General features: G+C 40.3%; 2 protein-coding genes and 1 long non-coding RNA gene across 5 annotated transcripts; 1 reads left to right on the top strand and 2 right to left on the bottom strand.

The window, feature by feature from the left end:
• Positions 1 to 26,535: 26,535 nt before the first annotated feature.
• On the top strand, positions 26,536 to 36,633 carry ZNF641 (zinc finger protein 641). Of its 2 annotated transcripts, XR_014024144.1 has the most exons (7): positions 26,536 to 26,673; positions 29,315 to 29,523; positions 30,051 to 30,142; positions 31,263 to 31,392; positions 32,022 to 32,135; positions 32,968 to 35,223; positions 35,487 to 36,633. XR_014024144.1 is itself a non-coding variant. In XM_081310749.1 (6 exons), exons 2-6 carry the CDS (start codon positions 29,340 to 29,342, stop codon positions 33,720 to 33,722), a joined length of 1,275 nt encoding a protein of 424 aa, XP_081166875.1. In that variant the 5' UTR covers positions 26,536 to 26,673; positions 29,315 to 29,339; the 3' UTR covers positions 33,723 to 35,350. The 2 variants fall into 2 exon arrangements, 1 of the variants encoding a protein (XP_081166875.1); XM_081310749.1 differs by lacking the exon at positions 35,487 to 36,633 and having other exon boundaries at positions 32,968 to 35,350.
• Positions 36,634 to 43,668: 7,035 nt separating this feature from the next.
• H1-7 (H1.7 linker histone) lies at positions 43,669 to 44,675 on the bottom strand. Its single transcript, XM_081311553.1, has one exon. The coding sequence runs from the start codon at positions 44,511 to 44,513 to the stop codon at positions 43,719 to 43,721; it is 795 nt and encodes a 264-aa protein (XP_081167679.1). The 5' UTR covers positions 44,514 to 44,675; the 3' UTR covers positions 43,669 to 43,718.
• A 1,288-nt stretch (positions 44,676 to 45,963) lies between these two features.
• On the bottom strand, positions 45,964 to 62,487 carry LOC308657885. 2 transcript variants are annotated; one of them, XR_014024087.1, is made up of 4 exons: positions 62,387 to 62,487; positions 62,148 to 62,276; positions 50,554 to 50,632; positions 45,964 to 46,668 (listed from the first exon to the last, which is right to left on the bottom strand). It is a non-coding gene; the product is annotated as an uncharacterized lncRNA (long non-coding RNA). The 2 variants fall into 2 exon arrangements; XR_014024088.1 differs by having other exon boundaries at positions 62,188 to 62,276.
• Positions 62,488 to 72,089: the final 9,602 nt, after the last annotated feature.

The raw sequence follows: 72,089 nt of genomic DNA, 5'->3' as shown, positions 1-72,089 counted from the left end.
ATTCGCCAGAATTTTATTGAGGATTTTTGCATCTAGGTTCATTAGAGATATTGGTCTGTAGTTTTCTTTCTTTGAAGTGTCTTTGTCTGGTTTAGGAATCAGGGTGATGTTGGCCTCGTAGAATGTATTTGGAAGTTCTCCCTCTTTTTCTATTTCCTGAAATAACTTGAAAAGTATTGGTGTTAGTTCCTCTTTAAAGGTTTTGTAAAATTCTGCTGTATACCCATCCGGTCCTGGGCTTTTCTTAGTTGGTAGTCTTTTGATGGTTTCTTCTATTTCCTCTATTGTTATTGGTCTGTTTAGGTTGTCTATATCTTCCTGACTCAATCTGGGCAGATCATATGACTTAAGAAATTTATCGATGCCTTCACTATCTTCTATTTTATTGGAGTATAAGGATTCAAAGTAATTTCTGATTATCTTCTGTATTTCTGAAGTGTCTGTTGTGATATTGCCTTTTTCATCCCGTATGCTAGTAATTTGGGTTCTCTCTCTTCTTCTCTTCGTTAGCATGGCTAAGGGTCTGTCAGTTTTATTTATTTTTTCAAAGAACCAACTTTTGGTTTTGTCAATTTTTTCAATTGTTTCTTTTGTTTCAATTTCATTAATTTCAGCTCTGATTTTAATTATTTCTTGCCTTCTACTTCTTTTGCTGTTATTTTGCTCTTCTTTTTCTAGGATTTTGAGATGAAGTATGAGATCATTTATTTGTTGGTTTTTTCTTTTTTTAAGGAATGAACTCCAAGCAATGAATTTTCCTCTTAAAACTGCTTTCAATGTGTCCCATAGATTCCGATATGTTGTGTCAGTGTTTTCATTTATCTCTAAGAATTTTTTAATTTCCTCCTTGATGTCTTCTATGACCCATTGGTCATTCAGTAACCTATTGTTCATTCTCCACGTGGTGCATGATTTTTCCTTCCTTCTTTTATCGTTGATTTTCAGTTTCATTCCATTATGATCAGATAGGATGCATGGTATTATTTCTACTCCTTTATATTGTCTAAGAGTTGCCCTGTGACATAATATATGATCTATTTTTGTGAAGGATCCATGTGCTGCTGAGAAAAATGTGTAACTACTTGATGTTGGGTGGTATATTCTATATATGTCAATTAAGTCTAGGTTGTTAATTGTGTTGTTGAGTTCTATAGTTTCCTTATTTAACTTTTGTTTGGAAGATCTGTCCAGTGGTGAGAGAGGTGTGTTGAAGTCTCCCATGATTATTGTATGGTGGTCTATTAGACTCTTGTACTTGAGAAGAGTTTGCTTGATGAACGTAGGTGCACCATTGTTTGGGGCATATATATTTATGATTGTTATGTCTTGTTGGTGTATGGTTCCCTTGAGCAGTATGCAGTGTCCCTCTTTATCCTTTTTGATTAATTTTGGCTTGAAATCTATTTTGTTTGATATGAGTATGGACACTCCTGCTTGTTTCCGCAGTCCATATGAGTGGAATGATTTTTCCCAGCCTTTCACCTTCAGTCTATGTATATCTTTTCCTATCAAATGCGTCTCCTGTAGGCAACATATTGTTGGATCTTGTTTTGTGATCCATTCGACTAGCCTGTGTCTCTTAATTGGTGAGTTTAAGCCATTAACATTTAGGGTTATTATTGAGATTAGGTTTGTTCCTCCAGTCATATTTGTTTATTTATGTTACTAAACCTGATTAGTTTTCCTCTTTGGTTACTTTCCCCCCTTTACTGTCCTATCTCCCACTGATGGTTTTCAATGTTATTTTCAGTTTCCTCTTCCTGTAATGTTTTGCCAAGGATTTTTTGAAGAGATGGTTTTCTAGCTGCGAATTCTTTTAACTTTTGTTTATCGTGAAAGGTTTTAATTTCATCTTCCATCCTGAAGCTTAATTTCGCCGGTACACGATTCTTGGTTGGAGCCCATTTTCTTTCAGTGTTTGAAATATGTTATTCCAGGATCTTCTAGCTTTCAGAGTCTGTGTTGAGAGATCAGCTGTTATCCTGATTGGTTTGCCCCTAAATGTAATCTGCTTTCTTTCTCTTGTAGCTTTTAAAATTCTCTCCTTATTCTGTATGTTGGGCATCTTCATTATAATGTGTCTAGGTGTGGATCTCTTATGATTTTGCACTTTTGGCGTCCTGTAGGCTTCTAGGATATGGGATTCTGTTTCATTCTTCAAGTCTGGGAAGTTTTCTCGTATTATTTCATTGAATAGATTGTTCATTCCTCTGGTTTGGAGCTCTGTGCCCTCCTGTATCCCAATGACTCTTAAGTTTGGCCTTTTAATGTTATCCCATATCTCTTGGATGTTCTGCTCATGGTTTCTTAGCAGTCTTGCTGAACTGTCTATGTTCTTCTCAAGTTGAAATACTTTGTCTTCATTGTCTGATGTTCTATCTTCTAAGTGATCTATTCTGCTGGTAGTATTGTCAATTGAGGTTTTAAGTTGGTATATTGCTTCCTGCATTTCTAGGATTTCTATTTGTTTGTTCTTTATTACTTCTAGCTCCCTGTGAAATTGATCTTTTACTTCCTGGATTTGTTTCTGTAGTTCCTTGTCAATGTGATCTTTCATTGTCTGATTTTGCTGTCTCATGTCTTCCTTGAGAGTCCAGATCATCTGAAGCATGTATATCCTGAACTCTTTATCTGACATTCCATCTGTTGCAGCTATTACCTCTTCTAGGGTTGAGTTGACCTGCATTGCTTGTGGTCCTTTCTTTCCTTGTCTTTTCATGTTGCTTGCGTTTCTTTCTGCTTCGTGAAACTGTTGTGTTTTTGAAATTTTTCCCCCTGTTTATTTTTGTTGCTCTTGTATATTTGGGATATCTCTCTTGTAGGGCGGGTAGTGGCTGTGATCCTCCTCTAATCAGGGTGATCTATATACTACGCTGGTTGGTCGTAGGTCTGCCCGCCCTGCGGGCACGGGTGGCTGCTCTACTCTGCCCCCACTCCAATTGCGGTGACGTTCCTACCACGTCCTCGGATCATTGGTCCTGATCCGGACGTGGGCAGCAGCTCTTCTCCACCCCTACTCCAATTGATGTGACGTGTCTACCACGCTGGTCGGCCTCCAAGCCTGTTCCGCCGGTGGGTCTCAGATCTGCCCACCCTGCGGGCCTGGGCTGCAGTTCTGCTCAACCCCCACTCCCAGTGGGGGTACCTAACTGCCTCTCCAACGGGTCTCTGGGCTCCTTCTGGATGCTGGCGGCGGCTCTGTTCAACCCCCACTCCAACCAGTGTGACGTGACTGCCTCGATGCTACTCGTCCACTACACTGGCCGGCTGCCGAGCCTGTCCTGCCAGTGGGACGCAGGACTGCCTACCTTGCAGGGTCAGACGGCAGCTCTTCACGGCCTCTACTCCAAGTGGGTTGACTTGGCTACCCTGCCGTCGGGTCGCTGGTCCTGTTCCAGGCGTGGGCGGCTACTCTCCTCGGCCCCAGCTGCAGTTGGGGTGTCGCGATACCACACCGGCGGGACCCTTAGCCTGCTCTGGGCACAGGAGGCAGCTCCACTCTGCCCTCCAGGCTCCCGCAGTACCCAGCAGGACCCGGACCAAGAAGCAGTCCCTGTAGGATCCCCAACCCTGAGCCAGAGCCGCTTCGGGAGCCAGGAGCCGGTCTCTCCGATCCCCGCCACTTTCTGCTAGGAGCAGGCTCCTCAGGGCAACCGCCGCGGGTTCCCCAAACCCAGGCCAGAGCCACCCCGGGAGCCCAAGCCTGGCCGCACCAGACTCTCCCTGCTAGGTGCCCAAGCCTGGCCGCACCAAACTCTCCCTGCTCGGTGTACGCTCCCCTTGGAGCAGAGTCTAAGACGCACTTCCCGCGGGCTCTCCAGCTCCGGGTCAAAACTGTTCCAGGAGACAGAGACCCGCTGCCCCTCGTCGCAAGTTTCACTTGTGGCTGGCCTCAGCTCGCGGTCCCCGCAGGCTCCGCGGCCCTGGGCTCAAGCAGCCACGAGGGCCAGAACCCAGCCTCTCCGATCCCTGCCACACTCTGCTCGGAGCAGGGTCCACAGAGGTACCCCAGCCTCAGGCCCAGGCGGCCCCCCGCCCGGGCCTGGCAGCTCCAACCTCTCCCAGCTCAGTGTACGCTCAGACAGGGGCAGGGTCAAAGACACAGTCGCCGCGGGTTCCGTAGCCCCGGGCCAAGAAGGATCTCCCGCCCTGGGCCAAAGCAACCCGGGGAACTAGAATCTGGCCGCTCAAAGCCCGGCGCCCGCCTTGCCAGGGGTGAGGCCTGAAGAGTATTCTCCTCAGAGTTTCCAATCCCGAGCCTGAGCGATCTGTCTGCGCGACGCAGGCAAATACCAGCCTGGAATCACCTGTTCTGTAGTTGAATGAGCTGAGATCAGTAGAAAACAGGGATGATTGCGTCAGCTCTCCATGATGGCGGCTGCAGTTCTCCTGCGTGTTCCGACCGGTGTCGGGAAACGAACTGGACCGATTCTCTCCTGTATTTCAAAGCTGGAATTCAGCACTCAGCGCGGCTAGTGTGCCACTGGCAGGGGCCTGCAGAATCCGCTTCGCTGTAATCCCTCTCTGGTAACTCGCGGCTAATTAACTCGGGCGCGTCCCAGACTCCAACCACGGGGCGGTCCGCCGACCAAGTACTGCTTCGCTCCGTGTGGAGAAATCGCCCGCTACCAAGCCCCTGCAGCCGAATCCCGCGCGCTGGAATTTTGACCTCTAGATTCTGGAGCACTTCAATTTCACTGGGGATTCCCACCAAGGTAGCCTTCAGCCATTTCACCTCGTGTTTCTCCCACACAGTGGCGCAGCGTACTGGTGTGCTGTACTCCCTTGGCCGCCATCTTTCTCTCCTGGGCTTATTTAGTTGCTGAGTTTGAAGCAATAAATAAATAAATAAATAAATAAATAAATAAATGCAGGATGTGAATTTTATATTGCTTCCTCCAGAAAGGTATTTTTATTGAAAATATAAAATCAGATTTTTAACAAACATAAAATTAAAAAGCTCTCCACTGTGTTGTGTTACCACTCTTAACAACTCAGCTGTTTATTTTTTATTTTACTTATATAGGTCCCTATTGTGAGTACATTTTTTATATAATTTTATCAACTTAAACTAATTGTGTTTATATATATATATATATATATATATATATATATATATATATTTACTAGATAGTACAGTGAGAATGTTTTATGTTTCTGTCTCTCCTTATAATTATCATTTTAATCATTATAAAATATTATAATGTGTTTCTACTAAAGTATAGAAGTTATTCTCCAGTTACTAGACTTTTTAGTTTTTTTAGTGATACTGCCTTGAAATAATTCTGAATATACATTTTTCACATATAGATTTTTTCTCTTATTTTGAATCACTTGTTTAGGATAAATTTCTAAAAGAGATTTTAAATTTTTATTGTTTTATCAAGAATACAAGTAACAACAAATGTTGTCATGGATGTAGGGAAAAGGGTGCACTCACACATTGCTGGTAGAACTGCAAATTGGTGCAACCCCTCTGGAAAGCAAAAACTAGAAATGGAACCACCATTTGACCCAGTTATCCTACTTTTTGGCAGATATCCAAAAGATTTTAAATCAGCATACTGCAGTGACATAGCCACATCAATGTTTATAGCCGCACAATTCACAATAGCTAAGCTATGGAACTAACCTAGATGCCTATTAACCAATGAATGAATAAAGAAATTGTCATGTATATACACTGTGGAATATTATTTAGCCATAAAGTAGAATGATTTTATGACATTTTCCAGTAAATGGATGGATCAAGAGAATATCATGCTAAAGGAGATAAGCCAATCCTCCAAAACCAAAGGTCGAATGTTTTCACTGATATGTGGAAGCTAAACCACAATAAAGTGGGGAGGGGAAGAAGAGAAGTTCAGTAGATTAGACAAAGGGGAATGAAAGGAAAGAAGAAAGATAGGAATAGGAAAGTCAAAAGACTAAATCTAACATAATTTTCCTATGTACACATATGAAATTACCTAAGTGAACCCCATCATCATGCCCAACCACAAGAATGGGGTTCTAATTAGAATAAGATATATCCTATGCTTGTATAATTTTATCAAAATGGGTTCTACTGTCATGTATAACTAAGAAGAACCATAAAATAAAATTTTAAAATAAATAAATTTCCTATTGCCAAGAGTTTTGTACCAAGATAAAAATCCTACAAAAACCATATAAGAGCTAATCTTGCTAGCACTGGATATTAAATTTAAAATAGTTCATTTCCATATAAATAAGTGTAGAACAACATCATCATCTGGTTTTAGTCTGTGAGTCTTTGATAAAAGTAGAGTGGAAATTTTTCATTACGCTGATAGTACATACATGGGATTTCAATTTATTCATGCAACAATTTTAGTTTTGCCTCAGGAATTTCAGCAAGTATAAATTATCTAGGACCTATTAGCAAAGAGGTCACTAATTAGTCTTCCGGAGTCATTCAGTGCTGGATGACAGATTCCCAAAGGGTAAATTCTGTGGAAATATATTGAAAGAGGGAGACATGAAAACATTGAGGAAACAAGTCAGGATGGGAGAAACCACTGTTTACCCAGCAGCATGTTTAGACTAAACTCAAAAGAATCAACCATGAGCTAATCTAGTTCTTATCAGACATACAGACTTAATACACTAATAAATTATGTGTTCTGCAATCAGTTTTACTCCATTAAGAATATGTTACTATCCCTCCTTTTTTCCAATTATGTAAAGACCCTCTCTGGGGTGAACTAAGTGACCCAAAACTTTGAAGCTAATGTCATGTAAACCCTGGGAGAGAACTCAGAAGAGAAAACGAAGATTCAAATTCAGATTTGCCTCCTTGGCCAAAGTCAGATAGCCTGATCAGTAGCAGAGCTAAGAACCATGTCAAGGTCCTTGGATTCTTTATGTAGTTTATCAACCATCCATTCAAAAGAGCACCAAAACCCCCAAATGGCCCCCTCCTTGGAACAGGTCTTTAGCACATGTGTTACTACCAGGACTGCCTAGTGTCTGATTAATGGGATTGCGTATAGATTGTGCATTCATTCATTTTTTTTACTTAATAATCAAAAATATTTTTATAATTGCCTGTATGTGGTGCATTAAAGTAGAATAGAAAGCTGCAAAACTTAGTTTTGTGATGTTTTTATTCATTGACTATATAAACTTTTACTAAGTACCTACTAAATTCCAGGCATTGTACTAAGCTCTAAAGATAAAATGATGAAAACTACTGACATAGTCCCTGCCCTTAAGAATCTTACTAAAAACATAGACAGACATGGAGCAAATTCATTCATTCAGTCATTTAGTCACCCAACAAATATACACCAGACCTTTCTACATTCTAGGCACTTTTCTAAGTGCAAGGGATATAGCAATGATGGAAGCAAATCTTTGTTGCCAGCTGATGATTGGCTCACAGGGCCCAGTAACATCTAGCTGATTGGCTCCTCTGCCGCGATGCTCATTGGGCTGCTTCCCTGCCCTTTCAGACCACGGAGCTGCTCATTGGGGGACTTCTTTGGCTCCACCCACGCAACCCAGCCAATTGGCCTCAAGAGCAGGAGGATTGTGGGAGTGGAGGAGGCTTGTGTGTTTGGGTGAGAGGCTTGTGGGAAGCCGGTGGTGGCAGTTGGGCTCTGTGGGTTTTTCCTGAGGAGCTGTTTTGTTTGGCCTTTGTGGTTCTAAAAATAAAGTTCGTTTCTTTTGACAAGTGGCTCCTGAATTGTGCCCAGCCAGACTGCGGCATTTGTGTAATTGATTATGAATATATCATAAAATGCCAGGTTCTGGTAAATACTATGAAGACAAAGCAAGACAATAAGACAGCGGTTGACCATAGGGGAGGGAGACAGGTCAAGTGAGACTGTGAAGTCTTCTCTGACATACTCAGAAATCACAGTGTGAGGATGGATGATAAATCCTTCCCCAAGAAGCCCTGGAGATGAGACAGCATAGGCAGAAAAGGGGAACAGATTGGTGGGTGGGTTAGAGAGTGATGTAGCTGGTAAGGGGAGTCGCTGGCCACTTCCCCCTTTGGGCGTCAGTCTCTTCACCTGTAAACAGAGGGCCTTGGGCTCCAAGACCTCCAATGCACCCTTCAGATCAGAGAGTCTTGGTGTGTGTTTGACATGATGAATGCATGTGGGGATCCTCTGTGGGTCTCCTGTCCTATTTTCCACTGAACTTTTCTGACACATAGAACTCTATCCTAGAGCATCTTCTCTTACAAGTGGGCTTTCTCTGGGTAAGCTTCTTAATGATTCTCTAACTTACATATTCATCCCAAATATCTCTCCTGAACTTCAAGTGTCTACCTCCCAGTGCCTCCTGGATATCCCCTCCCTATCCATAGGCTTAACAAACATGATGAATACAAATCTGAGTTCACCGTCTTGCCCTCACCAAAGACAGAAAACTGAGGATCATTTTTTTTTATTCACGTCCCTGTCAATTTAAATATCTAATTGGTGATGACATCCTTTAAAATTCAATTCAAATACATTTTTCAAACCCGTCTCCTCTGGTTGGCCCTCATGTCTAAGCCTGTGTTGGCTCATCACTGTCTCTGGCCAGGGTTTTGCTACAATCCCTGAATTCTCCTCACACAGATCAGATGTTCTTGTGGATTGTGACCTCATCTCCTTCAAATCTTTGTTCAAGTGATACCATCTCAGTCCTTTTCTGACCACTCTATTTTAAATTGCAAATCTCATTGCCCTCCTCTACCTCCACATTAACAATCTCCCTTTCCCTGATCTGTATTTTACATAGCACATAGCACCTCCTAATACATCATAGTTATTCTTTATGCCTATTACTTATTTTGCTTTTTTTTCAACTTGAATATAAACTCTGTCAGGACAAAGATTTTAGTCTGCTGTTTCAGTGGTGTGGATTCAGAGTTTAGAACTTAGTTCACATAACCAGAAGTGAGGCAGCCCTGCATAAAATGCTGAAGCAGTTAATAGGTCAATTAATATTTACTGAATGAATGAACTCACTGCCTTCACTAGATGCTCCATTGTTTCTAGCTCATCTTTTGCATACCCAAGGAAAATGTTGCTAAACTACCATTCTCATTATGTTACCCCTATACTTGGCCTTGCATGCCTTCTGTGTCACTCCACATCCATCCACACCAAACTGATAAAGTTTCTCGGAGAACAATTGTTTCATGCCCCCTTATGTAAAATCACACCATTTGCACTGTCTTCCACATTGTCTACATAATGGGATAAATATCAGTCAAAACAAGATTAAGCTTTACCTCTTTTCTGAAGGTTTTACCAGGTCATCTAGAGACCAGTTCACATAATCTGTTCACATCTGTGCCACTGCTATATCCAGTGCTTTAGGTTATTCTAGCCTTTATTTTGTTTCTTTACATTTCATTCTGCTCCTGTGAAATTCTAAGTCTTTTGGGAATCATGTCTCATTCAACTTTGTATCATCAGTGCTTGGTACAGAGCCCAACACTTGGATGTTTATTGAATATTTGCTGAAAAAAATGGGTATTAAGGAAGCAATCAGGGAAGAGGGACTTTGGAATGCTGTATTCCTCCAGAGATGAAGTTATGATGGAGGTGGTAAGTGACCCAGATGAAAACGCCTGGCTCATTTATACCTTAAGAGGAAAGTGACATTTTTCATAGGAGAAGCAGTCCTATTCATCTGAAATGACTCATCTAAGTTATATTTCTTTTCTGAGTAAGTATCTCTAATCATGGAAAATCTCACCATCACTACTGAATCTGTCCTCATAAATAGCATAGAAATCACCAGATTTAGACTGTGCTCTTTGTGCTGCTCCTGGTGATTTACTCCTTGATGTGAATGGGGAACTTGATGATGACCCTGGTGTTCAGGACTGATTCTCACCGTGAAACACCCATGTACTTCTTCCTGGGTCACCTTTCATTTCTAGATCCCCATCTTTCTTGAGTCACCAGGCCCAATGTTGCTGAATTTATTAACTCTAAGGAAAAAAATCTCTATGTGGGGCTGTGTGACCCAGAGCTTCTTTCTCAGTGTCTCTGGAAGCACTGAGACCTGCTTACTCTCTGCCATGGTCATGACTGCTATGCTCCCATCTTACCCTCTACTCTACAGGTGGTTATGAATAGTCCTCTCTGTGCCAGGATGGGGATTGCAGTATGGACAATGGGTTCCCTGTACCCTTTGCCAAAACAATCTCTTCACTTATGACTTATATTTCAGTTTCCCCAATGTCATCCCTGCCTTCTGCTATGAGTTTCTCTCTCTTTCCTGCTGTGAGCTGCTTTCCATTCCTCATCTTCTTCTTTCCTTTTCTCTTGCCCTGCTCTGATGCTACTGTCAATAGGCCCTTCTTCTGGGTCATGTGTATTTCTAGGATTTCTGATTATCCTGAATCTCTTTTCTTACTCTAGAACCATCTCTGCCATTCCAGGCATCCATTTTTCCAAGGGTCAAGGCAAAACATTCTCTGTTCCTTCCACCTGGCTGAGGTGATTTTGTACTGTGGAACAGCCATTTTTTGATTCATGAGCCTTCTCTGAGTACCCATATTGTAGCAAGTGATCTCCACATAGTGCAGGGTGACCACTATCCTGCTGGGCCCCCTCATTTATGGCCTCAAGAACCAGAGTGAGGCAGCCCTGCATAAAATGCTGAAGCAGTAAATGTGCCTCCCATGGAAGATTGGAGTTGTGTTTGGTCTGAAGACAATGAGAAAAAAAAATAGGGTTGGAAGTACATTAACGGCTAACTCAATCATCTAAGAAAATTACCACTTGAAAATAAATTCTTGGATCTGGGTAACAGAAGGTTCAAATGTGAGATTGCTTATTTTATTGTTTCTGGCAAGAAAATAAAGTGAAAATTGAGAAACAGGTCCTGAGATGGAGTAGTTTTAAGCAGACAGAGTACAAGCCTGTTTGTCTGACTTAAAAGTTTTGAAAGTATAGAGTTCTCATGGTTGAAAAATAAATAAAAGAAGGAAACATGAGAGTCTGAAATGCACTTCAAAGTGTGAACTGGTTACTGATGGAAGAAGAATGCTTCATCCACTTAACCTGGGGGGCACATAAAAAGTTGATAAACCTGGTTGGAGCTGACTTCTTGGTTGCTAGAAAGCAAAGATAAAGATTGGCAAGAACCCGCCCTAACCCACTCACAGGAAAAACTTTTCAGGTATGCAAGCAAAGACATCCTGGTGACTGAGATTGGATAGGCTGCTTGATGAGTAGAATAGAGACCTCCTTGTGACCCATGGTGATGAATGTCTCTGCAGTATCAAAACAATGTTTTCATTCAACCCAGAGGATACCAAGTCAATTAATATACTCAGCATCTGCCAGTCCCAGTTGGCCAGACTCCTCCTGAGCCTACTGCTCATAGCTCTCTTGACATATATACTGTTTGAGTAATTCCATTGCTCTTTTGTGTGCTGGAACAATGTGTTGGCCTCTTTTGTCCAAGAGTGATATTTATACACATTCAATTAAATAAATTAATTTCTGATTAAAAGAGATTCCTGGGGGGGGTGATAATAAGCTCATGATCTAGTGTGTGAACTGACCCAAATGATCCCTTTAATGAAACACTTAACAACACCATTGTGTTTCTACCCTTAAGCCTAAACAATGGTAAGATTTTCTTTTTATATGGCGCTTTTTAAGTTAAATTTAAATTTTATATTTAAAATAAATAAATTAAATTTTTTTTAATTCAAATTTATTAAAAGTTGAAACAACATGGCTGGTTTGTGGCTGAGTGGTAGAGCATTTACCTAGCATGCATGAGGTACTGGGTTCTATCCCCAGCACCACATAAAAATAAAGAAATAAAGAAAGATATTATGTCCATCTAAAACTAAAAAATTATTTTTAAAAAATTGAAACAAAAAACATTGTTCATTTGTCTTGTATTAGTATTATGAACTTTCAATTTTAAATATATGATAAATTTTATAAAATAAATGGGCGAATGAAAGTGGATGAGAAAGAGAAGTATTTTAAAGATTTTTAATTTTTAAAGATGTGAGTATAAAAATTTATTTTCCGGAAAAAGCATACTTTATTTTGAAGTGCATTTCTAAAATATGGGTAGTGTTTATATGTCAAATAGAAATTACCTCTGGGACAAAGAGAATTAACAAGTCATCTAATTTTTGTCAAAGAAAAAGAGGATTCTAGTATAAAGGGTAGTCAGTCATGAACCTCATGTGGAGCACCTGGTTCTCCCTCAAGTGGCTGAAATTTAAGAGATAGTTAGAAGGCAAAATTCACAGAACTTGATGGATTTTTAAATAAGGGAAGAATTAATAAGAACATCCTTGTGCCTTTGTCCTCTTTTTTGTGTTCCTAAGATAAATTTCCTAAAGTGGCCTTATTTAATTATAGTTAAGGGCTGGGATACAAAGACATAGAAACTGTGAACAGTATTTTTGTCTGAATCTTACAACCACTCCTTTCATTATCTGCATCTCTGAGAGACTGATCCAAAGACCAATTCATACTCAATCTCCCATCACTTAGGAGACTAAGGAAATTACTGCCATAAGCTTTCCTGCTTGCCTACCACCTACTGCAGAGCCACATGCAGTAAGAGCCCTGGCAGGCTACTCTACACGTAGCCTAGATGTGTGAATTCTGCTGGTGAAAGCAGGGCTTACACTCAAAATGCAACCCCTTATCAAGTTCCTGTTCTCCTTCCTGCCCCTCGAATATAAGTATTGGATCATCTTGATTTGCAATGCCCATATGCACAGGACCCTTGTTCAGTTCAGGGAGGCAGGGGCACACACAGAATTGAATGATGAGCCAAGAAAACATACACAAAGCTAAAATAATGTCAAGAGCCAAATAAACTTTCAGGATGGTTTTTCTTTTTTTTTTCTTTTTTTAATTGGTTGTTCACAACATTACAAAGCTCTTGACATATCATATTTCATACATTAGATTGAAGTGGGTTATGAACCCCCAATTTTACCCCAAATGCAGATTGCAGAATCACGTCAGTTACACATCCACAATTTTACATAATGCCCTATTAGTAATTGTTGTATTCTGCTACCTTTCCTATCCCCTACTATCCCCCCTCCCCTCCCCTCCCATCTTCTCTCTCTACCCCATCTACTGTAATTCATTCCTCTCCTTGTTTATTTTCCCATTCCCCTCACAACCTCTTATATGTAATTTTGTATAGCAATGAGGGTCTCCCTTCATTTCCATGCAATTTCCCTTTTCTCTCCCTTTCCCTCCCATCTCATGTCTCTGTTTAATGTTAATCTTTTCTTCCTGCTCTTCCTCCCTGCTCTGTTCATAGTTGCTCTCATTATATCAAAGAAGACATTTGGTATTTGTTTTTTAGGGATTGGCTAGCTTCACTAAGCATAATCTGCTCTAGTGTCATCCATTTCCCTGCAAATTCTATGATTTTGTCATTTTTTATTGCTGCATAGTACTCCATTGTGTATAGATGCTACATTTTTTTTATCCATTCATCTATTGAAGGGCATCTGGGTTGGTTCCAAATGGTGTTGGGAAAACTGGAAATCCATATGCAACAAAATGAAACTGAATCCCTTTCTCTCGCCATGCACAAAAGTTAACTCAAAATGGATCAAGGAGCTTGATATCAAATCAGAGACTCTGCGTCTGATAGAAGAAAAAGTTGGCTCCGATCTACATATTGTGGGGTTGGGCTCCAAATTCCTTAATAGGACACCCATAGCACAAGAGTTAACAACAAGAATCAACAAATGGGACTTACTTAAACTAAAAAGTTTTTTCTCAGCAAGAGAAACAATAAGAGAGGTAAATAGTGAGCATACATCCTGGGAACAAATTTTTACTCCTCACACTTCAGATAGAGCCCTAATATCCAGAGTATACAAAGAACTCAAAAAATTAGACAATAAGATAACAAATAATCCAATCAACAAATGGGCCAAGGACCTGAACAGACACTTCTCAGAGGAGGATATACAATCAATCAACAAGTACATGATAAAATGCTCACCATCTCTAGCAGTCAGAGAAATGCAAATCAAAACCACCCTAAGATACCATCTCACTCCAGTAAGATTGGCAGCCATATGAAGTCAAACAACAACAAGTGCTGGCGAGGATGTGGAGAAAAGGGTACACTTGTACATTGCTGGTGGGACTGCAAATTGGTGCGGCCAATTTGGAAAGCAGTTTGGAGATTCCTGGGAAAGATGGGAATGGAACCACCATTTGACCCTGCTATTGCCCTTCTCGGACTATTCCCTGAAGACCTTAAAAGAGCATGCTACAGGGATACTGCCACATCGATGTTCATAGCAGCACAATTCAGGATGGTTTTTCAATAGTAGTTTTTTATTTTATTTTTTATTCTTTTTTAGTTATGTATGACAGTAGAATGTATTTTGACATATCATACATATATTGAGTATAACTTCCCATTCTTGTGGTTGTACAAGATGTGAAGTTACACTGGTCATGTATTCATATACAAACACAGGAGGTTATATCTCACTCATTCCTCTGTCTTTCCCATTCCCATCCTGCCTACCTTCCCCTCACTACTCCCTGTATAATCCAGTGAACCTCCACACCCCACCCCCACCATTATGAGTCAACATCCTCATATCAGAAAAAAATATTCAGCCTTTGGGTTTTTCTTTTTTGGAGATTTGCTTATTTAACTTAGCATTATAGTCTCCAGTTCCATCCATTTACCAGCAAATGTTATAATTTCATTCTTCTTTATGGCTGAGTAATATTACATTGTGTGTGTGTGCCACATTTTCTTTATCCATTAATCTATCAAAGGGCACCAAGGTTGGTTCCATAGCTTAGCTATTGTGAATTGAGCTGCTATGAACATTGATGTGGCTGTGTCACTCTAGTATGCTAATTTTAAGTCCTTTGGGTATATGCTGAGGAGTAGGATAACTGGGACAAATGGTGGTTCCATTCCAAGTTTTCTGAGGAATCTCCATAATACTTTCCAGAAGGGTGGCACCAATTTGCAGTCCTACCAGCAATTTATGAGTGTATCTTTTATTCCACATCCTTGTCAACATTTATTATTTCTTGTATTCTTGATAATTATCATTCTGACTAGAGTAAGATGAAATCTCAGTGTAATTTTAATTTGTATTTCTCTAATTGCTAGTGATGTTGAATATTTTTTCATATATTTGTTGACCATTTATATTTCCTCTTCTGTGAAGTGTCTCTTCAGTTCCTTTGCCCATTTATTGATTGGGCTTTTGTGTGTGTGTGTGTGTGTGTGTGTGTTTGTGTTAGTTTTTTGAGTTCTTTATATATCCTGGAGATTAATGCTCTATCTGAGGTGCAGGTGGAAAAGATTTTTCTCCCATTCTGTAGGCTCTTTCTTCATGTTCTTGATTGTTCTTTTGCTGAGAAGAAGCTTTATGTTTTGATACAATCCCATTTATTGATTCTTGATTTTACTTCTTGCACTTTAGAAGTCTTATTGAGAAATTCAGTTCTTAAGCCAACATGATGTAGATTGGGCCTACATTTTCTCCTAGTAAGAAAAGGGTCTCTGGTTTAATACCTAGGTCCTTGATCCACTTTGAATTGAGTTTTGTGCAGGATGAGTGGTAGGGTCTAATTTAATTTTATTACATATGAATTTTCAGTTTTGCCAGCACCATTTGTTGAAGAGGCTATCTTTTCTCCAGTGTATGTTTATTATGCCTTTGTCTAATATGAGATAACTGTATTTATGTGGGTTTGTCTTTGTGTCCTCTATTCTGTACCATTGGTCTACATGTCTGTTTTGGCACCAATATCATACCATTTTTGTTACTATAGCTCTGTAGTATAGTTTAAGGTCGGTATTGGGATGCCTCCTGCTTTAATTTTCTTGCTGAGGATTGCTTTGGCTATTCTGGGCCTCTTATTTTTCCAAATGAATTTCATGACTGAACATTAATAGGAATTCCATTAAATCTGTATAATGCTTTTGGTAGTATGACCATTTTGGCAAAATTAATTCTGCTTTTCCCAGAACATGGGAGATCTTTCCATCTTCTAAGTTTTTTAATCAACAGCAGTTTTGCAACTAGAGTAAAACTATGTAAAGAGGGTCTAAATCATGATCTCCAAATGAGTTCCCTGACTTATTAGGGATAGGAAGGAAATTATGAAGGGTCTTAAAACTACCATCTATAAACTTACAATCCCCAAGAGCATAACTTCACTTGAACTCTTTCATCTGAGAAACACTCATCTAATACCATTAGCCAATTCTACCTAAATTTTCCCAGTACTTCTTCTCTACTCTATTTACCTCCTTTTACTGGTTATCCTATCCAATCCTTGACATTAAATATTGCCTCTGTTCCCATTAATCCTAAATTTATATCCCTAGCCAGGATCTCTCCAAACCTATAGGTTTAATGAGTTGACACTACTTGGATGTCTAATTGGTATCTAAAGCTAAACATTTCCAAATTGAACTCATGATTTAAGTTAACTGCACCATAACAATCCAAAACCTAAGAATAATCTTTGATTTCCTCTTTTTCCCTTTTTTCCTAGTACATATTCAAAACATAAGCAAATTCCATTGGCTCTATCTTCACATATATCCTGGACATCATGATCTTTCCTCTACTAACAGTTTAAACCATCATTTTTCTAAACTGGACTTAGGGCATGAGTACAGGACTCAGGGCATAAGTACAGGCCAATCAAATTTGGTTCCAAACAGATAAAAATGAACACTGGATTTCTCATCTGGCATGAATGCTAACTGAATATTAGCCCTGCTATAAAAAGATGATGACCTTCTAATTCATATCACAGCTTTCATTACCGTCCCTCCCAAGGGCCTCACCCCTAAACACAATTAATATTTGAATTTGGGGATTATCTAATGCATGAACTTTTGGAGGACACATTCAAATCATAAAGAGGAGTTTCCATAAAAAAAAAAATCTGGCAACCTCCATCAAAAATTCTGTGTTTGAGGTGGGATAATAGCTCAGTAGTAGAACTCTTGCCCACCATAGATGAGGCCCTAAATTCAATCCCTAGCACTGCAATAAATAAACAAATAATAAATAAATAAAAATTAAGCATTAAAAAAGGATCTGGCTGGCCTGGTGGCACATGCCTGTAATTCCAGAGGCTCGGGAGGCTGAGGCAGGAGGATTGTGAGTTCAAAGCTAGCCTTGCAGCAAAAGTGAGGCATTAGGCAACTCAATGAGGCCCTGTCTATAAAAAAATACAAAATAGTGCTGGGGATATGGCTCAGTGATCAAGTGCCCCTGAGTTCTATCCCTGGTACCAATGAATAAATAAATAAATGGATCTGGGGTTGTGTAATATGGTGATAGAGTGTGTGTTTAGTAAGTGTGAGACCCAACACACACACACACACACACACACACACACACACACACGCTGTGATCAAGTATATTTATTCTTTAGGAATTTATCTGACATATTCTTGAAAGTTTAGAAAAGAAGCCATGTTCAAGAATGATTTTTACATTTTTCTATGCAAGCAGAAGCTCTATTCTTTTGCTAATGTCTTCCTAAGCACCTACAAGAACTCCTGGTCCATAGGTATTTGTTGAATGCAGAAATGCTGGAATGTTGGATACAGCCATCTCTAAAGAAAAAAAAAATAAGAAGTTATAATACTTCCGTATAATAGACTAATAGACATCCTTTTAAAATCAGGCAACTCTAGCTGGGCTGGTGTTGTAGCTCAGTGGTAGATTTCGAGGTCCTGGGTTTTGTCCCTAGCACTACAAATAAATGAATAAATTGTGCAATTTTATAATAATAATATGGAATTATCTTTGAGATAGATAAGTAAAAAAAGAAAAATTTCAAAATGGAGTGTAGTCTATGTTATCATTTGTGTGAAAGTATTATATAATTGTATGTGACTGTTCTGGTAAACTATCTCTGAAAGTTATACAAGTCAAATGGAAGAAAGTACTAAAAAAAAGACTTAAGTGATTGTGGAATAAGTATTGGAGAAAAACTTACTTTTGTACCGTGAACACAGACTTTAAAAATCATAATTAAGAGCTTGGGCATAGCCAAGGGGTAAAGCACTTGCCCACCATGCATGAGGCCCTGGATTTAATCCCTAGTACCACAAAACAACAAAACTAAACAAAAATCATGATGTGTGAGTTGGGAGCAGTGAATAAAGCTATTGCTTTATACCACTTAAGGTTAGAAGTAGAGAACATGTTCACTTTGCTTCTTATTGCCACATTAAGTACCATTTCTCTCCTTCTTCCTAAATGTTTAGCTACGTTGAAGTACATGCCATTCAAACCATTTCACACATTACCCCTCCTTGTTATTGTCACCTACCATATTCCTGATCATTCTCCTTTCACTAGAGATTCCATCAACTGGTTTACTATCCCACTCTCCATAACCCCATTATCATTCCTGGTGACTTCAACATCCATGTGGACAATTCATCTATAGCATATAAATATGCACAAGTACAATTTCATTACTTGCTAAAATACTGAAATATTTTCATAGCTTCATGACACTTAAGTGTCATTCCCCAATGCTCTGGTCTTTCTATTAGGATTAACTCCACATTCAGAAACCCAAACCAAAGGGAATTGCCTTGTACAACATGTTGTCTCCAGGACCCTACACCAGTGCTACAGGCTACATCTGTTTGATGAATCCATGCCCGTGCTAGAACTGGTAGTTAAATATTTTGAACACTATTCCTGGTTCTTTAGAAAAGAAGTCATGTGCAAAAAAAGTCTGTTTTCTGTTGCAACAACAAGATGCCTAAGACTAAGTAAGGTATAAACTTAAAATTTATGTCTCTGCCTAGGTTCCCAGACCATTCATGTTAGCCTTTGAAATCCAGGTAAGAGGAAGCCACACCCCTACAGCTAATTCTGTGTGCTTGCAGAATTAATATCACATAGATGCCACCAAGGTTCATGGTTTGTATCCTCCAGAGTAGCAGGTTGAGTCACACTTGAGCCACAGCTAGAGTGAGGAGGAAAGGTGAGAAACAGAGACTTGGGGTGGTCTTGGGTAGTAAGCCCATGGAGGTCAATCCCCTCAAGCCATTCTGCCCTCCTAGAGCTCCTGGGTCTGTGATGGAAGGTACAGCCTTCACAATCTGAATGCCTTCAGATTCTTTCTCCTGTTTTCTTAACGATCCCTTCTATCCATACTAATCTCTTTAGCAATTGGTTGCTCAGCTACATCCTTGATTTCCTCTCCTGAAAATACTCTCTCATTGTCTACCACATGGCCAGGTTGAGAATTTTCCAACTCTTTCTGCCCTACTTCCCTTTTAATTATAAATTCTGTCTGTAAGTGATCCCTCTGATCTCTCATTTCACTGTACACTTTTAAAATAAGCCATGCAGCATCCTGAATTCTTTGCTGCTTAAAAATTTCTTTTGTCAGATATCCTAGTTCATCTCTCTTGAGTTCTGCATTTCATACAGTACTAGGTCATGAACACATGCAGCCAAGTTCTTTGTCACTTTGTAACAAAGATTGTTTTTATTCCAGTTTCCAACGCTTTCTTCCTCCGTTCCACTTGAGACCTTGTCACATTGGCCTTTATGGTCATTTTCATCAACATTCTGGTTAAAACCACTTAGGTATATAACAGAGAATTAGAAGCTGCTTTTATTAAAAGCATTCAGTATTCAATTGTGCTTGCAGATGCCCAACAGGTAACTAAAAGTAGGATAAAGACCTGACATCTCTGCCTTCATTTTATATTTGCCTCCTTCCTTACTTTAAACTTTGGGTCAGATTTCTGCTCAGCCCTGCATGTACGCATGCTAATACAAGGGTTACTAGCCTTAAGTTTACCTAACCTATCTTGTTCACCTTCAAGACTGAGGACACCAAGATAAGAGTAACTAAGGTATTTTCAAGATTTGAAGGGACATACAACTGCTCGCTTTTACAGCATCCTGTTTCAGACCCCTGGGGTGGCTCTTGGATGTCTTCAGTCATTGCCCTATACTTCCAGGAACATAAAACCTTGTAGGCAGATCACCCTAAAATGAGACTTCCCCCCTCCAAAACAAAAACAAAAATCAGGAGCCATCATCTCATGAGAACTGAATTGGCCTCTTCTAGGACTACAGGTCTGATAGATAATATCCCAAACAACAAGTGGAAATTGCCCTCCCAAGTGATAAGGATTTCTGGGGAGCTGACTAGTAGAATCAAAACCAAGATAATGATCAACCAGACCACTGTTTGACCAGGAAGATTTAATTACGCATATCTGCTGAGAGCCATTAGCCAAGTAGGTATGACAATTTCCTTGCCAGCGTACCCCATATTGCTTACAGGAAGGACTCATGGAAATGGACTTGCCTTGGACATTTGCAGTGACACTGCATGTATGCTTGAGTAAGGTGACCTTGCTCAAGAACCAGGGCGGATCCGGGTTTAGGGCGGATCAGGTTTTAGGGAGTATCCCGCTCCTTGGGTTTAGGGCAGTTCCAGGTTTAAGGTGTACCCTGCCGGGAATAGGGTGTATCCTGCTGATTAGAGCCTGGTGGAGTACGTGGATTTTGCCAAGAACGTGAATTTCCCCAGAACGTGTGTAGAGTGCCGGTGTGAGTTCGGGAATAAAGAATTGCTCTTTGAATCTACAAGGCTGTGAGTGGCTCGTGATTTTGTGCCCAGCCAGATTGCACATATCTCTTGCCCCAAGCCCCAAGCCCCAATTATTCCTCTGTTTAAAAGCTAAAGTTCATGTCAGTACCCTGAAGACTGAGCTGAGACACTTATTCTCACTTGCCTTCCCAATATACTTCATTGGTTAAAGCTTCCCCCCACCCTGCTTTTCGCCATTACTTTATCCTTTTGGTTTTGGTGGTAAATAGCTGGACAAGATTTGTTGGTGTTGCAGAGCAAGAGGATCTACAGAACTGAAGTGATCATGGATATCCTCAGTCACTGGCTCTTGGGACCTGCCTGAAAGATTTCAGACAAGTCACTCAGAGTAGCAGGCTTGATTTTACGAGGAGGGGTAGAAAAGAAAGAAAGAGGACACTCAAGAGAAAGAGAGGGTCCTCTCAGAGAGGAGAGGGATGGCACAATCCTCCTGCCCTAAAGTTTATTGGGGATACCAAGAAAGTTTCCAGAGAGTTCCACCCAGGTCTACCTCTTGACTGGTGACTTGCAGCAGGATTGTTGTCAGGTCCCCACTGCTCATGGTCTTACCCCATGGAGGAGAGATTTTGCTATTATAATGACACCTTAAAGACCCAAGGCAACTCTGAGTCACCTCAGTCTGTGCTGACCAGTTCTAATTGGAACTTATTCTTACAGATTTTATGGCTTGGGGGCTTTGCTTTTAATTGTCCTGTCTTCTCAGTCCTGGAATCTGATCTGTATAAAGATCTCAAAAGCACCCCACCCCTGCACCCTTTCAGGATAACTTGTGTTCTTCTTATCTGCTGTGAGGAGCCCTTTGGTCCTGATTTCTCCTGTAAAAACCAGATTGTTTCTGGGGGAATGTAGGATATCTTTTGATATCCTACATTCAGGCAGTACTAGCATGGCCTCACACAGATTGCCCTTTGAAAAAAAGCATGTTTTGGGGGGAGAGGTAAGCACAGTAGACCCAACCCACAGAACCATCCCCCAACCTCATGTTCCCACCGCTCATGTCTATATGCCACCTATCATTGGGATTTCCAGAGTCAGGTCTCTGGTCTAGGACTCAGGTAACAACTTATCTCTAATACAGTTCAGATATTCCCCTACTCTATTTTGAGTCCTCACTGGAATTTCTCTTAGCATTCTGTTCACAACAATACAATCTTTTCCTAGCACAATTCCACTCTTGGTACCAAATTCCCATCTTAGTCCATTTTTCTGTTGTTTTAATGAAATACCCTAGACTGGGTAATTTATAAAGACTACAAATTTATTCAGCTCAAGGTCCTGGAAGATGGCAAATCCAAGAGCCTGGCACTGGCACCTGCTCAGCATCTGGTAAAGGTGTTCTTGATGCATAATAATATGGCAGGGGTATCACATGGCGAGACAGAGCAAACATGCTAGTTTAGGTTGCTTCTCCTCTCCTTATAAAGCTACTATTGCAATCATGGGGACTTTATTTTCATGAGCTCATCTAATCCTAATTATCTCCCAAAGGCCTCACCCCTAAATACCATTAATATATACATTTGGGGATTATCCATTCCATGAACTTTTGAAGGAGACTATAGCACCCTACCCTAGCTTTTTAGTTTCTGGATTTTCTCCTGTCTTGAATGATCTTGCCACCACCTCAGCCACTTACTCTCATAGTCATACTCTGTACTTAGTTATTATCAACAAATGCTACCCCTCCATATCTCCAATTTAAGCATCCCACTCTATCCTCCACCCCTCCAGCTAACTCTATTCCGATCAATCTTCTGGGACTCAGAAATAAATTTTATCTTTTCATTCTATCTTTGTACTGTTCATCATCCTACTAACTCCTCACCCATTATCCAACTTTAATTCCTAGGTCTTATCACTTGTTGAATTTTTCCTATGTATTAACCATTTTCATCATCTCTTTTATCCTGCACTTCTACTCTAAGATCTAGGTATAATGACATTCACTGTACAGGAAACTGAAATTTTTATAGGTAAACCTGCCTAGAATTACAGAAATAAAATGTGGGGGGTCTAGAATTTTAAATATCTCAACCATCAGTTTTTTGACAGTAAATTAGGCATAAAAATAATTTATCTTGCTGGGTTATGATGATCACATGTACACAAAAGCATTCTGTGAAGTGTAAAGTATCTTACAAATATCAACTATAATTATATGCTAATGACTGGAGAGAGCTCTTACCCTTCCTCATCAGGAGTCCTAACCCAAGACTTACCTCAGCCTTCCCCTTCTCCTTCATAATTGTGGTCATAGAGGAAGCAACTGTTTTTACTACCCTGTTGGTAGAAAATTCATCTTTGATGAGAAGCTTCAAAACTTTGGAGAAAAAGCAGCATCATAAATGATGGTTAGGTTCTAACTAGCTATTGGGGGCCTGGTTTCATTATGGCTGAACTGACAAAGTTTATAAGCTAGACTATAATTCATTACAATCAACTGCCAAATAAAAGAACTTTGATAACTAAATAGGCAAACACCTGCCTTGTGCTTTCTTATCTAAACCACAGCAGAACAAGAGTTTAGAAACAATGGAACCAAGCCTGATATATAAAAGGCTGTCTCTTAAGATATTTAGAAGTCTAATAGAGAACTTGGAACCCTGGAGGTCTGAGACCTCTCTCTGATGTCCAGAAATAATACTGTTATTGTCCAAAGAAAGCCTATATTCCACATATTAGAATTCAGCTGTGGGCCCAACTCATTCCATTTTGTTGTAAGCAGAACTTCATCAACAGGGCAGCCCAGAACCACCAAGTTTCCTTGTAATGATATGATTAATACTATCAAGTAAATTACTTCCTTATAAATACAAAACTAGTGGCTCTTCTCGCCTAACATGGAAAAGAAAAAACCCTTCATATGCTACTTTATCTACTGCATTTTATTTCTTCCCTACTCTAGACTAATACTCCACATCTGTGAATTCTTCATGCCAAAGCATGTCTATTTCTGCTTTCTGATGTTATGTAGGATAACTTTCCTACATTTCACCTTCAAAGCTGACCCTGAAACTCTTCCACCAGAAAATCTGCAAAAGATAGAATCATTAGCCTGCTTTTATTTGCATGTTTAATCACCCCACTTTGCAATATTGCATAGGGATATGGACTTCTATACAAAGAAGTTACTGGGAAAGGTAAGGTAACACTCTGCAACAGATGTACTAGATTAGAAGTCAAACCAGGGCTCAATTTTCTATTTTGCCTCCTTGCTCACTTAATGCTCCTGAACATATGCAGAAATAATATCTATGCTTCACAGAGTATGTTGCTTGATGGTTAAGAAGACAACACACCAAAGCAAAATATAAGGATATTTTACATTTATTCCCTGTGATGTTTAACACAATTATCTTGCATAAAGTAGATATTTATTAAATATTAATGACCCACTAACTCTTCATCAGGCCAAAGCCTATTTGCCTCCTGTTTTATTTTGTTTTTCTAGTTTAAGATATTATCTTACACTAGTTAGTTTCCCAAAGAGGAGAGGAAAATCTGGGCTAAAATAATCTTTACCAGCTCTTTCCAAATACTCTTTTCAGGTAAAGTCAATTTAAGTGTTGGGTTATGTTCAATATAAAATTGTGTGACAGAGGCAATGCCGAAGTGTTCATCAAATCCCATTTCCTTTTCTACTAGGCACACACATTTTACTTCCCAGCTACCCTACAGATAGGTGGCGCCATATGACCACACACATGAATTCTGATTAAGAGAAAGTGGTGAAATTATGTATGTCATTAATACTGCCATTGGTTCAGCCACACTCTCTTCCCTTATCTGAAGCCCACAGATGGTATTATTCTAAGGCCATGGGGATGTGGAGCCACTAGATGAAAGGAGCCGGATCCTTTTGTGAATGCAAGAAAAGACCCCCCACCTACTGGCCCCAACCAACCAGCAACACACTGTGACTTGTATAATACAAGCCTTTATGGAGTTAAGCAACTGATACAGCATTGTTAGCCTACCCTGATTACACATCTTATATCTATCACCAGTAGTAGCATAATTGAAAAGAACCTCTGGACTTAGTTCTAGGACCTGGAATACAAATTCTGGCTCTACTATTACCCCCACACATCTCATGATCTGCTCCTAGAATATGCTCTGTATCTTTTCTCAACTAAATGTCTAGCACTTTCTCCTCTTTCTCATTATAGAGCCCTCCCCACTCCTCCGTGATTTCTGAGACCTTTCCTGACCTCCCTCCCATATATTATCACTTTTCTTTGCCATATATTATCTATCTTTGTACTGTCCATCATCCTACTAACTCCTCACCCATTACCCATATACTCTTATTTTATTGCAAACATTTGGTGGCATGTGCTTCCACAGACTGAGTCCTTTCTCTGATTTGCCTCATTTTCTTTCAACATCTGGCATATGGCAGAAAATAAATATGTATTAAAGGAATGATTGTCATACATGACCTTAGTGAGTTACTTATTTTAAATAGGATGTAAAATTTTACAGTGTTAAGATGCTATTTCCAAAATCCCAAAATAAAACTCTGGGGCTTTTTGAAGCAAAGACAAAGGACTTATTCCCCGGGGTCAAGAGTGCAGAGACCAAGCAGTTCTTTAACCCCCATCACAACCCAGGGATAGGAACAAGCTTACAAGGACTAAAACCACAAAGAAGGGTGGCAGGAGAGGCGATTATAATCAAAAGATACATTTCATAAGGTGGAAAAGTTACAAAAAAAGAATCATGTGGTCATACTCTCAGAAATTACATTATCAGAAAAACAACCTTGCATTAGTCCCACAGACTATGCAAGTTCTATGAGAGTGGGCTCATGGGGAAGGGGGGAAATTTCACACAGGATGAGGTGTCTGAACAAAATGGGATAAGTCTGGGCTAATTTTCAAATCAGCCCATAACAACAAAACTATTGTGATAATGAAATAATAACTAATGAAATAATGAACGTGAATGTGACTTACTGGTTGCAAACAGATTCTAACAGTAATGTATATATTCTGTTTTTCAGGCCTTTCTCATCTTTTCCTATCAAGCCATCTTAATAGTTCAAGTTAACACTATCTAAGAGATTTAGTACAAGTCACATTTGTCATTTAGAAACGTTTAGTGGCCACATTATAATGACATAATTAAAAGTGCTGCCTGGATTTTTTTTTCTGAAAAAAAAAAATTAAAAAGAAACTTTCAGTTGTCACATTTAAAAAGTTAAAAGTATGTGAAATATCACTTGTGAGCTCTTTTTTTCTTGTTTTAAAATCAAGTCGTCTTTGGTGTGCATGTTAACCTTACAGTACATCTCCATCCAGACCAGCCACATTTCCAGAGCTCAGATGCCACATGTGGCTAGGGGGACAATGCAGCCACGGGCCTGCTTCACAGCGCAGCTTCTTGGTGAAGTCCACCTGAAGGAACTACCCACCCCTCACTGAGAACTAATGACTCTCCCAGTGCCCTCTCCAGCATTCACCCCTCACGGTCTGGACACCTAGAGGCTGTAGGTTTCTTGTCAAATTCTAGACGGGGCTTGAGAAATGGCTCTCACAGCGCCGGCTCCAGCCCATAACGGGAGGTTATAAATTCAAGGTAATCAATGAAGCCAGGTGCCGAGAACCCCGTGGGAAGCTCAGTGGCCAGGACAGAAGATGGTCAGTGGCAGAACCGCCCGGGCCCGGCGGCCACCCAGGCACGGGTCCTGCGCCCCGCGGGCCAGACACCGGGGCCGGCGGCACCCCCCCCCCCACACACACACACCCGGGGCCGCGGACGCCGAGGTCCCGGCTCGGCCCGTTCGGGTCTCGGGAGCCGCGGCCCCGCCCCCCGCACCGCCGCCGCCGCCGCCGCCGCCGCCGAGCCCCGGAAGCGGGCGGGGATTTCCTGTGCCCGCCCCGCCCGCGCCCGCCGGGCCGCTGTCGCCGCCTGTCGCTGGCTGGGCCGGCCGCCGGCTCCGAAAACGCTAGCAGAGGGCGGAGGGGAGGGGCAGGCGGCGCCCGGGAGGGAGGCACCGGGCTGCGGGCCAAGCCGACCCGGGGTGAGTGGGGCTGGGACGGAGGGCGCCGCGGCTGGAGGGAGGGTCGCCTGGCTTCCCCGGGGGCCGGGGGCACGGTCACCCATGGGGGCGGGGAGGAGGAACGATGCGGCCTCCCGGTCGCTGTCTTTCCCGAGGGACACCGCTGACATTCTGTGCCCGCCCCTCGCCCCGTCTCGCAGTTCCCATCGTCGCTGTCAGGCCCCTGCAGGCTCCTGTCGCTGTCCCTCGCATACCGGTTACCCCAAGGCACCCTTTCTCTTCACTTGCTCAAGCCCCTGCTCAGAGGAAACCTGTTTTCTGACCTCACTTTCCCCCGCTCCAATTCTGCCTTGCTCGGATTCTCTGAAATCTGACCCTCTCCAGGGGCAGTGTGACAAGAAGGAGGAAAGAAGCAACCTTACTCCCAAACAGGCTCCCATCCCGCCCATGCCCCACCCGTTGCAGGGGCCAAGGTTTTCTTGACAGTCACAGGCGCAACTCGTCCCAGTGCCCTTGGGCCACTCTTTTTGATAACATGGCCCTTTTTCTGTACAACAGCAGTGGGTGCAAAAACTTCTTTCTACAGATACCTTGTCATCCAGCTATATCAGGAAAAGGGGAAATTAAAGCCCCAGAACCCAGACTCCATAGGCATGGGATTATCTGGAACCAGAAGAAACCAAGTTAAGGCTGCCCCTTCACAGCCCAGGCGCTGGTTCTGCCTTGAACATCTTAGGAAAGCTAGGGACAGGTACCCACCCCTTCCTTTGCTGAGATTTTTGCCAGCTCTTCCATAGGTTTTCTGTCAGTGATATCAAGAGACTCATAACTGGTCCAGTGTACTCTGCAGAAAGAAGCTTCTCATCAAGAGACTTTTCTTCTGGAGGAGAGGAGGAAAGGATTTGAGACAGGTGTCCAGATATTTAGCTAGAAGCAGAACCCTAGGAGGAGGATTTGCTGAAGGAGCACAAGAACAGGAAGGCTTAGAGTGAAGAGGGAAAACTGGTACTTTGATGAAAGCGAAGAGAAGACAGGGACAGGAATTCATACAAGAAAACTAAAATGGAAGTTTCTCTTTATTGGGAATTTTCCTTATGGGAAGATTCTGAAAAGGAAACCTCCTAAACTGGAAATCTGCCCAGGATTCTGTTCCCATGCGGCCCTGAGCCATCTTTGGACCTCTGAGATGAAAGGGGAATCTGTTCTTCCTTTGCATTGAGTTTTAAGATTCCCACCTACCTCTTTCGTTAAAGACAAATAGGCAAAAAATGAAAAAAGAAAAATGACTTGACATCTGTTGATACCTAACCTGGCCTTCTGGTTCTTGCAAATGTTATTGAATGGATATGCATGAGCCAGAATATCTACCAAGGTTCTGATCTGTTCTTGGAAGTCTTTCTCTGGCTCTTACTACTTCGATATTGAATAAGTATCACAAAAATATGTTACCAAGAAGAAAGGAAGCACAAGAACAGAACGGCTTAAAGTGAAGTCTTCTAATAGACTATTTCCCAAATGGAGCCTGTCATGTTCTTAAGATGACTAAGGAATGGAAGAGTACACAACCTGGTCTTGTGCACAAGATTGTTAATTAAGAAAAAAATCTAACCTAAATCTTCTTTTGTAATCAAAACCCACTTCTTCTGTTGAATTCATATAGGGATAGAAAACACCTCTCTTTTTATGCATTAGTAGCTCCATTCATCAGCCTTCTCCAAAAAAGAGAAAACTAGGTTCTACCTTTTCCAATGACTGTTTCCTATCCTTTTCTGTACTTTAATTTGTTCCATTGAATACATACTGGCTTCTTCATACCTTTTTTTAAAATTGAATTTATTTTTCTAATAAGATATGACTGGTGCCTTCCAAACAAACAGGTTTGTCCCTGTGTCTCAAATCACAGGGCTATTAATTCACCCTAAGATCATTGTAGAAGCACTGCTTCCTCTTTTTCTATGCCTCAACAAACTTACTGTTCTTTTTAACCCTTTCTCATTAAACTTCAGCTTCTTATTGACCAACAATTTCTCTTACCTAGTAGGGTAGTTTTGGAATCTTAAACCTGCTTTCCAAGTTATTGGTCTTTCTACCTTATTTACTACATGAGAGTAACATATCATATGTCTTAGTAAGGTGCTGTTTGGTTAAGCCTCAAAAAAGATGTGTGAACTCACAATGCACATACACCACTTGGTTGGGACTTCTATGTGAAGTAATCATGTCATTCTGAAATAATTGATGAGAATGTGACTTATGGCAGAAAATTTTGTGTGATTGCATTCATCTTTGTTGAGAACAGATCTATGTAGATTCCTTCCTGCATGTTTCCAAATTGCCTACTCTCCTATACTTTCAGTTGTTGAAATAAAATGAATAACTTATGAATTTCTGGGATTGTTCTTTTTAAATATATTCTTCTTTCAGGCTTCAGAGATATTTTGGTATTTCCATGAGGCCCCCAAATAACAGTTAGTGACTTTGCTATTCAGTACCTGCCAGTTTCTTAGTTCCTCCAAGATGCTTGGCTCAGACTCAGTTGATTGGAACACATCAAGTTTTGACGTTCATCTTCCATTAAGCTCCTTTTATCCAGTCTCATCATTAATCCCTGGAGCTGTTCCCCATAACTTCCTTAGGCATAGCTAATATTGATCTGTTCCAGGTCACAATTTGGGCTTGGAGCAAAAATGCTTTCAGAACAGACAGCAGCCCTGGGGACAGGATGGGAGTCAATGAATGTACAGCTGGATGGAACAGAGCCCCAGATGGAAAGGGGAAGCCAGGAAGAGGGGCCATGGAGAACAGCACCAGGGCCACTGGAGCACCTATGCTGTGATCTTGAAGAGGAGCCACAGTCATTTCAGGAGAAGGGTGAGAGCCCACAGCAGTGTGGGAAACCCAATGGGTAGTCTCCTAATCTCCGTTCAAAGAGTAGAGTTTAAAATCCCCAAATTATCATGGACTAAACAGCATACCCAGTACCAGCACCAGTCCTTTCTTCCTTACCCTGCTTTCAGGACTCATGAATTCTTCAACCATGTGATTAGGCTTTTCCTGTCGCTTGCACAATTATTCCTTCCACATGCAAATATGTAATTGGTGGTATTGAATGTGGGAGATGAAGAAAGTGCAACGCTGATTTCCATTAGAGAACACACCCAGTAATATAATACTTCACTAAATGAAAATTTCATTCAAATAATACAAATTCAAAAGCTACCTAATGCCCTTACAGAACATTTTGAGTGAAGGATTCTTCATCTACATTTATGCATTTTAATTTTATCAATGGTCATAGATATTAGAGAAGATGAGACCATTATGCTCCTCTAAAATGAAGTACTTATTGGAAAATGATGGATAATTCATCTCTAATGGTTCCTCTCTCCCCTTACCAGCTCAATCTACTCCCTGGGTTCCTGCAATTCCTCAAGAGGGGAGCACTGGAGATTGGGAGATGGCAGCTGCCCTTCTTGCAGCTGGATCACAGGTGGGATGTATAAAGTTGGCCTCTCTCAAGGTCTCATCAAACAGTTTTATAGTTTTAATATTATCCCATTGATTTTTTTAGTTCAGATGAATACTAATTGTATGTTCATATTATAACTGAACAGAGTCTATCCTTTTCCAAGGGGCACATTATACCCTTGGAAAATTAAATGGAGGCACAACAAGGAGAGGTGATTTCTTAAAGATAGGGTTTTTAAATGGATGGGTATGTTATTATCCACAGGGGAATTTTTAAGAATAGTTAATTAGCTTTCTTCAATTAATAAATACGGAAATATTAGGAAGAGAAGACCTAAGTAAAGCTTGGAAGAATATAGACAGGATTGGGTAGATAATGAAGCCCTTAGGGAAAAGAAGAAAAGAAATATGTAAAGAGGGTCAAAGCTAGAGAAGAAAATAGGTATAGATTCAGAAAGCAATAGAGGAGCCAAGGAAAGATAATAGTAGTAGTTTTAACTACATTCCCAGAGTGCTTATCATGTGTGCTCTTCTCTGGGTGCTTTGTGTGATCTCATTTGATTCTGAGAATAAATCAATCATCCCATTTTAAATGAGAAATTAAGGTATTTGTATAAGGTCATACTGCTAGTATAAGTAACAAAATTAAGAGTCATTTGGCTCCATATTCTGGGCCTAACTATCATACTGTGCTGCCTGAAATGATAAAGGTATAGCATGATGGGAAACAAGAAAGAATGTTTAATTTTTATCATTTTGTGTTGCCATAAAAAGGGGGGGGTATTACGGAGGAAGGAGAAGATGGTACAGAATTTCTGTAATAAAAAGAGTAAAGCAAGTGATAAGAGATTAAGTAGACATTAAAACAGAGGGAGTGAGGAGTTTGTGATACCTCAACTTCTCATGATCCTATTTGGGAAACTTCTCTGGTGACATTACCCTCACTCACTCCTTAACCATTAACCTTTATTCCTCTCCTCACTTCCCCTTTACCAAAACCATATATCCTACCCAGGGATCTCTAGGCAATTCTTTTCCTAGATATTCTCTTGCTCTCTCTTCTCTACTACCTCAGCCTTTTATACTGAGATCACATTTTCCTTAAGGGACAGCTACTGACCGAGATGCTATATTTTGTTCAGGGCCTGGTAACCATCAAGGATGTGTCACTGTGCTTCTCTCAGGAAGAGTGGCGGAGCCTGGACCCCTCTCAAACAGACTTTTATGGAGAATATGTCATGCAAGAAAACTGTGGAATAGTGGTCTCTCTGAGTAAGCATGATCTTCCCTACCTACTAAAAGATCATACCCTGAGAAGAAAAAGCCATCTGCTTCAGGACTCTTTCTAGGCTTCTGCCAAAGAAAGAACCTCAGGACTAACCCCAAGAGAATGGAAGTGAGGGATCACTTTAAAAAAATACTTAATAATGCTGAATTGTGCAGTAAAGAACTTGAGGTTCTTCTTGGTTGGGATTGGGTGGTTCTTACAAAGCAGAGAGAGAGAGACATCTGCAACTGGGTCCTCAGAATCTTGGGAACCATCTAGGGGAAGACAGTTTCCAAGGACATGACTGGGAATGGGGTGGGGTGGGGGCAGTTTGCAGTAGGACTAAAGTAAAGTTCTGAAGTTATAGTAGGACTAAAGTGAAGTTATGATCAGAAAGGGAACTTGGGATGGAAGGATTTGAGTAGAAAATAACAGACTAAATTAGAAAAGAAAATGTGTTTTCCTAGGATAAAGAAGAGGGACTTAACAGAAATGGTAGGGGTCAAGAGAGAGGCTTGAATCTGGCCTGCTTTTTCCTAGAGTTCCAAGAAATCATCTAGGAAACAGGTTTTTTCACAAATATAGGATAACTGTTGAACTAACTTACATCTCTATTTTTCTTTCCCATGGGCAGGATTTCCAATTCCTAAACTTGACATGCTTTCTCAACTAGAAGGAGGAGAAGAACAATGGGTCCCTGACCCCCAGGACTTAGAGGAGAGGGATATCCTGAGGGTCACATATACAGGTGAGGACCTAGAATAGATTTTCAGCCGCTGCCTTCACCGTTCTTGGGGTGTCATTATTGTATATTACTCTCATTTAAAGGTTTGGATATCTTTTTCTTCAAAAGCAAATCAGTGTAACAGAAAAGTTTATAAGACAGTCCAGCATCAAACTTTGAGGATTTGAATTCTGGACCATGTCCATGGAACCTTGGAAAAATAGTTGACTTCTTCTTGGTTTCTTCCTATCTAAATGATTTTGAGTATTAAATATGTTAACATATTAGAACAATATAACAAGGCCAAGAAAGTAATAAGCACACAGTAAATGTTTGTTACTGTTACTATTGATGTTGTTGTTGTTGAATCTCCTAACTATTTCAGGAATGACTTCCATGTCTCTCTAGTATTGCTGACACTGATGATTGCAACACATTCCTTCATTCTCTCCATCCATATTTAGGTTAGAAGATGTTGATTAGTAGTAATAAATAGTAGTTGATAAATAATGCTGATAAGTAATGACAATAGCATATACCATTTTCTAAGTGCTTACTCTGTGCAGATATTATGCTATTATATAATAACCTTGGGAGAGAGGTGTTTTACTCCTGTTTTGCAGAAGAGGAAATGAAGGCTTTAAGAATTTAAATGGATAGCTGAGATTAAAACTTGGCTGATCTACTCCTTAAGCCTAGGCTTTTAGAACCTCTACACCTATCACCCTATCTTATATATTAGAATATGTCCTCTCAACCCTCCTGGGGTGAGGTTTGGCATCATACATCATGCTTAGGTCCTAGGGTACTATCTTGTGACTCTCTTTTTGGGGTTGTTCTTTTTCCTTCTCCATAGGAGATGGAAGTGAACATGAGGGGGATACCCCTGAACTAGAAGCAGAACCTCCCAGAATGTTGTCTAGTGTGTCTGAAGATACTGTTCTCTGGAATCCAGAGCAGGATGAGAACTGGGATTCCATGTCCAGGAGCTCCAGAGGAATGCTCCTAGGACCACCTTTTCTTCAGGAAGATAGCTTCTCAAACCTTCTATGTGGCACAGAGATGGATTCTCTCTTAAGACCCCATACATGCCCCCAATGTGGGAAACAGTTTGTGTGGGGCTCCCACCTTGCCAGGCACCAGCAAACACACACTGGAGAAAGGCCCTACAGCTGCCTCAAGTGTGAGAAAAGCTTTGGACGAAGACACCACCTAATCAGGCACCAGAAAACCCACCTACATGACAAGCCCAGCAGGTGTTCTGAGTGTGGCAAGAATTTCCGATGCAATTCCCATCTGGCCAGCCACCAGAGAGTGCATGCAGATGGCAAGTCCTGCAAGGGCCAAGAGGTTGGAGAGAGTCCTGGGGCTAGGAAACGGCAGCGTGCCCCACCAGTGCCAAAATGCCATGTGTGCACTGAATGTGGGAAGAGCTTTGGCCGAAGGCACCACCTAGTGAGACACTGGCTGACCCATACCGGGGAGAAGCCCTTCCAGTGCCCTCGGTGTGAGAAGAGCTTTGGCCGCAAACATCACCTGGACAGGCATCTGCTGACCCATCAGGGGCAAAGTCCCCGAAGTAGCTGGGACCGAGGGACATCTGTCTTTTGAAATCTGTCTCTGCTGCAGTTATGGTCAGGTCTATCAGCCGGTGCTACCAGTAGTCACTGCCAGGGCTGCCTCTATCCTGCACCCCAATGGCCAGAATCATGAGCCCTGGCCCTGTCTCTATAGAGAAATGATGCTCCAGCATTGGCCAGAGTATTTCTCACCAGTTCTGTGAGAACACATGAAAACAGGGTTCTTTGGGCAAAATTTTGGGAAACAATGCATACAATGTGGGCTGATATTCAGCCTGAGCCCATTCTCAAAGGTACAGTGGTACCAGCAGTTATGGCTGAGGTCCATTCTCATTGGTTGGAGTATGTACGATACCACTTGTTAAATATTTTTGAGTATCACCCTTGTGTATTAATTATATTCTTTCTCTATATATACACATATATTTATGAATATATGTAGAGAGAGACTATTTTGCATATTAAAGGGTCTGAAAGCTTCTGCAGTAAACTGTTAATGCAGTGTTTCTGTTAATGCAGTGTTTCCTAAACTTACTTGACCTCAATATCCTCTTTATTTCATATCCCACAGAACTGGTGACTCCATGAAATGTACTCTGGTAAACAATGAATTTGAAAGTAATGAGGAAACAGGAATGAGATTGTAATCAGGCACAGAGTCCCCCTTTTTATCCCTGTGAAAGCCAGGGGGCCAGATGTTGTTCCTGTGTGGGTCTGTCACCCTTACCTTAGTCATCCATATACACATCTACACCTCTCAGTGCCACCTGCTGAAAAAACAAAAGACTTTTCCACCTCCTATTCCTATTTCCTTCATCTTGCACATACATATTCCAGCTGAGAGATCACGCTATAATGCTAAAAGATGGATGTTACCTCCCCAAGTAATCCAGGCCCACACAGAAGAAAAAACTATCTCCTCAAACAGATCCCCTCTCCCATTGACTGTGTCTTTATGTGTGTCTATGTGTACATGTGTGCAGGATCCTTGAAGAGAGCATGCTAAGTGCAAATTGTACAAGCTAGGTTTTCTAGGGGTTGTGTTCTGGGGATGAGGGTAGTGGGGATTGTATGGGGATTTTTGTTTTGTTTTGTTTCAAGATAGAAAGTAATCTGCCTGATAAAGGGACCCCTAGTGGAAAGGGTTCAGTGATGGATTAAGTTGTGTACAAAGTTTTCCCAGTATCACTGAGATCAAGACATTTGTGGGTTTGTATGTCTAGGTCTGAATCTCTGAGTTGCAAATTGTTTTTACCCAGGAGAAGACAGAAAGAAGTCTTCAGAGCAGAGAGCTGTTTCTTGTTGATTTCAGGCAAGGCACATTTAGAAGGTTTGTGCTGAGTGGGGTTTTTGTCTTGTCTTTTATGAGTGCTGGAAAATTAGGACAGGAATCACAGTGTTTGCAAGTTGTTGTTATTAATCTTGACTTTGATTTCCTCATCAAGGGGGAAGAGTTACCTTGAGGATCTCATTCTCCCAGAAACAGAACTTTATGGGAAAAGGCTGTGGCTTAACTTTTCAGCTGATGCAGGGTAATGAGCTTTCTGGCTGGTTTTTCTTCCAATTCTGGAAAAGTGTCCATACTGTGAATCTTAGAATTCTAAGGTATCCACACTAGGATTTGTATAAATATTCTAACATCTGTTAGTTGATAAGCTGGTCATTGTTTCTCATTATTAATGATTGTGTTAATGCCAATCTTATAATTTAAAATTTATCTTGTTAGAGCAGTTTGAGTTAGGAAGGAAGAAAAGCAAAGAGGGTGAAATTGTGATATTTTTTCTTTAATTCTTAGATTCTGGATTCTCCCTAAGACAATTATTTCTTAACCACAGTTGATGGAATTAACCAGAAACACAAGAGGAAGTGAGCTGCAAGAATCTAATTTAGTGATTGCTCCATCTTACTTAGGAAAAACTGGATGAATCACAGCTCCTCAGAGTCCTGGGCTCAAGTGGAATTGAAAATAGGGTCATTTTGCTGACTGGGCTTCTTAAGACTACAAACAAGAGTAGCTCAGCCCCATCTCTCTTTTGCTACTGAGAGCACCCTTCCATCTTTGCCTGGAATGCACTTCTCTTGCTTCTGTTCTTATGAATAAAGTAAAATGGCCAACCAGCCCTCTGTAAGCAGGCCTTACCCTAGGTCCTCAGGGACAGAAGCATTTTAGAATCAGTATTAGGAGATGCCCAAGGAAATAAGAAAATATTAGGTTCCAGTGTTCAAACTGGACTATACAATTTCTTTTTCCCTCATACTTTAAATACAAATATTTAATACAAATATAAAGCTTTCTATAATAGAACCTATTTTGGATCACAGATATGTTTGATAATCTGGTAAAAACCAGATGCCCACTTTTGTGAAAAAATAGACATATTACAGTTTACATAGTTTTGCATATACATTTAGCAGATTCAGAGCCCACCCGTGGAATCCCTAAACTGTGGTCAAAGAAAGGGATTTATCATGACTCAATATGGTTATTCTATATTTGTGTCAAGAATTATAAGGCAAAGGTCACTAAATATTTTAAGGACTAAGATACTAGAAGCATCAGGGTATGAGGACAGAATCTGGTCTTTAATGACTATAAGAATATTGCTTAGTTCTATTCTGTTTTCAAGAAATATCTGACACGCTGGCAAATCCAACTCCTCACAAACCTGGTCTTAAGCACTTGTGGTAAGTGATATTCCTTACTATCAGGTCAGACCTCTTAATATCTACATGTTAACCTCCAGCCTTTTATCTGTTTTAGTAATTGTAGGGATAGAAAGTGAAGCCCCCAAAATGTAGGTGCAGCTGAAAGGCATCATGGAGTCTAAGGGCCTTCCACAGAAGGGGCGATCCTTTGGGTCATCTCTGGTGTACTATTGTCTTCTCTACCTCGGTCCAACATCACCTCCCTTGGACAAAAAATAAAACAAGCAACAGCCATCCGATGAGTGAATAGATTTGAATTATTTTTCCCACAGGGAATCAACCTCAAACATTCATCTTCCACCTAATTCTCATCTGCCACATGGCCACCGGGTTCCCATGAAATAAAAAGTGTCTCTGTCTTCTCTCTGGGCAAAATGTAAAACAGGGAAGTGTATCTTCAGATTCCTGTCACAGTTTTCCATCTGTGGTGACTATGCCCTAATTCAGGTATCCTTCCCTTTGCACCCCCAAGGAATAAAGGATCCCTTGCATAGGAGAATGTAACCCAAAGGGCTAGCTTTTCCTGAAGCTATTTATATTTTAAGCTCTAACTTTAATTGTGGAAAGAAATGCTTTTCCCTTGTTAGAGAAATGTTATGCCTTCAGGGGAGCTAAATGGGCTAATAATTGGGGATAAAACCAAACCACTGTTTGCTGTTTACAGCATGGCAAGGTCAATCCTGACTCAGAACCAGGAGAGTTAGAAGTCAGGTCCCTTCCATCTCTTTTCAGATAGGTACATTGAATGGGGTTGGAGTGGGGTGAGTAGGGCTGAACAATAAAAGAAAAGTAAAATCTCCCTTAGATCCCTTGGAGGGCCTTAGCTGGCAAAATTTCCCTCTATTCTTTGTATGGTATACCAGACCATGGTTCTTAAAATGTGGTCTTTAGACCAGCTGCAAATTTTCAGATCCCTAAATCAGAAACTCTGGGGTTATAGCCCAACAATCAGTTTTTTTAGCATGCCCTCCAGACTATAAGCTAAGTTTTAGCTAGGGGATTCAAATTCCATGTCAAGCAGTTGTACTTCACCATCTTCACACTCCTGTTGTCAACCTCACTAGGCTAGTCCTCAATTCAGTTCCCCTTAGTTCTAGGGTCTTCCCCATGCTTACCTCAGTTGAAGAACTGGGGTTATTCACCAATTCCAGGAACTGAAGGGACAACTACCTAACTCAACTATCAACCACCAAACTGGGAGCACAGTGTAACTTGAGTGCATAAACCTCAGGATAGAGGGAATAAACAACTCAAAGAAAGAAAATTCAACATAAAACTGAGAAATGGACAATCAAGTAAACAGTCCTCCATTGTTAGTCATCTGATCTTTTCCCCAGGCCTTCTAACAAGTAGCCCTGGAGGCAGGTGAATCAAGCATTCAGCACAAAGGTAAGCACAAGACAGTGAGACTTGTGATGCTAAGCATGTAAGGACCCAGGTTTTCCAAACTCACAATTGGATTAGGGACCAATAAGAGCCACACAAAGGATTTCTAACCATGATTTGGTGTACCTCATAGGCAAGAGCATCAGGAACATCAGATAGTTCCCAGGGCACACAGGGGAACTAGACTTCTGTAATGAGATGTGACACTAGTGAGGTTCAATCCTAGACTCTATTTACTACATAGAGATTGTAATCAGTTAAGCGATGGTACCTAAAATGCATTCTCCTGCTTTGAAAATTCTGTGCAATTCAGACTGTGGAAAAGGCTCCATCTTGTAGGCCCTGGCCCTGCTACCTGCTCCAGTTCCTCTCCCAGACACACCCATGAAAACAGACTGAATTGACAGTTGCAAACCTACCTATGAGGCTCTCTAAGATAGAAGGCTAGAGAGAGCTTCAGCTTTCTTTAACTGCAGGCTTCAGGCTCTCCCTCTTTTTGTTGTCTGCCATTTCCCTTCTCCCAACAGGCAGCACTCTTCCACTCTTCCTTCTCACTTCTCAGCTTTCTTTGGTTTGATTTTTGTTCTGTTTTGCCTGAGCAATGCTGCACCTTCCCAAGGGTATTTGTTTGCCCCAACTCCCATCTTTCCAGCTTCAGGCTTCTCTCTTCTCTAGTTTCATTTCATCATGGGCTCACTGCTCATCCGTCAGCGGTCCTTCTAATAAGTAGTCCCTGCCAATTTATTTTCTATCAGTGTTAAACCTACTAAGCAGGGATCACACTCAGACTTTCCACTCCCTTCCCCTATTCTTATCTAGAGCAACTGAGCTGCCACCTTACCAGTCTTTCTCTCCCATACACATTCCCACTCCTGCCATAAACCACACCCAAACTCGCTGTCTAGTACTGACAGATGGAGGCCCTTATTCCTTTGACCAGTGACTCTTCAACCCTTGAAGTAGCTTCCGGTCACTTTCTGCTTTTTGCCAGTTTATTTTACTTCCTACTTGTCTCCTATAGCTCCTGAGAATCAAACTGTCTTAATTCTACAAGCAGCGTTTTGTGTGCTTACTATGCACCAGGCTCTAGTGGTTCCAGACCTGGCGACCCTGCCCCTGTCCTCAGCGAGTTATTCAGCCAAGCTTTCCTGCCAAGTCTCACCTGCACTCGCAGCTCCCTCTTCAGGGGAGGTTCAGGGTATGCCCAACTAGGGCTGCGCCTGCTAGGCTGCTAACTGTCTCCAACGGCTGAACTTCCTACAAGTTTAGTATGTACCCTTGGGGATCTATAATATCCTCTGTATGGTTCCTGGCAGTTGAATAAGGAGGTGAAGCTGGATCACCGATTTCCTCTTGGTCCTCTCCAATTTTCCCTCCATTCCCCACTCTTCTTTTCCGAGCCAAAAAAAAAAAAAAAAAAAAGACTGGGGGAGGGGTCGATTGGTGGGAGCGTTGAGGGAGTGAGGGAGGCGGGGTATCACGAAAGTCCCGCACTAGCCCCTGTCGCCCTATGGAAACAGCTTCAAGATGCAACAGGCTGGGCCGCGCCGCCTCTTCCCAGGCGTCAGGTCCCCAAAAATATCGCTCCCCACTCAGTTACTGACGGTGACCCAACCTGAGATACGCCCTGGGATTGGGCGAGTGGTCGGCTCACAGGGAGTGCTGCCGCGCGGAGACTGAGGTGGCTGTGTTGAAGACTGCGAATTTACCCCCTTAGGTAAGTTCGAAATAACTGGGTATTTCCCAGAGCCAGATGAGGCGGTCACCGATGGAGTTAGGACAGAACACGGTCATCCAGATGCACTCAGCGCCGCCGCCGAGGTACAGAGAGGTTAGGTAGGAAATGGTTATGGGAGAAATCTAGGAAAGGCTTGTGGTGATGGGGCGGGGTGGGGTGTGGTCATTAACTCACTGGCCAATCCTCTGGGGCGGGCAAACAAAGACCCCCTTTCCGGGGATGAGCATAATCCAAAGGCACAGTTCTTCCTCCATGGGAGTGGCTGTGAAGAGCTTCAAGCCTGTTGCTTAGTGGGTGCTGAGCCTCAGATGCCTCTGCAGCTTTCCTAACACCTACCAAGCTGTTTTGCTGCCTGGGGCTTCACATATTTTCTTATTTTCTGGTGTTCACTCTTTCCCCCCAGCCACTTGGAGTAATACTTCCTGATCTTTTCCATCACTAAAAAGGGTAAGAGGAAAGGGAACTGAGAAAAGGGAAAGGAGAAAACACAGCAGCTGTGATTGTTCTTTCATTGGGTGGTGGTGGGGGGGATGTTTTCTCAACCAGGACTATTGAAATCCTGACTTCCTTCTATCTACCCCCCAACCTGCTCTCTCACTCTCATTCAAGCCCTGGTGTTAACACCCTCTCCCTCTTCAATTCTTTAATTCTCTGGTTTAGGGGGTCTGTTTGTGTCCATTCTTGACACAGTGCTCCTATGTTAATATCCTAACTCTGTATTCCTGTCCTTACTAGGTATATAGGTTTTGGCTGAACATGACCAGATGCCCTTGTCATGTAAGAAGTTCCCCAGAGAAGAACAGAAGAAATCTATAGTTTGAAGACCACTGATAAATGGAGATGTTTGTATGTTCTGTAAAACAGGTTGAAAATTTGAGATATCTTCCCCATCTCCATGAAATCTCTGCAACATGTAGAAATAAATTCTGAACTTCTGACCTTTATCTACATTCAAAAAGATGGCTTGTGGAGCTAATGAATGGATGGTGAAGCCCCATTCAACGTCTGGAACTTGAGATAATGCTGGATTTGCAGTTAAGAGTCAATTTTCTAAGCTTTACAACACTTTCTAAAACATTCACTTTTTCACCTAAGACCTATCTTAGAAAAATGAGATGAACTAAAGCATACAGTAGAACAAAGCATCTTATAAATGAAAAAGCTATAATTGACAATTACAAGGAAATTTCTACCTTAATTTTTAACAAATTACAATTTAAATGTTTCTGAAAACAAACACAGAAAAGATAGTGAAGAATCTCATTTAAATCTATTCCCTACAATTCCTATCACCTTCCCCTCATGATAGAGAGCCACTTAGGTTTCTCAGCATATTCTCCCATAGTTTCTTTATGCGTCTACAAAGAGATATTTAGATTTCCCTTTATTTTGCTCAAAAGTTAGTATATATTCAGTGTCTTGAACTTTTTCTTTTTCACTAATTGTATCTTGAGGATCTTATCATAATAAAGAATACTTGCCTTTTTAGAGCTACATGTTATTTCACTATATGGAAGCTTTGCAGTTTAACCTATCTCCTAATTATACTTTTGTTCTTTTTTTAAATGCAATGCTGCACTAAATACCCTGGACATAAGTCATTCCACAAGAGTATAAACATATAAAAGATAAATTTGATTTGCATTTGTAGTGCAGTAGACATTTCCTTCCATTAGGGGTTGCAACAATTTGTACTTTCCACCAGTAATGAATATGAATGTTTTCCCAGTCACCAATGGACTCTATTCTCAAACATTCGGATTTTTGTCCATATGATTAAAAACACTATCTTATTAATTTGCACTTTTCTTATGAGTTAACTTGGATTTTTTTGTATTTTTAAAGGGCATATATATTTATGTTAACTGTTTTTGAACAACCATTGAATATCTGATGCTTAAGAGTATCTAAGGTTTGTTACAGCTCTGAAGTCCAACAGTTATCTGGTACAGCACTAGGCAGTTGAGGTTAAAGGAAAACAAAGAATTGCAGTCAGGGACATTCCATTTGCTCTAATTAAAACATCCAAATACTCCATTCAAATATAAGCCCAAAGAAAAGTGGGGAATATGTTTTATCCATTTTAGTATTCTCAGCACTGGTTCCAGAATCTTGAATTCATGACTGAACACTAGGAATAGAATTAGCTATTCTAGGGATTCATTCACAGAGTACCCAGCTCTCATCAGGATCTAGATAATCTGGATAGCTTGCTATTGAGGTAAGGTGTTTTTTCATATTTTGTTGGAATATAGCCATTCTAGAGTTGGTCAATGAAAAATAAACTAAAATGACCATTGTTAGCAACATAAGATCAGGGTCTGGGAGCTCTGTTCCTATATAAGGTAACTATTTTCATTAATTTGATAAGTTCTACTAAATGAATGGAAGTCTGCTTAAATGAAGAAACCATAATACAAATAATACGAAGACATAATACAAAGACAAATGTGATGATTCCTAGAAAATCTAGAAAACAAGGTGTTTCCAGTGTCACTCCCATTCATCTTAATAGGAAAAGCTAATTGTAGACCACCTTGTTCTTTAGGTAAAAACAGCCCTGGACTCAAAGGGGGCAATTCATCCTACTATAAGGGCATTGATTAACTTTGTTCTAATTGTGTTCAATAGACAATGTTTGATTTTCTCACTGCCTCTTCCCAGATGGCTCTTCATTTTCTGATTCTGTTTGCTTCATTCTGCCACTCATAGACAGTCAAGTGCATAGTAACCTTAATTTGAGCATCCGGAAATTTCCAGGTTCAGAACATCTCTAGATGAGATACATTTCAAGCAGTTTGCTGTTATTTGGCTTTGCACAGGCTTAAGGCTGTGATTCTCAAGGGTGTGAGAGGGCTAAGAGTAGCATCACTTTGTTTGAAACACACATCACCCCTTATAGAAGATACTACATTGTCCTGGGGAAAACTTCTAGGTGGTTCAAATATCTCCACCCACCTCTTTTCAAGAATAAAAAGGAAGCACTTCTCAGGAGTGTTCATTTTCCCTACTGCTTTGGCTTCAGTTGGAAACAGCTAGTCCTTTCCCTAAATCAGTATGTTTTACTTCCCTAGAAACCACTTCTGTGACCTGTCACAGCTTATGACATGAGAATTACTCCCCTGCTGTTCTTTACCCCTGCCTTAGAACTAAAAGAAATCATACATTTGCTCCACACTTGGTACATAGTGCTCAAAACATCTATGTAGTTTATGAAAAGCAAAAGGACTAGATATTCACTATCTAGCCTTGCCTATCTCCTGTACTTCTGATATGCATTCTATAAATCTTAATGGTTTCTTCTCTAGCAGTTAGCACTTGCCCACTTGATACCTCCCTTATTGTTGAATTTTGTCAAGCAAAGCATATATAATGATGATCAAGTGCCCTTTATCATTTTACTGACACTTTAAATCACCTCAAATCATCCTAGCACAATCCCAACATTTTGCAGAGGGGTGTAAAACCACACAAATGCTTATGTAATAATGCAGTTAAGGTCTGAATGGGAGAACTGTGACTAGAATCCTGGTCTCACTAAGTACTGATTCAGTGTAGTTTTCGGCTATAGCACATTACAATCTCATCAGGAATTACTTATAAACATATTAAATCCTCAGCCATGAGCACCCTGCCCTGTGCCAAGCCCTATGCAGGATGCTTTCACATACCATCTCATTTAATTGAGGATTCACATGTAAGACATACTTCCAAATTCAAATAGGATATCAATTCAGGGCAACAACTACAAACTCATTGCAATCGATTTTGGCAGAAGGGATTTTGTCTTAAAATACTTTTTCAGGTAAGAACACTTTGGATCAAGGTTGTCTACACTTCTGGCAACATGCCCTCCTTCCCCAAACTCATTTTGGATTTGCTAGTGTTGTCTATCATTAACTCAGCACTCCTAACTAACACCTTTAAGCTGGTGACTTTCCTCTACCTCTTTTCTTTCCTTCTAAAAGAGACTTCTCTGGGTCCTGCAACAGGTCAGAGTCTAATTTCTCTCTCTTTATCTCACGTGCCCACTAGAGGTCTCACCTTAACATCCACCCTTCCAGGTGCGGCTAAGAGCAAACAGACACAAAGAGGCGGGAAGGTCTTGTAAATAGGTTCATTAAGAGTGCGAGGTGCTCTCCTTGGAGCCTATGGGGAAAGGCATTAGAGCCTGTAGGAAATGAGGGCGTCCCTACATTAAGGATTCCCGGTTACAACCCGAAGGCCTTCGGATTTACTACAGGTCTTCATGCCCGTCTTCCCCTGCCCGGTAAAAGTACGGTCGGTTTTAACCGCGGTTGGCTTCTGGATGGTCTGTTTTCCCGGTTTCTCGGATTCCTGCTGCCTCTCTACTCTGACCTTAGAGCTTGGCCTCTTCTCTTCTCGTGACCTAGGCCTGATGTCCTCCTTCAGGGTCCGTCCTCTCCCCTCGTCCATCACCTTGACCCCCGCTTCTTCCTGGGATCTGGCAGGCACCGGCTCCTGGGTCGTTTGCCTCCCCCTTCTCGCTTTCGCGGTTACCCTCCTGGGTCTCCAGGCTTCCTTGGTTTTCCTCGCCTGTTTGCGACGCGTGGGGCGCCTCCGCGAGTTCCGGGACCCGGGCGGGATCCTCCTGGGGGAACGGCCGTACTCCTCCATCCTAGGGCGCCCCAACTTTCTCTTGGGCTTCGGAATCTTCCAGATCCTGAAGTAGCCGGCGGCGTCGCTGCCGCTGACCCGCAGGAGCGTGCCCTTAACCTCAGAATTGGAGGCTTCTCCGGAGGGGCGGCCCATCTTCCTGCGCACTTCGTAGCCAGCGTTTCCGAGCTCCTTCTTGAGAACAGACAGAGTCAGCCCCTTGTGCGACGTGATGGCCCGGAGCAGCAGCTGGGACACTTTGAGCACGGAGCGCGGGCCCCGCCTCACAGGTCCAGATGTGACCCTTTCCTTGGGCTGCTGAGCTTTAACTTTAGAGCCTTGGGACTCTCCACTGGGCTGGGCCGCCTCGCCCATGGCCCCGCTTGCCCCTCCGCGGGGCCGCTGGCTTTGAGCAGGCTTTGGACCACATCTGCCAAGACATGACCTACAGGCTGGGGCTGGGTGGACCGCGTCACAAAGGCAGGCCGGGCCCAGCTTTTCAGGTCCTAATCAGAAGGCTGGCACATCCCACCCAGGTAGGAGCCTTTTAACAATTACCGACCAGAGAGGTGCACTCCTGTAATGCCAGCGGTTTGGGAGGCTGAGGCAGGAGGATCACATGTTCAAAGCCAGCCTCAGCAGTTTAGTGAAGTCCTAAGCAACTTAGTGAGACCCTTTCTCTAAATAAAGTATTTTTTAAAAAAGAGCTGGGGATGTGGTAAAGCCCCCCTGGGTTCAAACGAAAAAACACCCACAACCAGACGCCACTTTCTTCTAGGTCCAAACCAACCCACATCTTAATAGCATCTGTCTACCCCTAAACAGTCCCCATATAGTCTCTGGGTTCATTCTTATTGCTCTCCACTGCTTTCTGAAGTCCATTTGTATTTCTGAGGCACTGAACACCATCTACCCACATCCAAAAAAAAAAAAAAAAAAAGCAATTCAATGACTGTAAAGAATAAATGTGGTGACCCACAATTTGGCCTAGAAATCACACTTTTAGGTCCACCATTTAGATTCTACAGTCATGGCTCGCTGACTCTTCCAAGAAATCTGCACAAAAGCTTGAAGTAAAATAAAAACAAAAACAAAACCTCCACACAACACTAGTCTTTCTACAATGAACACTTGATTCCCACATCAGGGAAGCTTAAATGCCTGATCCCTCATTCAGTTGAAATGGAATAATCCAGATTTCAAGTCAACTGAGATTACTGGTCTAATGAACAATACTTTATACTTTATACTTTTCTGCCTCTCATCCTTCTTAAGTTACCCCTGCCCTTTTTTCTGCCCAGAGAAGTCCTGTTGTCTGTTCAAGTTTCTGCTAAGCTGAGCTTGAACTGAAAATTTCCCAAACTCTTTTAGTCAAATGATTCACTACTCCTCAATTACCATAATCTTCACAGTTAACTTTTGCAATTTTATATAGATTTTTTCTGAAAGTTAATTTGCTGTTTCAGGGTAATATGTGGCATAATATTTTTATTTATTGTTTATTTATTTTTTAGATATACATTAGGTGGGTTTTGACATGTCATACATACATGGAGTATAACTTATTCTAATCAGGATCCCATTCTTGTGGTTGTACATGATGTGGCATTTCACTGGTGGCGTATTCATCTAGTACATAGGAGAGTTCTGTCTGATGCATTCCACTGTCTTTCCTATTCTCATCCTCTCCTTTAACTTTATTCCCCTTTGTCTAGTCCAATGAACTTCTATTCTTCCCTCTCCTCCCTTGTTGTCTGTATATATATATATTTTTTTTAATATTTATTTATTTATTTTAGTTTTCGGCAGACACAACATCTTTGTTTGTATGTGGTGCTAAGGATGGAACCCGGGCGCCACGCATGCCAGGTGAGCACGATACCGCTTGAGCCACATCCCCAGCCCTGTGTGTATATTTTTTAAAAAAGAAAAAAAAACTTGGACATGGAGGTGGAAAACTTGGATATTTATCCTAGCTCTTTAGCAGCCAAATGACATTGATAAATTCCTTATATCTTTGGATCTGACCTCTTTTTGTAAAATGATGGTAAGACCTGAAAAAAATCCCACATATTTCAACTCTCACTCTCATCACCACCTTAGGCAGCTCTGTCCCTCAAAAACCAGATCGCTCTTCTAAAATAGAAGATGCAATGGTCCAGTACCTTAAAAGATAATTATCACCAGCTGACCAGGCTGGCAATATGAGCTGGGTTCAAAGCAGCTGGCTGTATCAGTAACTAAGAAAATGACGAAGAAACCACATGGCACATAAACATAAGTTTCTAACATAAGTTTCTAAGGCAGGATGGCTTGGCTCAGTGACCCCAGTGGTCAGCTCCAGTGCTGGAAGGAGCAAGAGAGAGAGTGAGCACACCCAGAACCTTCTCTTTACTGGGGAAAAGTCATTCGAGAAAATTCCACCCAAATAAGGCAAGGAATTGGATTTCAAAGAGTGGAGTCTTGCTTGGTGATGTCTTGTGGTCAGCAGATTGACTTACATCTTGGAAAGCCACACCCATCTCAGGTGCTGTGTAGGATCAAAGGCAGAGTGAGAGAAAAGGCACACTTACATTGCACAGCCCAATCAGACAATAACATCAGTCCAGTCCCCTCATATGTTCAAATGCACATAGTTCATGCACACAGTCCATGACTGGCTCGTGACAGATAACTCCAACTTAAATCAACCCAAAGTTCACTATGTAAAATTCTTCTTTCCAATTTCCCTTATTGGATGATTAGGAAATATTTCTCTCTCCCACTTTCTTATATGTTGCTTCCTTCAACCATCAAAACAATAAATAAAAATTGCTGTTTACACTTATTTTTTGAAAACTATTTTTTTAAAGTTATTTTTTAACAGAAAAACCCTGGATTTGGGGTTTAGTATATAAAGGCTGCAATTATCTAGAAGAGGGTAAAATCCTCTTCATCTAATGTTTTAGAATCTTAAAATAGGATTTTCCAGAAAACAAGGACCAGACTACAAGTTTGCCTTTTGTTGAAAATTATTATTTTGGCAGTTTACACACTTTAGATACAACTGCTACTTTCTCTAAATTCACTAGTTGCTTATATATAGTCATCTTCATATGTTTCTTTCCTAAATGAGTACTTTCTCCATGAGCCAGTTTTCTTTAAAATCCTTAAGATACAAGTACCAAGTCTCTTTTCATATGTCAATAATAACACCAGTGGCTGTAGTTTGATAAGGTTGAAGAAGGCACCCTGAATCCTACAATATTAAAAGAATATGTGCTGGTTTGAATGTGATTTGCTCCCTAAAGACTCATGTTGAAGTTTGATTGTTAATGTAATGGTATTCAGAGTTGGGGAAAGACTTTAAAAGGTGTTCATGTCACAGGGACAAAACCCTCATGAATGGATTAATGCCTTTTTCACATGAGTGAATTCTTACTCTTCCTGAGTGTTGGATTAATTATCAAGACAGCAGGTTTTCTCTCTCTTTCACATGTAGCAGCTTACTCTTTCACTTTCCACCATGAGCCCCTCAGCAGTGCCATGTGCTTGAACTTCCCAGAGTTCAGAACTGCGAGACAAAATAAACAAATCCATTCTTTATAAATTATTCAGAATTGGATATTTTGTTATATCAAGAGAAAATGGATTAAGATATACTATGGTAGGGGCTGGGGTTGTGGCTCAGTGGTAGAGCTTTCGCCTAGCATGTGTGAGGTGCGAGGTTGGAGCCTCAGCACCACTTAAAAATAAATAAATAAATAAATAAAACAAAAGTATATTTAAAAAAAAAAGACATACTATGGTAAACTAGTTCTTCCCTGTCTGCAGCTCCTGAACTTTAACAGTTATTTGTCTTTTAAAATAATATTTGTGTCCTATTTTTCAAACTTATTAATATAAGTGGATTGCATAGCATGTGGAAAAAAATATACAAAGTGCTGCAAAGAAAACAAAATGTGAGCATTCCTAAAGGAACAAAGGCCTTAAATTTGCTCTGAAGAAATTAAGGAAGAAGAAATAGAAAATTGAGGGGAGGACAAGAACCCCCAAATAAGTTGACTTCAAGGAAAGATTGCTCCTCCTTTAGTCACAAAAAAAGTAGGAGCTTTTAAACACTTAAAAGAAGGAAATTTTCTCAAAGAAAATGGAGGGAGCAGTATTTCCCTGGCTTTTTCTATTTTCCTCTGGTTCATTTTACCTAAAATGCCTTTTCCATTCCTGGAATCATTTGTCATCAGAAAACCTCCTTCCCCAGTTCTTCTGAAAGCAATCATTTTCAAAACTTTCAAATCTTTCCCATCCTTTCCCACCTCCAGAACCAGGACTCACAACAGGACGATCTCGGCTTGAAGTGGGCAGAAGGCCTTTCTGAGAGGTGGTGGGGCACCCGGGAGGTCAGCGGAGTCCCAAATTAAAGTGAGGGTCATAGGACTGGGGAGTCTCTTTTTAAGAGAAGGTGGAGAAGAAATGAGGCACAACTTCACACTCCGGGAAGGTCCACACAGGAGGGTAACACAGGGTAGGTCTTGATGCCCAAGAAGCCATAGGTCTAACAGCCACAAAACCCAACAGAGCTACAACTCAAGGAGGAGGAGGATCTCAAGCTCCTCTCCCAGGAGTCTCCTTGTTGTTGGGGGTGGAGGGGAGCACATGTTGGCAATGAGAGCTGTTCCCTGGCCCTGCCCACACAGCAATCTGCCCTTTTTCCAGAGTCAGAGGGGAGGTGGCTGCTCAGAACCCAGGAAGTTGATAATAAAAGACCACTGTGCTTGCCCCATAGAACATCTTTCCCAAGGAAGAAGCAGAACAAAAGAAGGCAAATAATAGTCAACAGGCAAAGTGTGTATACTAAGATAAGACCAGAGAGCTACTTCTGAGAGGCTGGGGATTGGAACATGCTTGGCCAAATGGATGCCTGAGGATACTCTTGGAGTTGAGGGGAATTTTTCCTCCCTGATCTGGTGACGATTCCTATTGCAGGTTCTGTTTGGTTCGCCTACAGGGTGGTCTTGAGCACTTAGGTTTTCTCTTTCCTGCTTCTGTCCATCAGCAGGTTTTTATTAAAATGAACTCCCAATGTTACTACTAGTTTATGCCTTTTAAATGTGTAAATGATAGACATTCCAAGATGCTTGTAAGTATAAATGTCCTCAAGGGGGATTTCAATTTTTATTTTTACCACAGTGTGACCTAACTCTTAAAACTTTGTGCATCAAAAGTACTTGAAAGGTTTGTGAAAACAAAACAAAACAGATTGCTGGCCCTACCAAGGAGTTTCAGATTTAGTAGGTTTAGGGTGAGGCTGAAGAATTTTAAGGAATTCCCAGGTGATTCTGTTGTTGCTGCTATTCTGAGGGTCCACATTTTGAGAACTACTGGTCTGGCATATGACTTACTTTATATGCAATTCTTACATGCAAACTATAACAAATAAGGATTAATATTTCATCTTACAGAGAGGGAAATTTGGCTGAGGATAGTGACTGAGCTTATTCTCAAGTGAAGCTGGCCAAAAACACACCTCTCCACCATCAGGCTGGCCACCAGCTTCACATTTTTCTTTGCTATAAGGAGGCATAGAACAGTTTTATGCTATGGTTAAGAAATACCTTTGCTAAACTGGGTGTTCCCTACAGGAGTGATTCTGGACAAATCATTTTGCCTCTTCAAGCCTAGGTATCCTCAAAATGAGCAAGTTGGCCTACAGGAGTTAGACAGACATCAGCATCCCTAAACTCATACTATTTTCCCTCCTTGTGTCCCATGTCTGGAAAGATTTTGCCTTGTACAGAATTCTTTACTAAGAAACTGTGCTTTTTATTTTTAAGTAGCCAAAGTTGTCTTTTCTACTGATTAGCAAAAGATAACCATGGTTGCCACCTTGAGTGGATATTTCAGCAAGAAACAAACAAATTTTATTTGATATGAATCTCAGAAGCTTCCTGTAGTCTCAGTGCTGATGTAAGGTTTGGAAACTTATGCTGCATAAACCATAATTGGCTCAACCAGGGCTTCTTTCTGTAGGATAATACTTCTAATGCCTCTGATATCACATCTAATGCCCAGAGATGAAATAAGAATGAGAAGTGGAAATGGAGTTCAGAAAAATGAAGTTCAGTTTATACAAACATGCTGCTGTCCCTTTTATGTCTATTAATTGTATGTTAATGTTAATGTCTATTAATTGTATGTATGTTTTAATATTTTTAAACATTTCTCTATGGGTAGATTTGATTTTCTTCTCACTTTTAGGATAAATAACACTCTGTTTGCCCATTAGAACATTGCCTGGCATTATTAACATTAATAGTGGGACCCATTTTGAGGTTAGGTAGTGAAGCAAAGCCATGCTAATTTTTTTAAATTTAATTAAATTAATTTATTTATTTATTTTACAGAAGATCTGACCTTTACAGTCAGGCTGACTGACCTTGAACTTGCAATCCTCCTGTTTCAGCCTCCAGAGTAACTGGGAATGCTTTTCTGTGTAAAATAATGCTTACACCATCCTGAGTAAGAGGAGATGAGAGATGAGTCACATTTTTAAGGAAGAAATTGAGCATACTACATATCATATATCTGAAATGACCATTTGCTACACTAAACAGGAAAACTGTGTTAAGCTATTATAAACTAGTCATGGGCAAGGACCTTCACTTTAATTTCCTTTGCCCCGAGATTTTAAAACACTAGTAGATTACTAATGATAGGTAATATCACTTCATGTCTTTGAACTCTTACGAGTTGTTTTCCGTCTCATTATTCACAGATTGAGGACTCTACCCTAGAGAATTCTGAACACCACATCACTAATTTCAACCCTTTAACTAAGTCCTAATTAGGGACTGTTTATGAAATTTCTCATTGGCTCTTCTTTGAATCAGACCATAGATGGTCTACTTTGGTTGCTTACCAACCCAAAAGTGCTTGGTGAGAACTCTGAATACAGGCATCCCACTGTCAGAAAATTTCAATTCTAGCCATTGATCAAGTAGACCATCTTCTTTTGATTAATGTACAGATATAATAATAATAATAATAATAATAAATAATAATAATAAGGCCACAAAAAATAGTGTCTTTGTACAATACCACTGCCAGATGATATGGAAAAAATTATTGAGACAAGGACCTCATATCTTCTTGGGAAACTACTATGTAAAGACTGGTGCGTTGACAGGTGGCTGTTATTTTTATGAACTAAATACAAATACCTTTACAAACAAAATGAAATCTTAATTATCAGCAAAACATTAACAGCCAGATCCACATAGGTTGTATAATGGATAGGGAGTGACAAGGTTGGTATTATTGGTAGAAGTTTTAATATGATTACTTGATTTACCTTGAGAATCCCAGCTGACCTTGATTTTAACCTTTTCCCGGTTCCCTCTTCTGTTCCTTGTGCTTTGAAACCACACTCTCCTTAACCACTCCCCCCGAAACTCTAGCTAATTTTCTGGAATTCCTTCTATTCTAAATAGATTATATCTTACCACTCAATGACTACATTAGTCATTTCCTGAGATTGCCTCTTTATTTGCTTCTTTGTTTGGCTGTGGATAAATGGATCAGTGACATTATTGCAGGAGTAGGTTAGTTATCACAAGAGTGGGCTTATTATAAAAGTGAATTTGGCCCTTGTTGCTTACTTGTTCTGTCTTGTCTTTCTGCCTTCTGCCATGTGATGATGCAGCAAGAAGGCCTCACCAGATGCAGCCTGGTGATCTTGGACTTCCCAGCCTCCAAAACCATGAGCCAGAAAAACCAAATATTTTTTCTTTATAAATTACTCAGTCTTCAGTATTCTGTTATGGTAACACAAAATAGACTAAGACATAGGTGTTCCTTGACCTTGGATTCAACTGATGCTTGGTCACAAGAACACTGTCTATCATTCAGAAGATCTTTAAAGATGAAAAGTTGGAGGACGTGTGTAACTAATTGATACCTCTAAAGTTGTTGTGACATTAGATGAGATAATGTGTGTTAAATGTTTACTCTAGTGCCAGGAATATAGTAAATATATGATGAAGAAATGTCTTATGTATTACCTATGCAACCTCAGACAAGTCACCCACAGCTCCCATCTATAAAACTGAGCTGCTAATATCAACCTGGCAGGGTTGTCACTGGGCTTGGTACCTAATGCGTATCTCAACATCAGTTAATAATAATTTAATAATACACCTTTACTCTTTAAAGAAAAGAAAAGGAATTGGAGTGAATTTTCCAACAGTACCGCTGGATAACCATGATGTCTTTTACTGACTAAATGCAGTACAGTTTTTGCACAACAGAGAGTTGTCATATGTCATAAGACCAGCTAAAGAGTGAATCTCTAATGGTTGGTTCATTTAGTGATTAAAGAAGAAGATGTTAGGTTGTAACCCCCAAAAACGAGTCTAAGGAGGCCCACATGGTGAAGAAGAGGTAGAGAAGGATTTACATGTCTCAAATTATGCCTACTGTAGGGTTCAGTGTATAACACTGAACCAAATTTTTGAACACTTAATAAATTTATGTGTTTTTACATTCATTTAATTAACCAATATCTATTGAGCCTAGTATTTGCTGATAGGCACTGTTCTAGTTGAGAATAAGGTATTTCCCAAGTCAGACTTTAATTGCTGCTCTGATTGGGCATATTTTCAGGGAGATTTCATGGGTTATTATAATAATCCTTCCAGTGATGTCTCATAGGTATTAGTAAACCTACTTTATACATAAGGAAACTTGAGAAAAAGAAGAATTAAATAGCTTCCTAAAAATTACAAGACCAAGAGTGATGTCAACACAATGGAGAAACTGGAGGCTTCTGGCCATCTCTTCTCCCACGAACACTTCAAGCCAGCACCTACACACAGATATGTTCTCTCCAGAGAAAGCCAGTATCCACTTGAAAGACTAACACTGGATAACTGAAAAAAAAAATGATCCTACCATCAAAATGGGCAGGAAAAACAAAAGATACACTTCCTTAATAAAACCACCTTTAACACAACACTTTATAATTAGAAAAAAAATCCCAATACCCAGCTTCTTTCTGAGGTATAAGGAGCTTGTATCACACATATAAAGCTCAACTCTTACAGTCTCTGCCAGAGACCTTGGCTCTTAAATGGCCAACCTCAAGAAATGACAGAAACAGGACATTCATTGGAAGATTTCCTTCAAGCCCAAAGCACAAAGAGAAGCACTCCCAATAGCTATAGCCCCCAGAATCAGTCCAGCTTCCAACTTTCCCCTGAAAAGAGTTTGGCCTTTGGCTGCATGCTTTTCCACAGTTCCCTGTGATTCTGGCCTCAAACAAGCAAGTATTCAGAAGCACGTGTAGCAAATCAAAACTAAACTTCTTTCACACGCCCTGTGCCTTCTTCCCTGGCTTGCTCTAGTGATAATTCCAGCCCTGCAATATCTACATGGAAAGGGGTTGGAGTTCTTTGCCAGGAAGAACGGCACTTCCTGTGCCTTCTTCCTTAACTTGTTCTAGAGGTTAAAATCCCACAATCTCTCATTGGAAGGAGGGGGAATATCTCATGCCTAATAGAGAATACTATCATTTCATGCACCTTCCTCCCTGGCTTGCATTAGCAAAAACTTCAGACCAGAAGTCTATCCTTGCTAGAAGAATTTGAGACTTCTGCTTGCTTAACAAGAGAATGGGCCTACCCCACCTTCTTCTCTGGCTTGATCCAGCAATAAATCTAGATTTGCAGACCATCCCTGGAAGTAGTTTCTGCATATATAGAGCATTCCAGATTTTATACCTTCACCTGAGATTAGTTCCTGAATCATGTAGGTCTGGGAATTGATGGAGCTCTGTACTCTAAGTATCCTAGACCATAGAAAACAAAAAGGTAACTTTTAAAATTGCAAACATTCATCATCTTTCTTCCCAGGTACAAAGTAAACACTTTGATTAAGACTACAGATACCATCCTCAGACCCTGTCCTTGGTGTAGAGCAGGAGGAGTGGGAAATAAACTCAGATTCTCTGTATGGAAAAAAGGAACTGGTGCACATATCTAACACCTCAACCTCTCCAGCTGCAATCCAAAGGACTGGCTTCTGTCCCACCTCTCTCAAGGTAATAGCACAATTTGACACTCTAATTTCTTGGAGGCCACTAAGAACAAAGACAACAGGTTACATAAACACAAAAAGTTTGTAGGTAACTAGAATCTCTAGCTGGGCTGATTAGGGAAACACATCTCCTACACAAGACCAGGCTACCAACAATTGGAGAGATGGTTCTTTTATTTAGTGCACAAAATCCAATACAGAACATCAAGGAAATTTAAGAAACATGGGCATATGTTCCAACTAAAAGAACAAGATAAATCTGCAGAAGCCAGCCTAATGAAATGAAGATATGTGATTTACTTGATAGGGAATTCTAACGGGTACTCATAAAGAATGCTCACTGACATAAAGAGAGCAATGTATAAACAAAGTAAGAATTTCAAGAAAAAAAAAGGAAAAGAAAATATAAGACATTGCCAAATAGAAATCTTCAAGCTGAGGAATACAACAAATGAATACAACAAATTCAATAGAGAGATTCAACATTAGACTACACCAAGCAATAGAAAGAATTATTGAACTTGAAAGCCTAAGGGACTTACAAGTCACTATCAAGCCAAATTTATATATATATATATATATATATATATATATATATATATATATATATATATATATATAATCACTGTACCAAGAAAAGAAGAAGCAGAGAAAGGACAGAAAACATATTTAAACAAAAAAACAGCAGAAAACATTCCAAGTCTGGGGAAGGAAATAAAAATCCAAAGCCCAGAAACCCATTGGATTTTTAGTAGAATGAAACTAAAGATACACACAATAAGACATATTATAACCAAACTATGAAAAAAAAGACAAAGAACATTGAAAGTTTCAAGGGAAAATAAATTGTTGGGTACAAGAGACTACCATGAAACTATCTGTAGATTGTTCAAAAGAAACCTTGCAGGCCAAAAGGGAATGGAATGATATGTTTAAAAAGCTACAAGAAAATAACTGCCAACTAATAACTATACCCAGCAATTCTGTCTTCCAAAAATAATGGGGAGATTTAAAAAAAAAAACTCTTTGACAAAAGCTGAGGGGATTTATCACCATTAGACCTGCCTTATAAAAATTCTCAAAGCACCTTTCAATTTGAAGGATCATTAAGTAGCAACATGAAAATATATTAAAATATAAAACTCACTGCTAAAATAAGTGAATAGTCAGACTTAAAATATTCTTATACTATTGTTATGGTTTAGCTATGAGGTGTCCCCCAAAAGTTCACGTGTGAGTCAATGCTAGAAATTTTAGTGGTAAAATGATTGGGTTATGGGAACCTTAACCTAATAAGTGCATTATTCGCTGACAAGAATTAACTGGGCCGTAACTGTAGGCAGGTAGGATGCAGTTGGAAGAGATGGGTAACTGGGGGTGTGCTTTGGGGATTTATATTTTGTTCCCAGTAAGGGAAGCTCTTTTTCTGCTTCCTGATTGCCATGTCTTGAGCTGCTTTTCTCCACCATACTCTTCTGCCGTGATGTTCTGCTTCAACTTAGGCACAGAACTATGGAGTTGGAGATCTAATGGACTGAGACCTCTGAAACCATGAGTGCCAAATAAACGTTTCCTCCTCTCAGAGTGTTCTTGTCAGGTCTTTTGATCACAACAGCAGAGAAGCTGACTAAAACACTAATGATGGTGGTGTGAAAATCAATTTTCTCTATTTTGAAGATCAAATGACAAAACTATTAAAACACAACTACAGCTAAGGATAATTTGTTGAGGGATGTTACAGTTTGGATACAGTTTGAGTATATCCCTCCAAGGATCATGTGCTGGAAGTTGGATCCCAGTATGACAGGTTAAGGTGGTGGAATCTTTTTTTTCAATTAATTATTTTTATATTGTTGACTTTTGTAGTTTTTTTTACTTTTAAAATTTGTTATATATAACAGCAGAATGCATTACAATTCATAGAGCACACTTTTTTCATATCTCTGGTTGTATATTCGTGTTCTCATACATGTACTTAGGGTGATCATGTCCATCTCATTCCAAGGTGATGGACTATTTAAGAGGTGGGGCCTAGTGGAAGGTGGTTAGGTCACTGGGGGGTGCTGTCTTCAGAAGGTATTAATATGGTTCTTGAGGGATCCATGTAGTTCCCATGACAATGATTTTCTTTTTTATAAAAAGTTAGCTTGAATCTCTCTAGTTACCTATACCAACATGAGATCTCTCTCTCTCTCTCTCTCTCTCTCTCTCTCTCTCTCTCTCTCACTCATGCTCCTATCATGATATCATCTGCCATGCTGTGATGTAGCCAGAAGACCCTCACTGGAACTAAGCATATGCTGGCACCATGCCCATGAATATCCACAAATGCAAGAATAACTGGCTATCTTAATAAAGTACACAGCGTCTGCTATTTTGTTATAGCAATAGAAAACTGACTAACGCAGCAACAAAACCATAAGATACAAAACATGTAAACAAAAACAAATTGGGGGGAGGGTAAAAGTGTAGAGTTTGTGCAAGTATCAGCTTACAATACCCTGTTATCAATGTAAAGTGTTTTATGTAAGCCTCATGGTAATCACAAATCAGAAATCCTTGTAGATGCACAAAAGAAATGAAGAAAGGATTCAAATAAAACCACCACAGAAGCCACAAAGAAAGATGCAAGAGAAGAGAGAAACAAAAAAATCTACAGTTTTCCAGAAAACAATTACCAAAATGGCAATAGTAAGTCAATACTTATCATTAATTACTTTGAATATAAATGGATTAAATTCTCCAGTTAAAAGACATAAAACAATAGAATCGATTTTTTGAAGACCCAACTATGTGCTGCCTACAAGAAACTCATCTCTACTTTAAGACACACGTAGGATAAAAGGGAAAGGACGAAAAAAGAGTCCACCCAAATGGAAACCACAAAAAAAAAAAAAAACAGGTTGTTATATTTAAGTCAGACAAAACAGATTGTAATTCAAAAGCTGTAAAAAGAGACAAAAAGGTCATGTTAAAAGAATCTATTTGCAAATGGTATATTACAATTGTAAATATATATGTACCTAACAAATAGGAAAACTACAGGCCAACATCCCACACAGATGCAGAAACCCTCAACAAAATACTAGTAAATCAAATTTTATTGTTTTCATTTCTGAGTAGAAGGGGTTTCCATTTGTATGAACCTCCAGAAACGTGAGCTAACTAAACCTTTCTTTATAAAGTTACCTTGCTTTAGATATTTCATTGTAATTATGATAAATGGACTAACACACAACTATTCATTTCTTTCCTTTTTGTCAATTGTTGTTGCTACCCTTCCCTAATTTTTTACCAGGTTGTTTGTTGTTCTTTACATATTTGATGAGAAAGAAAAATGACAGATGAAACTAGCTCAGAGGGTAACTAGCCTGTAACTAGTACCTAAGACAAATTGTGTCCTACTTTATATAAACCATTTCACAAATCACCAACAAGGTTATTCTGTGACTGTGATGAAGTAAGACAAAAATATGAACATTGTTGTGTGGTGGAAATAAGGAGATGACCAAAATATAACTTCATAACTTTTGTGGCTTATTGCCATGCAGAGAGTGGCAATGCACAAAGAGAAGGAGAATGATGTGACCAAATCTCACTAGGAATACACTCAGTTGACAAAATACATTAGCCATAGAGCAAGGGAGTTCCGAAAATTATTGAAGCCAAATTGCTCAGTAAGTATGGAATCAGGCTTCTGTGAAAGTAAAGTTTAATTAAAGTTTAATTAAAGTTTGAGGCATATTTGTATACAAGTCATTCTTGGGAGAAGCTATTTGACCAGTATGGCCAAGATCCATGACATAACATGAGGTCCCCTGGTGGTAGAGCGTGGAGGCTGGTGTTGGCAGGTGAGATTTCAAAGCTTCAAGACTAATATGGTATCAACCTGTTTCAGCTTGAGCTCCTGGCTTTCTGCAATGCTGCTGACAGATTGCAGACTTTCACAGCCTATATTGGGTCTTCAGAGAAACAGCAGAGGAGTGTAGCCTGTTGCAACCTAAGTTCTCAAAGTGGCAATCAAACTTGAATTTATACATATTTTGAAGTACAGTAGTTGAAGACAGAAACTTACCTATAGGGACTCTGAAAAGCTTTGATGTAATGTTCCTAAGGGAAAGGAGAATCCATTCCAAGTTCCCACATATGAAATATGATAATATGTCATAATCTTAAAGGGATAGTGGAATATGCTCTAAAACAAAAACATCATATAAGAAGCTAATGTTTGGAATTATTGCAAAACTACATGATAAACACTCTGAAATCATATCTGAGCATAGAGAGGAACACTGGACAAATGACAAAAATGACCAAACATCTCCTTTCCCAGTTAACATGAGGACCTGTTGCTGTTTTGCCAATTATAGTTTAGCTCCAGTAGATTCTTGTTGCAAAAAGCAACAGACCTTAACCCTGCCTACAGGAGTGTTTCCTGATATCTTTAGCTGGTGTTTCCTGGTATCTTTAGATATTTAGATGTTAACACTTAGCTCTCACGCATGATACAGATATTTTCTCCTTGTGTTTTTGTCTTTGAAACTGATTTATGGTACCTTTTGTTTGGGGTAAGTTTCCAATGGTCATGATATCAATGTTGTTCATAACTTCTTAGTTTCAAAGTGACTTGTTTTCCTACCTTAAATCATAAAATTTTTGTACATTTTCTTTGAATTTTTTAATGTTTATCTCTTCAATCTACATGGGCTTTAATTCTGTATGCAGTTAACAAGTAGTGAAGTTTTCCCTTCAAATCTAGGACACTTCTGGACTTAATTCCCATCACTTTCCCTGGGCGGCTTTCCTTGGCTCTCTCATCTGTCTTCTCAAGAGCGTCCTTTCATTTTGTTCCCATAGAACACAACACAACACACAGTCTGAGAGCAAGGCAGCCTTTTATTTTATTATCGTGCCTTTGTGTCCTAGGGTATTGACTACACCGAGGTTTAGTCCTCAGATGGTTGCCATGGCAACGGGGCGGGCTTTCCAGGTCCTCAACCGCACCTGTGCCCTACCATCCGCTAAAACACCCCCACCCCCACCCCCGCTCGCCTCACGCCCTCTAGCAATTTTCTCCCCAGATACTTCAAATTAAGAAAACTTCCCGATTAATTTCCATACATTTCGCCAAAGCCCCTTTCCTGACTTCGACCCCTTCTTGCCCTAAGGCTGAGAGGACGCAGGCAACCGAACCGGTCCACAGGGACCACGCAGGGCCAGGGCTACTGCAAGAGGTGCTGGAGAAACACCGAGAGGCCCGAGGGTAAAGCAGAAAGTTTCTATTTCGTTGATCAACCCTTCACCGCACATTAAAACCAGGGTGGGTGTGTTGGATCCTAAGACCCAGACTGGCGTGACTTGCGCTAACCCCCAAAGGACGCGCACAATTCTAGGAAGGGCGTTTTGAGGACAGACGCCACGCCTTCTGGGAAACGTAGTCTCAAGGTCTCCTGGGTCCTGGAGCCTGAGAGGCACCTCTGCCTATAAATGGTATGGCCATCATTCCCTCTCAGGGAAAAAGCTATTGTGCACTTTATTAATGAGATATAGACCAGAAATGAGTGAGAAGCTATAATCTTACGTAGAATTCGGTAGCTTCCTAAAATTCTCTGTCCTGAAGAACTGACCCTACTCTTTCCTTCATTCTCTGTCCTTGAAACTGCGGAGGGTTTCAGAATCTGGCTGGTTTTTCACTCTCAGTTTGTTTGTTTCTTTCCCCAAGAGCGCCAACTGGAAAGCCCAAATATTTGGAATGGCTCAGTATAGTCCTTGACACAAAGAAGCCAATAGGTGTACGGTGTTTGTTGAATTTAATATGGTAAAAGGCTCTGGGAGTAAAGTGATCCCCCCCCCTGTGGTACTGGTGTAACAGAGAATTAGATGCTGCTTTTGCTAAAAGCGCTGGCTCTTTATTTGGGTCTGCTGATTCCTGATGGGTAGCTAAGAGAAGGATAAAGTTTTGGCATCTCTGCCTTCATTTTTTATCTGTCCTCTTTCCCCTAAACCTTTGGTGGGATTCTTGCTAACCTTGCACACAGACATGTTAATCATTTAATGAGTGTTTCTCTAAAAACTGGTAATACAAGGTTTATTAGCCCTAAGTTTACCTAACCTATCTCATCTTCCTTCAAGACTGAAGACATCAAGATAATAGACTAAGGTATTTCCAATATTTGCAGGGATGTTAACTGCCATCTTTTACAATGTCCTTCCTATTCCAGATCACAGAAATGGCACCTGGAAATTTCCAGAATTGGCCTTATACCTTCCAGGAGCAGCAAAGCCTTGCAGATGGATCACCACAGCATGAGACTCCCCTTCCTACAACCCAAAATAGAAACAATCATCTCATGAGAAACTGAATTACCCACTGCCAGGATCACAGGTCTGATAGATAGATATCCAAGCAACAAATGGATGCCCCTGAAGTGATAAGGAGTTCTCCAGAGTCACCTCACAGAATCAGAAATGAGAATCAGACTTCAGTTTATCCAAGACTATTTAATTATTGATACCTCTCACCTCCTGCCCCAGTTCTTTCTCTATTTAAACCTAAAGCTCATGTTGGTACTCCCACAACAGGACTGAGATACTTGATCCTATTTTTCTTCTCAATATAGCTCTATCAATTAAAATTCCTTTCTTGCTTTTTACTATTAATTTTTCTGTTTATTGGGGGTTGGTGTGGGGTGCCGCAGTGTGGCTGGGCACAATTCAGGAGCCACTTGTCAAAAGAAACAAACTTTATTTTTAGAACACACACCGCAGCACACAGCTCTTCTGGAAAATCCTCAGAGCCCAACTTCCGCCACTGGCTTCCCACAAGCCTCTCTACCTCCCCCCACTCCTCCTGCTCTTGAGGCCCATTGGCTGGGTCGCATAGGCAGAGCCAAAAAAAGTCCCCCAATGAGCAGCTTGGTGGTCTGAAAGGGCGGGGAAACAGCCCAATGAGCAACACCGCAGAGGAGCCAATCAGTTGGCAGCTAGAAGTTTGCTCGGGGCGCTGTGAGCCAATGTCAGCTGGCAGCTGGAAATTTGCTGGCAGGGGGAAACCTGGGGCCCCTTTGGCTGTGGCTCTCAACAGTGAGGGATGAGTGACCAGACCCGATTTGTTGGAACCTTCAGTCAGGTGTTTGGTCTCAAACTGCAGTAACACTGATATTTGAGAGAGAGGAATATATGCTGTGGCTCAGAGTTTCTATGAGTCTGTACTTACTCAATGCTTGACTCATCATAGTATATCTTGGCCAGCTCCCTCATTTTATAGAAGAAATAATTGAGAGATACAGGTTCCTTCTCAACTACATAGCAACAGCAATGAAACTAGTCGTATGGCTCTCCCTCCCATGGTTTACCTCCAGGCCAGCGAAAGAAGCATGGATATCAGCTTCTTACACCTCTGAGGGTAAATAAATGTTGGGAGGCAGTGCCAGGGAAACATGATGCCAGAATTTGGCTTTTCAACCTAGACAAATTGAAGTCGTCTTTCCCTCAGGAATCCATTGGTAGCTTAGCCATGCAGACAGCTTACCCTTCCTATGAGCCTCAGGAAGGGATGAATAACTGATTCTCCAATGAGATGGAGCCTGGGACCCACGAATGGATACATCAGTGAATTGGACATATTCAACTGTATCCGACAATCCAGCCCAAGACTTGTATCCATCAAATTTCACCTCCCCTCCTCCTTCTTCCAGTGTTTACTGTCAGATCTAAATTAGCCTCTGGAATGATGGAGGTAGAAGGTTTCATTCTTCTCTTCCTGCATCCATTAGAAATGGAATTCCTAATTGAGCAATGCCAACAGCAGGGGAGATGGAAGAGCAAAGACTTTGGCCTTAGAAAAGACTGGTTCAAGTCCTAGATTATTATTAAATCTAACATAATCAAATTACTTCTATAAGTATTCTTATATTAAATGAATATAATAGCATTTACCTCAAGACTATGGTAAAACACAAGTAAATTTCTTTTTTACCAGAAGGCATAAGGAAGGGCATTGGCTTCAAGGCTTTTGAAGTTGGTTTCTTTCAGTTCTCCAAATGTCCTTGAATTGTACTTGAAGAACTAGAAGAGTAAGAAATACAAATAGAAGCTTTTAGAGGAAATTATGGGAAAGATATTTTTCCCTGAGAGAATGATCATTAAGGATATATAATAGAAATTTAGAAACTGACATGTAGACTGGGTTGGTGTTTAATTTCTCCAGAGCTCCTGTATGCTCAAGGCTGTACTTCTGAAAATCTGTATCTCTTTTCTTAGAAATTGGCTTCATCCTTGACTGCAGTTGTAATCTGAGCTATATAATGCTTTCAGGGCCAGAAATGGGAGCCAGAAAGAGAACCTACTGGTGAAACTCAGAAGCATACCTCTTGGAATCAAGAGTTCAGCCTAAGTGAGGGAAGTCTTTTGACCCTAAATATTTTATGCTGCTTTTTGAATTAGTTCCGATTCTATTCTGGAAGCTATGCTTTAAGGGGTTGAAGCCAGGACTACATCAAGGAATATATCCTGGAGTTACAGGAGCAAATTCTTAGTGTTCTGCCTAGGGATATCTAATCTTCAGCTTAGCAGCAGCATTCAAAGAGTGAAGAGGAATTTGTGGCATGGCAGAAGAGAAAACTTGGAGAAACAGTTCTGGAAGCTCACAAAGAAGGTGATATGGGGCACTCAGATGGTTAGGGAGTGTCTTGGTTCATTTTCTATGGCTTGTAAAATGATACTCCAGACTGGGTAAGTAATAGAGAGAAGAGGCTTATTTTGGCTCGTGGTTCTGGTCCAAGATCAGGGGGCCACATGTGATCATGGCCTGCTTTCTGGCAGAGTCCCAAGGCATCATCTAGTGAGAGACAGCACAAGAGACAGAGTCAAGCTGCCTTTTATAGCAGACCCACTCTCTAGATGTTAGTCTGCTTTGTGTCACTGTGACAAAAACACCCAAGAAGAGCAAATTAGAGGAGAGAAAGTTTATTCTGGTGCATGGTTTCAGAGATTTAGTCTATGATGGGCTGACTATTGCTCTGGGTCCCAGGTGAGGCAGCAAATCATGGCAGAAGGAAAGCTTCTCAGGACATGGTAAGCCTCTCAGGAAGCAGAGAGAGGGAAGGGACATCAGGGAAGATGAACCCTTCCAGGGCACACCCCCAGTGTCCCAACTTCTCCAGTCAAACCCTACCTGACGATAGTTACCACCCAATCAGCCCATTTAAGCTAGGATGGACTAGTTAGGTTATAGCTCGCATAATCTTGTCATTTCACCTCTGTGTATACCTGCATTTACACAGAAGCTTTTGGGGGATACCTCACATCCAAACCATAACATCCCATTAATATACTAATTGCATCAATGGACCAACCCACTCATGAGGACAGAGCCCCATAATCATCTCTTAAATGTCATAAAACAGCAAGCTTTGTAAACTGAACATCTCATAATGGGGAATAAATTTAAATAGGAGTTTTGGAGGGGACAAACAATATTCAAAACAGCAAGGAAGGAGACAGTCTAGAAGGGCAGAGTCAGAAAGAAGGAAAAGGAGCTCTTTGCCTTTGTTTCTCATAAATATAAGTACATAGAAATTCAGTGTGTGGAATACTGGTAAGCCATTTTGCTAATTTTCTGCCAGAAAATAAAACAGCAGTGAGAAAAGGATTTATGATTGGGCTAGTCATATCTTCTTTGTCCTCTGAAGACTGATACTTCCTTTATGCCTCTGAGCTTTGAGAAAATAGGTTAGTGATTCTTTCCTAAAGCTCCATACCTTCCAATATTGATCTGCCTCTTTGCTTAAACGTATAAATTATTGCAGCACTGTTAAGGTCATGTCTGGAGTGGATGAAACTAAATAGAAGCCAGGGCTGGAAATAGAATCAGCAAGGTTGAATGAGATTGGAAAGCCCTTCAACTAAATCTCTGTACCCCATCTCAGTGGATCCTAGCTCTGGCTTTAGTCTAGAATGTTTTGGACCTTTCTTTAATATTTCTAACAACTCCTGAAAACAGGACTCTTCTCTTTTTCCTCCTTTTCTCAAATCTGTAAAAAAAAATTAGCCCATTTTAACAAGCAGCCTTAATCCTGAATGCGACAATAAGGAATGATGTTCAAGTCTCAACCCAGAAATTTTGGTTTTGGCACCAGCAATTGAACCAAGGGACACTTAACCATTGAACCACATCCTCAACCCATTTTTATTTTTTATTTTGAGACTGTGTCTCACTAAGTTGCTTAGGGCCTCACTAAATTGCTGAGGTTGGCTTTGAACTTGCTATCCTCCTGCCTTGGCTTCCTGAGTCATGGGATTACAGGTATACACCACTGTGCCCAGCCCCGAACCAGGACATTCTTGGTGGACCTAGTCCACATTAGAGGAAACTGAAATATAACCTGAATTGCCTTAAAAAGAGGAGTTTTATTATATGTATCCCAGATTCCAAGAACAAGGAAGGCCAAGTAAGTAAGGGGCAATATTTCTATAGGGTAAGCCTGAAGTAGACTAACAAAGCAAAGAACAGTTTACCTCTTTATTCCTCTGCATCTATCCAAAACTTTTAAATCCCACTTTATGAGATGCAAGTTCAGATTGCAGCCACACTTAAGTCCTAGTGTCCTCAAGTCCTGGCAAGATAAGTCTTCAAAAGCAAATTCTTTCCCCCCCCCCCAGCTTTTTAAAAAATCTAATTTGTTATATATGACAGCAGAATGCATTACAATTCATATTATACATACAGAGGACAATTTTTCTTTTTCTTTTTTAAATTTTTCCTTAATCTACTTTACATCTTATTTTTTTTTAATTTTTACAGAGGACAATTTTTCATATCTCTGGTTGTACACAAAGTAGAGTCACATCATTAGTGTCTTCATACATGTACTTAGGGTTGTGATAGTAGAAGCAAATGTGACTCCATTTTGTTTTATGACTTCATCCTGTAAAACAACCATGCCAAGTAGAAGGGTCATGACCAGGGCAAAATGTTCTTTTCCTTTTGCTATAAAAACCTTTAAGAACACGGAACTACCTAATGGGGCATTGTTTCTGTAACTGGGGTGACTGGGCTAACTGTGATTGGTTAGGCTTCCCACCACTTGATTGCACTCTCCCGCTTCTGTAACCTGGCTTGCTTGCATTGGCTAGACCCCCAAACATCCCTTTTGCAGTTTTTAGGCTTATAAGGAGTGCCCTTGCAATTGTTCAGGGCTGATCAGGAGAATAGCTTTATGTTCTGGTCAGCCGCCACCAGTGTGCTTCAATAAAGGCTTGATTCGATTATACGTGAGTGGTCTGGAAGTCAGTTTATGAAACCCTGGGAGGAAGCTTTAACTATAACAGGGTAATGATGTCCATCTCATTCCACCATCTTTCCTATCCCCTTGCCACCACCATTCCCCTCTCTCCCCTTTGCCCTGTCTAGTGTTTGTCTAGTCCTCCCATGCTCCCCCACCCAATCCATTATGAATCAGCCTCCTTATATCAGACAAAACATTTGGCATTTGGTTTTTTGGGACTGGCTAACTTCACTTAGCATGATATTCTCCAACCCCATCCATTTAATTGCAAATGCCATTCTCTTTTAATGCTGAATAAGATTCCGTTATGTATATATACCACATTTTCTTTATCCATTCATCTACTGAAGGGTATCTAGGTTGGATCCACGATTTAGCTATTGTGAATTGTGCTGCCATAAACATTGATGTGGCTGTGTTCCTGTAGTATCCTGTTTTTAAGTCCTTTGGGTATAAACCCAGGAGTGGGATAGCTGGGTCAAATGGTGGTTCCATTCCAAGTTTTCCAAGGAATCTCCATACTGCTTTCCATATTGGCTGCACCTATTTGCAGTCCCACCAGCAATGCATGAGTGTGCCTTTTCCCCCACATCCTTGCCAACACTTATTTTTGTTTGTATTCTTAATAGCTGTCATTCTGACTGACATGAGATGAAATCTTAGAATAGTTTTGATTTGCATTTCTCTAATTGCTAGAGATGTTGAACATTTTTTCATTTATTTGTTGATTGATTGTATATTACTTTCTGAGAAGTGTCTGTTCATTCCTTGGCTCATTTATTGATTAGGTTATTTGGGTTTTTTTTTTTTTTTTTGGTGTTAAGATTTTGTAGACCAATGGTATAGAATAGAGGACACAGACAAACCTGCATAACTACAGCTATCTTATATTAGACAAAGGCACCAAAAACAAATATTGGAGAAAAGATAGCCTCTTCAACAAATGGTGCTGGGAAAACTGGAAATCCATATGCAACAAAATGAAATTAAACCCCTATCTCTCACCATGCATAGAAGTCAACTCAAGGTGGATCAAGGACTTAGGAATTAAACCAGAGACTCTGTACCTATTAGAAGAAAAAGTAGGCCCAAACCTCCATCATGTCGGATTAGGCCCTGACTTCCTTAATAAGACTCCTATAGTGCAAGAGTTAAAATCAAGAATCAATACATGAGATGGATTTAAACTAAAAAGCCTCCTCTCAGCAAAAGAAACAATCAATGAGGTGAATAGAGAGCCTACATTTTGGGAGCAAATCTTTATCACACGCACAGATAGAGCACTAATCTCTAGGATATATAAAGAACTCAAAAGCAAATTCTTTATAGAACCAATTTCATGGAAAATAGATCTGGATTTCAAGTTAGTGACAAAAAAAAAAAAAAAACATTTTGGCTTCCATTTTCCTGGAGTTGCTGGTAGTACTGCCTCAGAGGAGATAGTCTCTAGTAATGAAGAAAATCAGGGCATTACTAATTTCTAAACTTTCATCTTTTCTGCATCTTCCACCTTCCTAGTGTCCCTCTTCCTGCTGACAGTAATGAGAAGATGGGCGTCCCCAGATAGCATTTTCTTACAGTCAGGTTCTGAGTTTTAATTTTTCTTGATCCTACTGAGAAAATAAAGGCTGTAAGTTCTTGATTTGGAAATCACAAGTATGGAAAATGGGGACTGCCATGGAATTTGCATGATGAAATTTGACAAAATCTTTGATGAAAAGGCTATGGAAGGTGGTTTTCTGATAGTTTGGAGTGTGTGTTTCCATATAGGTGCGGTGAGCCAGCCATGGGCTGTGTGCCTGAGCTATGCGCATTTGAGCGTGTGAGGGAACTGAACTGACCTTGCTGCCCAATTGGGCGGGCTGTGCAATCTATGTGTGCATTTTCTCTCACTCTGCCTTTGATCCCACATAGCACCTGAGATGGGTGTGGCTTTCCAAGATGTCAGTCAATCTGCTGGCCACAAAATATCACCAAGCGACCCCCTGAAGCCGGGCCCCTTTTTCTCTTGTAATATTACCCCTTTGCCTTATTTGGATGAAATATTCTATCCAACAGATATTTTATTTCCCCAATAAAAACCAGGGTTGGGGCATATTCATTCATTCATTCTCTCTCTCTCTCTCTCTCTCTCTCTCTCTCTCCTGCCTCTCTTGCCTTTCTCTTGCCTCCCTTTTGGGAGCTGAGGCTGAGGAGCCATTACTTCACCCAAGAAAAGGTATTTTCTGTATTTGTGTGGTTTTTAGTTGCCAGCCCAATTCACACGGAGTGAACCTGATTCATTGCATGTGGTGACATACAGGTGCATGCATTTTTTAAATAGAATTTCAGAAGGGTTCTAAAAGAAGAAATAATGGTCCTACATAAGCCCATCCTGTCACACTCAGCTTCTAAGTCACAGGTTAACAAGACTTTTCTGTAAAGGACCAGATAGCAGATATTCTTTTTTTTTTAATATTTTTATTTATTTTTTTGGTACTGGGGATTGAACCCAGGGGCACTCCACCACTGAGCCACATCTCCAGCCATTTTTTGTATTTTACTTAGAGACAGGGTCTCACTGAGTTGCTTAGTGCCTCACCATTGCTGAGGCTGTCATTGACCTCATGATCCTCCTGCCCCAGTTGATGGGATTACGGCATATGCCACCATGCCCGGCAGCAGATATTCTTTTCTTTCCTGGTCACATGGTCACTGTCACAACTACTCAGATCTCCCACTATTGCATCTATAGATGAAATATAAGCAAATTAACTGAAACAATGAAATATAAATTTCACATGCTTTTATATCTTAAATATCATCATTCTTGTGATCTTTTTCAAACAATTCAAAATATATCAAAAAGTATTCTTACTTTATAGGTTATACAAAAACAGGTGATGGTCTGATTTACCTTAAGGGCTGTTGTTTCCCACTCCCATTCTAAGTGCATGAGATTTCATTGCACGTTTTGGGAAATGAGCAGGATGGTGGTATAAACTGTGGGTATGCAAGGGGAGAGCAAACTGGATGTTCAAGGTCAGTGTTCAATTAGATATAAAACACCATCAGGTATTATGGCCTCTCTTGGAAGCCAAGGGTGTTAAATATTGCTTTTGATTTTGATTAATGTAATGTACACACACTATGTATAAAAAAGCAAATAGTATTAAAATATTTATTGTATATATAATGCCTGTCTGCCTCACTTCTCCACATTCTCTTCCCTAAAGGCAACACCTTTTAATTCCCTTTCTGGTCATTCCTTCTGGCTTTTATATGCCCCCATTTCCCTATCTACAAATTTCTAAATATCTGGTTCATTCATTTATTATCGACATTATTTTGACTTTCTGCTATGGTCCTGGGAATGAAGGAGAAGATTTAGTTCTAGTATACTTTTGTTCTCTTTCTCTTTTCCTTATTCCCCAAAGAGTCAAAATAGACTTTTTGGTTAAATTAATATGCATTGTTCACATTATTGTTGTCTGAATTTTAATACCAGATTATTATAAGTTACCATGATGACATTTTTCCAAAAATCCTACAATCAATAATAGTTTTGCCTTTTCATAATTTTACATGTCTTTTTTTTTTTTAGCTAATTGCTATTTCTTCACATATTTTTTCAATAACTTCTCACTATAGTTTTTCCCAAGGTCACTTTTGTCAACTAATCTACCAATTCCAGTGTGTGTGTAGAGAGTGGGGCTCTTCCTAGAGACATTCATTCTATCCTGTTACTTCTTGATCCTGCTGCTAGACTGTGATCCTAGGGCTTCCTTTTGCTTCCATCCTAGATATTCCCTTTGGCTTTCTCTAGATTTGAAAGTCCATTTCCTGGACCCCACTTCTTCTTCTATATTAGTGGAATATGCAAGAATGAGGATTACAGTCTTACTATGTATCACATTTGAGATGCACTGCTCTGGCCTGGAGCACAGTTCTCATCCTAGGATGTCTATCATTGGGTATTTCTTTCACTTCTGTCTCTTGTTGGATCTACTATTTTCTGCAGCCCATATTTTCATCTTTTCTCACTTACTCCCCCTTTTTGGCGTATACTATATCTTAGTATCTTCTGAGAAAAAGCACATGGGAAATATGTGTCTGTGGAAACTTGGATGTCTAAAAATTCTACTTCACACTTGGTTGTTAACTTGATGTGCTATATAGTATTTTAGGTTGGAAATAACATTTTTTTGGCATTTATGCGATGCTTTCTAAATTCTCTAAATTGCTTTTGAGAAGTACAAAACCATTTGTGATTTCTTATTCTTTTTACATTGCTTATTATCCCTGTCTACTTTGGGGTACATCTATTTATCTATCCGGAAACCTATAGAATTTTCTCTTTGTGTTAGTGTACTGTAATTTTACAATGGAGAATTTTACTGCATTTCTATTTTGTTTATTAAATTGAGCTTTTAATGGGACTTTTCCACCTGGATATTCATGGTCTTCAGTCCTAATAAAATTTTTAAATTATTATGATAATAGCTTTCTACCATATGAGATAGTCTCTTTAGTGGTTGGCCTATTTTTAACTTTATTTCCTAGCTCTTCTATTGAGATTTTCATTTCTATTATCATGCTTAATTCTAAGAGCTACTTTTTGTTTTTTATGAATATTATTTAAATTTTTATGCATTCCATATTGGGTTGATGGATGTAGTTCATCTCTCAGTGAGTTTTAATTTTGAGGCTTGGTTTTCTTCTCTCTGCATATTGGGTTTTCTCCAAATTTCTCCCCCCTCCATTAGTTTGGCTTAATCTTTATCTTTCATATTAAAAGATTTCTTCATTTCTCTAATACTTGGTTGTCTGTATTTAGAATGAAGATTAAAATATAGATTAAAATTCTGAATGCTTTGGTAGTAGTTGTTAGCTTTGAGTTTTTAATTCATTAATCTGGTTGTTACTTTAACTGGAAAACTCTGATGTCCATGTAATTAGGTCTTTCTTCTTGGGCTACTTGTGTATGATTTTTGTGTTCTTCTACCTGGAGGCTGAAGACCCAGTTTCCAACATTCTGAAAGTTAAGTGGAAGAGATCTGGGAGCTTTAGCATTCAGAAAGCATAGTTTTATTTAATCCCTCTATTTTCAGAATAATATTAATACCTTCAAGTTGATCTAGTGTGTCTGAGATTAAATCACTTGGTTTACTCTCTCCAAAGAATAATTCTTTCAATTTTCTACTAGGGTGAGTAAGAGATGATTTCACAGCTGTGTGCAATGAGGAAAGGGATGAATGGATTTAATGATTTAAAGATAACTTTCAATCAGTGCTTCCTATTTTAGCCTTCACTTCATGCCCTTCATTACCAATACCAGAGGATTTTCTAGTGTATGGCACAGTCAATTCTCAGTCCATGCCCCTACCTATCTGCTGACCTAGAATTTGTCTTTCTTAGTTCTGCAAAATCAGATACCTTGCATAGCTTTCTGCCTGTTACCAAAATTTTTGATGCCAATTTTTATATTCGTTTATTCCATAGGTTTATGTCTTTAAAAAAAGATTACTTTGCTGTGGTTTTAAAGGGGTTTAGGAAAGAGAAAAAAATTAAATGTTTATAATCAAGCCACAATCTTCTGTTCCCATGAATTCTCACTTCTCTCATTTGTTGTCAATTAATTTATTAACTAGCAATAGATAGAATGCCTATTCAATAAAAGCAGTTGGCCAAGGAGCATTCTGGAATATGGTAGAACAGGAAACTTCAGGAATCTGTCTGTTATCCTAGACAACAATCGCACTGGCCCAATCAATCTAATGTAACTTTTTGAAACTTTGGAGTCTGTTGAAAGTTTTAAGCTTCCAGAGAAAGGCTGAATAATAAAGTGTGATTAAATTTTGATCAATTTCAGTTCTTTGCATAGGAGCAACTATCTACACACCCCCACCCCAGGTTTGGCCATGTAACAAGTGCCCATGTATGTGTTCCTGAAGCAGCTTGCACAGATTTGCAGGGTCAAACCAAAAAGGATCTTGCCATTCAAATACAGAGGATGAGTGCTTTGATAGCTTATTTCTGTTTCTTATCACAGAGGTGCAGACAAAAGTGGGCTGCTAATTGTCTTACCTCCTACACCCTGCTGAAGCAACCATGGATTTAAAGGGCAAATCCTTTGTTTTTCCTCTTATTTTCCCTTTTTCTTCTTTTAGAAAAAGACATTAAAGACAATGGTATTCAAAACCAACTGCTTATGTGGAGAAAATTGGAATGACCACACATTACCAGAGGAAGAAATAGGCTTGAAAAGACCTGGAGAAGATCTTAATACCTCAGACTGATGCATGCCATAGAGATAACATCCAACACTTAACATATCAAAGGCTAAAACAATAACAAAATATCAACAAACCTTAGGGAAGGGGGAGAATCTGATTTCCCAAGTTACTACCACACTATTAGGTTCAAATGTTCAGTTTTCAACAATAACAACAAATCACAAGGCATACAAAAAAAAAGCAAGAAAGTATAACATGTTCAAAGGAAAAGAATTATTCAGCAGAAATTGTCTCTGAAAAAGATATTATGGAAGATCCAGTAGGCAAATATTTTAAAACAACTGTTTTAAAGATGTTCAAAGAACTAAAGGAAGCTG

This window comes from Spermophilus citellus (genome assembly GCF_964194105.1).
Source record: "Spermophilus citellus genome assembly, chromosome: 10".
In the NCBI taxonomy this organism is placed as follows: Eukaryota; Metazoa; Chordata; class Mammalia; order Rodentia; family Sciuridae; genus Spermophilus; species Spermophilus citellus.
This window is presented reverse-complemented; position numbering and strand designations above follow the sequence as displayed.

Bases quoted from the DNA above. Each gene is read 5' to 3' on its own strand.
- ZNF641 (XM_081310749.1), top strand. From the start codon at position 29,340: ATGCTTTCAGAACAGACAGCAGCCCTGGGGACAGGATGGGAGTCAATG. The intron at 29,524-30,050 runs GTGAGAGCCCAC...TCCCCTTACCAG, and splicing joins ACAGTCATTTCAGGAGAAGG to CTCAATCTACTCCCTGGGTT. The intron at 31,393-32,021 runs GTAAGCATGATC...TCCCATGGGCAG, and splicing joins TGGAATAGTGGTCTCTCTGA to GATTTCCAATTCCTAAACTT.
- H1-7 (XM_081311553.1), bottom strand. From the start codon at position 44,513: ATGGGCGAGGCGGCCCAGCCCAGTGGAGAGTCCCAAGGCTCTAAAGTT.